This window comes from Periplaneta americana, chromosome 2, assembly GCF_040183065.1.
Source record: "Periplaneta americana isolate PAMFEO1 chromosome 2, P.americana_PAMFEO1_priV1, whole genome shotgun sequence".
NCBI classification, from domain to species: Eukaryota; Metazoa; Arthropoda; class Insecta; order Blattodea; family Blattidae; genus Periplaneta; species Periplaneta americana.
The window spans coordinates 93,028,286-93,083,483 of record NC_091118.1 but is presented as its reverse complement, the minus strand read 5'-3'; the positions used below and the strand labels follow the sequence as shown (position 1 = coordinate 93,083,483).

General features: G+C 34.9%; 1 protein-coding gene across 1 annotated transcript; it reads left to right on the top strand.

The window, feature by feature from the left end:
• The first annotated feature begins 33,580 nt into the window (after positions 1 to 33,580).
• LOC138694432 (cuticle protein CP14.6-like) lies at positions 33,581 to 53,919 on the top strand. The gene is made up of 3 exons (XM_069818130.1): positions 33,581 to 33,731; positions 47,533 to 47,657; positions 53,480 to 53,919. The coding sequence occupies exons 1-3, from the start codon at positions 33,714 to 33,716 to the stop codon at positions 53,778 to 53,780; spliced, it is 444 nt and encodes a 147-aa protein (XP_069674231.1). The 5' UTR covers positions 33,581 to 33,713; the 3' UTR covers positions 53,781 to 53,919.
• Positions 53,920 to 55,198: the final 1,279 nt, after the last annotated feature.

The following is a 55,198-nucleotide window of genomic DNA, read 5'->3' as shown; positions in this document are numbered from 1 at the left end:
GACAATTCGGGAAAGCATCGCAAGTATCCCCACCAGTTAATAGGTTCAAGCGGCATTGGAACTGATGCGACGTTTGATAGCAGTCTCGGAGCTCGAGTCCCACTACTAACTCCGTTGATCTCTTGTTCTTATCTGTTATTAAAGTCAAAACATTTCTGTGTCCGTCCATGAAAGTGAAATCAGACACTGAACGCATTAATTTTATCTCTAAAGATTCAATTTCTTTATGTATGATATAAAACTTTAACAATTTTCAATATGGTGAGAAATTTTTGGGGTTGTTCACCGTGTCGTAAATGTAGAAATATCCAAAGTTTCAGAGCTCGTAACAACTTGATCATTTTTATTTTTATTTATTTATTTATTTATTTATTCATTTATTTATTTATTTATTTATTTATTTATTTATACTGGCAGAGTTAAGACCATACGGCCTTCTCTTCACTCTACCGTCACAAAATGCACAAGCAGTGAAATTTAACTAGAATTGAAAGAACAAAATACTAACATATTACAGAAAATAATAACATAAAAAGAGTTGACACTGTACAAAATGAAAATGATACCATAGGCTAATAGAAAAAAAAAGTAAAATACAGGTCTAAAGACTGGAATATACCATAAGCAATTCAATTAGTACAAATAGTTAACAGGGAAAACGTAGGGAAGAATGCAACAAATGGAATGTAATAAAATTATAAAAAAGCAAAATTTAAATAAAAGTCACAATAAAAAAGCTATGATAATATCTTTATCTGGTGATCAAGAGTTCAGCCAGTCTAAATATCCTTGTAATGTCTTGGTTTTCTTAAGGAGAATTATATGCATATTGTCAATTTCTTAAACAATCTTTCCATTTTGTCCTTACTATTGTGGATTGATATTAATTATAGTAGAGTCTCCGTTGTTTCCGGCGTGGCTCCGCCTACCGCACTGTCGTTACAGGCTGGCACCATGTGCTTGCATTGTTGCCGAATTTGCGCGGAAGCCATCGCGTCTTTTGATTGGAACGCGAAAGCTGCTTGCTGACCTTATAACAGTAATGCCCGATTTTTGGAAAGATAGTTACCTGTACATACAGAGTTATCTACGATTTAACGCGCTCATATGTTTGAAACGAGTTTTCTAAACAACAGTTATCGTCATCTTTACAGTTATCTGTGCTTCAACTGGTAACCGTACTTCGGTCTGTAGCTTACCTGACTGTTAGTACTGATTTGAACAAATACCGACATGCGACGCTACTGCATTACTGTTTTGTAAATTATAATAACTGGTATTAAATAATAATATAAACCATAGTTAATTAAATTACTATATTATCGATATAATTTTAAAAAATTGGCATATTATTTACGTAACTTACGGTAAATGTTCTACTTTCTATGACATATTAGGATAAGAATGTATGCTTGTAAAAACAATTTCGAATATCTTAAGCTTAATTTTTTTCATAAACTTCAGATTCTACGTCGTCAGTCAAGGAATATTTTATTCTTGGGTGCTCTACAATGCCATGGTATTTCGGTCTCCGAAAATCCATTTGAACACATGAAAGCATTCATATGGACGAATGTAACGTATTTTTACATTACCAATATGGCTGCCATAACCACCACAGCTGATTGCGGTTGCAGTTTTGTAGCAGAAATTACATCTAGCCTTCTCTCCATTAGTATTATTTACCTCGATGGTCAAGCCAATTAATAACAAGTATTCCTTTTTTAATCACATTACGATTGAGGAGGAAGTGTACATGTACACTATCGTTTATCACACGGCTCCTTAATTAAAAAGCCTGCTCCTACTAGTACAGAGCTCACTGCCATATTACTACTGAAAACTTCTGCAAATAAAAATAACTATAAATAACTAAAAAATCACTAACAAAATACTAGTGGAGACATCTATGGACAACAAGAGATACTGAACTTGAAGTTACCTCAACTGTTAGTTACAAGATCTGATTAAACTACATTTAACTTTTCGGAAACTCATGAACGTTATTAGTGCAGTTAAATTTATAAGTGCAGTTAAGTAACTGACAGTTAACTGAGGTGTACCAGAAACCGGGCATAAATGTGACAATGCTGCAACTCCCTCCAACAACATAACGTCACAAGTAGCGAATTTCATGCAGGCATCAAGTCGGCTGACTCGCATCGCTTACTGATTGGGTGCCAGAAACTACGGCGACTCCACTATAGTTTCCTCGTATTATTGCTGAATGTATGAAAAATTCTTCTATACTCTACAACTCTTCTTAATGGCTGAAGCTTTCTCGTTTTAGTACACATTTCTTTTGACGTGAATACATCAATTCTTCCCGTCCGAGGAATGGATGGCAGTATGGACACGACACGCGACACTTTTCAATACTTATCTCTCATAAACTATACAACCTAGAGCTAAGTGACAATACCATCGTGTAGAGGACATAATTATTCACGAGCTAACATAACAATCACATCCGCTGATAACGTCATCACAGCGCAGCGAGGGAAAACAATAATGACGATTATTCATGCAGGTGTATGTACTAGCAGCGCTATTCTTTAATAGGCATCTTTTAATAAAATAGATACTCTTCGGAAGCTTCGAGATGTAAGGTACGGTCATGAAGAAGTAATTTAGTAATTTAACAGTAAAAATAAATGGGAAACAGAAGTACTTGAAGAAAATCTTTTTCAGAGTTTCTTTCTCCATTACAAATTGTCGCACTATTTTTAAAGTTCCGAATTCCTTCTATAGATATATGATTGAACTACGACCGTACAAAGATGAACATGGAATATTACTGGAATTATGTCGGAAGAATGGAGAGCATTTCGAAATGGAAGTGACCGAGCACCGTGTCAGCATATTTCTGTCTTGGATTTGAACCGGGGAAGCTGATTCACTAGTCAGTCAGTTAGTGAGTAATAAGGAAATTCCAGCACTAAACCGGCGCACCCGCAGAGAAAGTCTGTGTGCAGCAGTTCAATTGTTTCCATTTAGTATGCAACAACACTGTTGAAATATTTTTGTGGTTCTGTTATTCCATGTCTTATTTATAAACCTATCTGAAGTTTTCCTTATATTTTATATTCGAAAGTTTTTTTAAGAGTACTTCTTCTTTATTTAGGCCTATAGGGCAAACTTTCGGCCACTTCCGACCTCCGTTTGGCACCATATTTTCAGCTTTAAAAGTAAAGTTATTTCCGTCAGACACGAAGGCTCATGGAGGGCACGAAGGAAGAGCTCTATACTTTCATGACCTCGCCACTAGAATGAGGTGATGAGGTCAGCACCACGCTCCGGCCTCTTTTCTTCCCTAGAAAGACCCAGTACTCAACTTGACAAGAAGTTAAGTAGATCCAGAGACTGTTCTCGAAGTTTCAATCTTCCGATTTATAGCCAGTTGTACTGTCGAATGATTCTATTGGACTACTTATCTAGGTTTGTATTTCACTAGGCTATTTTAATATTTATTTGTTCATATAGGATTCACTTTGATTCTTACTTTCATTTTCCCATATTAGTTTTGAGCCTCTTATTCACGGGACGTATTTGAATTGTACTCTCATTGTCTTTTTATTTATCCATCTTTTCATAATTTTTAAATCATCTTAAAATTCATTTGAACTCAAAATGGACATTTTATTTTAAAATAGAGCGAATTATAGGACATGTAGCGATGATTTAACATGCAAAATTCTTATTTCGTCAGTTTCACAAAAACACACTTTTTATAACAAGAAAAGTGTTTTCAGCGTGCTTCAAAGGCGTCATTTAAAGGAGTAAGGGAAGCAATTCTTCCCAAGTTTAAAACTAAAAATAAATAATTTAGTAGTGCTAATAGAGACAAAATGTAAGAACTGTATATTTACTATTAAAATGTTATACTTTTATGAACGCTTAATAAATAAAAGACGAACTAATTAATGATTTTATTCGAATGAAACCAAGGCATTGCTCTTTACTAAATCAGTGGTTATCTACTGTAAATTAAAGTGCAATATTTTTTGTTAATTAAAATTAAAATTTGTTTAACTATCAAATAGTGCGTGTTCATTTGTTCTCACCTAGACTATATCATATTAACAGCAAGTTCATTTAAATTACTTGTCGTATAAATAGGATAAAAATTTAAAATTGGTCCTATGTGTGGAAACTGGAAATATACTGTAAATATGGTTAAAAAGTTTAATAAGGAAACTAAATCATAATATGAATTCTATTTGTGACATAAAATAATAATAAATACTTAAGAAATGGATGAAAATAATGAACGTTAAAAATATGTTCAGTGCCTGTGATATGAGGATTTAAATATTTTTATGGTCAAGTTTATCCCAGTGTACGACATGTAAAATAGTTCATTTCAGAGGGAATAGAGAGGGAATATGCCACGCGTTATATCCTATACGGTCTTCCTTAAAAATCTCACGGTAAAACTGAAAATACACACTTGGAATGCTTTGTTCGTTTGTGTTTATGTTAACAGAATAATTGTATCCTGAAGTATAGATTGATATATTTTTTTATTGGGTTATTTTACGACGCTGTATCAACATCTAGGTTATTTAGCGTCTGAATGATATGAAGATGATAATGACGGTGAAATGAGTCCGGGGTCCAGCACCGAAAGTTACCCAGCATTTGCTCGTATTGGGTTGAGGGAAAACCCCGGAAAAACCTCAACCAGGTAACTTGCTGACACGCTGACTGTTACTCCACAGGTGTGGACTAGATTGATATTGTTGATGTTAATTACGTACATGTAAAAATTCGAGAAAATTGCACATGAAACATGGTATACTTTATAAAAAGATGCGGATTACTTTTAAAAAAATTAGAACAACATACTGATGTATTGGAAATCGCAACAGAAATTTCATTTCTGGATTTTAATATAAGAATAATTCCAAATAGTGCATTTTAGAGTATATGCCTTCAGAGGCACTTGATTTAAAGAATTTAAAATTATCTACAGAATTACGCATGCAATTGAAAATTGCTTCAGACAAAATTTACGGCCTAAAGAGATCTACATAATTATTTTGACTGTTGTAGGATGGGTAGATAGGAGACAGACAGATAGACGGATCGACGGAAAGACGAACGGACATATGGACAGACAATAAATTAACACATTTAATTCGTAATTAATAAGTTATGAAGAAACAAATTGACGAGAAAATATGTTTATCAAAGACTGGTATCTAAACTCCTCTTCATTTCATCGCCCTGAGCAACCTAAGCAATGGCTTTATTCATAGCACTGAATTCAAAGTTTTTAATCCACTGCTGTGAATTAAAAACTTTTTCCACACATTAGCAACACATTAGCAACCATAAAATCCATACTTTCATTCACTTGTAACTTATTCACAAACAACACATTACAAAGAAAAGGCATACAATTTAAAATGAAATTTAGATACCGGTAATGGATAAAATATTGTATAGCACACAAGAGTAAACAGATTTTATGCGCTCCTGGAAATTATCACTCTCGGGCTCTAAACTATCTACTCGCGCATAACATCTAATTTTACTATCTTATACTATAAATTATTATTAAATATCTTAATAATATTTCGCAACCGTCTCAATATTCGGAACCACTCCACTAGAAGGTAAAGTGAAATTGTGAAATATGAGTAGCATATTGACATTTGTCGACAACGAAAGGTTAAACGTTCCAGGCATTCTAATGGATTAATTGCTTCTTTAAAATATCCGTTATTCTTAAATATAATTGCAACAGTCGTTTATGATGAAAGCGTGTCGAGTTGAAAGGTACAGCTTTACGGCACTGCTCTCAGCTATCAGACACGGAATGCTATTTACAGAATTTGACCTTGAAGAATAGACACAACCAAGATGCAACGACTTAATAGCAGAAGAGATCATGAGTGTTGCGTTTTATATGTGTTGTCACACACATTATGCAGTTAAAATATCTGGCTTTCAAATATGTCTGTCTGCCATATAGAACACCTTGATTCCTGCTGCGTGGATTTATAAGTGATTTGCTTCGAGGCAGTTGATATTGTAAGTCGCGGTCGTCAGCGCAGAGTACCCTGGGGCTAGCGTCTCTTACCCGCGGAAAACACAGTGCACCATGGTGCACTCGTAGCTGCTAGCGGGTATGCTCTCTATCTCTTCCTGCTGCACGACGGAGCATACGGGACGGCACCGCTTACTCTTTGCACATTTCAGCGAGTGCTGACGACCACTGCTGTAAATTATGTTTCATTTAACGACGCTCGCAACTACCGAGATTATATCAGCGTCGCCGATGTGCCGGAATTTTGTCCCGCAGGAGTTCTTTTACATACCAGTAAATCTACTGACATGAGTTCCAGACTGCGATTTCATTTACTCCGAAAGTGCATCCATATTTTGACTGTACATAAATAAAATAACTTGGACAATATTTTGGTCTACTGAATTCGTAAAACAAATAAAAAAATTAGTGACTTAATGAGCTAATGTATATAGTCACGTTTCACAGTGTACAAATGCTTCCTGATTTATGTGGATTAATTGAATTAATGTATTATATGTGAACTGTAATTATTTAATACAAGGTAGCAAGCCAAATTTGGCTTAAAAATTGCCCAGTATAATAAAAAAAATTCCTTCTTCTTGGTACTTCATATTTACGCTAACATTTTACATAAGATTGGTTATATGTTTCGTTACAGTAACAGTACTTAAATATTTTCTGTTTTATTTTGACGTGAATGTGTCCTTGTTCAAAGTAAAATTTATTAGAAAATGTAACATTTTTAGCGTAACACGTGAGCCGTGCCCGACATCGTAGCTGTTCACCTAGTACGTCACTTCGTCCGACAGAGTGCTCTCAGGCGTCATATTATAGATAGCGCTATGAATCCTTTCATTTTCTTATCCAAATTATCCTATGGGCCGGTTGATTACGTCAGACGAGGAGAGAGGGAAAGCGAGTTTACTTGGTTACGTGCAGTCTTATGTTACTTCACTCAGGAGCAGGAGACTGTAGGCATAACATCACTCAGGAGCCGGAGGCCGTAGCGATAACAACACTCAGTAGCCGGAGGCCGTAGGGATAACATCACTCAGGAGTCGGAGCCCGTATCGGCAGTTTCATTTAGGCAATCGACGTGCACTCGGGAAATGGAGCTCGAACTGTATTCTACTTTGGTAACTTAAGTTCATCCTGGTAGATTGTTCGAGAATAGTGTGTCATTATTTCACTTGAGTATTTACGGACTATATGGAACCTTGTTTGATATGAATATATTTTGGGATTTAGCGCGGCATTAGTTGTAAAAGATGTATAATCATTGGAGTAGGCAAATTTGGGTTGTGATATTTTCATTTTTGGTTAGATGTGTTTGAGATATTGTGCGGGATCGTGTATTGGAAATCACTCGCTGATGATACGTCTTGGGTTAAGTAATTGCGATTACGTGAAGTGATGTATTGTGATATTGGAGGTTATATTGTATTAGGGGATTACGTGAGGAAATATAATTTGATATGTGAGGTTTTGATGTTCCAAGACGGTTTGGGTGATAGCGTAGTGATTACGATCTCTTGGGTTACGTCGTGTTTGACGCTGTAATGAACTAGAATAGTATGGGCCTCATTTACCTATTCTAGTATTTCCTACTCCATTTTGGTTATTATTGGTTTCCACGCCGGTATTCAGGAATCGAGTGCATTGTCTAACCGTTGCTATTCATATGATTATTGGTATTTGAAATTATTGTCGGTTACTTATCACATATCGCATCTCTCTCTCTGTCTCTCTCTTGGGCATTGTTTAATTATAAAGTACAGAGATTATTGTTAGTGCTATCTGCACGGTTTATGTGAGACGTATGTGCAATTGGTAATTTATATAGTGATCAGTCATGCGACGGTTCGTACTGGGTAAATTCTTTGTGTTATACTGAGTTTATGTGTACGTTGAGTTTGGTTAATCAGATGTTATGTTATCTATAATTGAATGGGCCATGTGTTATGAGTTAGTGTACTGACTGGGCGTTCATGTTGAGCTTTATATCTAGTTGGATATACATATATCTATGGAGAGAATGTTTCAATGACTAAATGATTAATGGGTCAGTAATTGATTATTGAGAGATGGGCGTATTAGATTCTATTACGACCTATAAATATGTTTGCCCAGTGTAGTCAAACTCTCCACGATTCAGTCATTGCTTTGGTACTTATTCCGATTAATTTGTTATATTCACATTAATTTAATTTCATACTTATATGCTATTTCATTTATCATTAATTTATATTGTTATCCATTATTGTTAATTATATCTGTTATACAAATTCACACTATTTATTTCTAAAAGTCTTCCACTGCGCACATCTAATCCTCCAATGTACCATCCACCTGGCGAATAACACCCACTATAAGTAGTAGAGGAGGAGAGGATGATCGTACACCTCCACCTCCTCACGTGAAGTTCAAGAAGTCTCCCTTGAGACATCAAATCGTACGAGTGCTACCACCTATAGAGTGAATGGTGCATATCCTACTTGGAAGTGAATAATCGATGAGTACTATCTAATAAGCAACTAGCATTATATGCATATAACCGGTTGCTGTAAAGAATGTAATAACGGAAAATCAAATACAATAACAATATTGGAAATTGAGAAACCTTATCTCTAATAATAAAAAAAATTCAAAATGGAAAACAATAAAACAAAGACGTATTCGCGCAATCATCGGGATTTTATGAATTCCCTCACATATTTTATTACTATTGCATTTTCACCGCCTTCTTAACGAAATTTAACCAGGGATATGTAGATCTGCATTGTCCCCTCTTCCCTATCTTCGGTTCCTGCATTATTGTCTACGCTCATTTACGATATTTTCACCGACTGATTCGCAAAGGAAACATTCGTTACCAGTTCAGGCTTCGAGACATCGGACCCAATAGAGCAGTTCAGTAGGAAATCCGCATAACGGCGTACTGAGTATAGTGGTAAAGCGTACAGTGGGTGGGGATACTATAGAATGAATGCCAACAAGTACGCAAAGACGGTTGTGAAATTAAAAAAAACTAGCACACACTCTCCCTCTACCTCCAGAGCCCATTGTTACTAGATGGGGTACATGGCTTAATGCAGCTATTTATTATGCCAAATACTCCCGTACAATCGTGCAAATAATCAACACATTGAGTGACGACTGTTCTGCAATCAGAATAATTGAAGCTCTGGATTTGAAGGTTCTTAATAATAATTAATTTTCAAACAAACCTATTTTCAAACTGTGTTTGAAACTATTGCATGGTTAGAAAAGTCAGAGCAAGAGATGCTGGAAACCCTCAAATTAGTTGAGGAAATGACACAGAGAATTAATGAGACACCAAGTACACCGGTTACTGAACGTGTAAAACAGAAGTGGAAATCAATTTTATGTAAAAATAACGGATATGGAACATTGTGTAACATAAACAGCAAATTAGTGGACATAGAGTCACTCGAGAATAAAGAACTGTCTCTTAGAGACTGCAATGATGTTAGATTTTTTCGTTTTGCTCCTATCACGTCATGCGACGTAGAGCGCAGCTTTTTACAGTAGAAACTTTGTTTAGCAGATAACCGAAAAAGATTTACGTTTGAGACACTGAGAATGTATCTTGTAGTACATTGCAATTCGGTACTGTAACTGCACTTCCTAAAGACGACCAATAGGATAAATGAAGAAATTAAAATTGCTACATGTTTATTTCCACAAATTAAACACAAATGCTTATAAAAGACAGGAGAATAAATGCTTTTTACATTCTTTTGACATTGTCATTGTGTAACGTATTCTATTTACTTTCAGAATGTACATAATTATGTGTCTGTTTCCCCATACTACCGTACTCTACTCTAAATAGCAACGTTGTTACCTCAACACATCTCTACCTTTCGCTACCTGCAGCGAGTCAACAGCCTATAGTACATGCATAGTAAACTTATTGTATCGGGTCCCAAGTCTCGAAGCCTAGTTACCACTATTCCATATCGGACCTGCATCTTTCCAGTCGCGAAGTTGATTGAATTGACTTGGATTTCTTTGTTTTGCTAGCACTAAGTAGAAGAATCTCGCAATTCAAGGCCGGAAATCGCCTCTAGTGTCGGGAATAAATTCTAATGTTCTCTTAAGTTAAGAACAGCAGACAGAGTTATCCTGTTCGCGCAAGATATTCTTACGCAGTTCAGAATTTCCGGTATTAAAGTCGAGGGAAATTGCACTGTGTTCTGTAATCGCAGAAATTGCACTTAATTTTACGTAAACTCGCCCCTATTTCCTCTGTATCACTTTTAAAATTAGCAAGGGAAGGAGTTTCCTTTCACAATCGTTGGGAAATGATTCTCATTCCTCCATAAAATATTCCAGGAGTTAAATGTTGCTTCAGTGATGGATGATGGATTTAAAAAGTAATTTACTTAGAGAGTTCTGCCTTCGATTCTGTAAGCAACTACTTACGTCATCATCTGCTCCCTTTCTACTTCTTTTAAATCTCCTCCTCCCTCACTTCTTCATTACCATTATCTTCAGGGATTAGAGTTCGGAAACAAACTTTTCTTGTAATCTAATATTGATCTTACCTATGTATTTCTATGTCATTTGCTTATGTATGTAGCTAGGTGCCTTTCCGCAATCCGCAATGTGTCTTTTCTTCATTCTTTCTACATAACCAAATCAACATAGGTGACACAATTTGTTTCTTACACTTTCATTTCTTCTTTTATCCTAACTTCATATTGTGCGGTTTCCCTTCCCTACGTAGGGTTAGAAACTAAGGGCCATATTCATAGACATTCTTAGCGCGGGCTTCCGGTGGATGATCAGCGAACTAACGTTTTTCGTATTCATAAACCAGTGTTAGCGATAAGATATGATATGAATCCTGTATAAGTAATAACTCGATAGCCGGGGCTAGTTCAGCACACCCGTAGCGCGACTAACGAAATGTCTATGCATAGCACGCTAAGCTCACTACATCTCGCCAAAATGTAAAAAAAATTGTACAACATTGTAAAAATTGTAGAAAATTACTAAATTGTAAAACTATAAAAATTAGTAAAAATTGTAATTGTAATATTGTAAAATGTTGACATGTTCAACATCTTAAAGGTTCATTGCTCATGTAAGATCTATGGAATAAAATAAATGAATGAATGAATGAATGAATGAATGAATGAATGAATGAATGAATGAATGAATGAATGAATGAATGAATGAATAAGGCTTTAGAGACTTTAACTATGCTTTCAGGTAGATACTTTGAGAAACGACAGCGACTCCAAATTACAGTATTATGTTCTTTTTCTGAGAGTAATTATTTTGATTTGTACACGCGATTGTTGATTGGTATGGTTGATTGATTGCTAACAGTGTCAGTTATGCTCCATTAATATATTTCTGACTCTACTAACTTAAAAGGACGAATAATTTTGTTTCTGAGTTGGCGGCACCTGTAGAGCGAATTTTTTCTCTCGTTGTAATAAGTAGATATAGTTTACAGCGTTATTCAGAAGAAATAGTAAATACTTTATGGGGTGATATTATGGACTATTCTGAATAAGAAAATTCATTCAAATATGTGCCCAATTTCCAATGGATGTGGAGATACAGCTGTTTGAATGTTAATCATAACAAAACTTAAAAATAATATGAAGGAACGACAAATTACTACGTATTATTGTCCACGTCGTTCTTCCGAGATCGTTTGAGGACAGCAGTGTTCATAATGTGTAGAGAAACATTTGTAGTTCCCTTGGCTACAAGGATGGGCATGTTCTTCCACCATGACGGAGCCCCTCTACATTTTAGACATCAGGTGAACATTTCAGATGTCAGATGATGCATCACTTAAGTCTCACTTTCCTCGAACGATAGATCGGCCACGGTGGGTCACCAGGATTGGTCATCAAGATCCCCAGACGTTACTGTGGATTTTTGCCTCTAGTAGCAGTAGCAGTAGCAGCAGCAACAGCAGCAGCAGTAGTGGTAGTATACTCTATTTTTTCATGGAATGCAGTTTCATAAAAAGGACTTTGCCGACAGACCTTCTACTGCCCCCTGCTAATTGCTTGTCATAAATAAATGTCTTTCTTACTGTGACGGAAATCTTGTCTTCTCCTGTCTGTAACCAATCACAACCCTTGTTCAGAAGAATTGACAGGCTCCCGTCAAATCCACGTGGAGGCAGGTTGCTGCATCTTTTCCGAATTCCAAGAATCCCGTCAGTCTCATTTCGAGGGTCACCAGGATTATGGCAACTGTGCAATGTTGGGACGAGGGAACAGGATGGAATTGTCAGAGATGTTTGTATAGGAAGTCATAAATCTGTAAGTGGGTGTTTAAAGGCGCCACCGAACTGCACTCTTTGAAATAAAATAGAGTGTAGTAGTAGTAGTAGTAGTAGTAGTAGTATTAGTAGTAGTAGTATTAGTAGTAGTAGTATTAGTAGTAGTAGTAATAGTAGTAGTAGTGGTAGTGGTAGTAGTAGTTTGCCTGGCAGAGTTAAGGCCATAAGGCCTTCTCTTCCGCTCAATCTGTCAGTATGGTGGGTGAAAGGCGAAGCGTACAAAAGAAAAGTGAAGAAAAACTTACAAACACAAGAGACGAAGTGACTGACGAAGTGGTCGCTCGCATTACGAATAATGCTGCCGTCATAAAAGAACAACTCGACATTAGAAGAGCAACATTTATACTGTTGTCAACAAAGCGGAAAAGTGCGCTAACTTTGAAATGTATTGACACCATGTAAATAAGTAATAAATGTAGGTAATCATTAAGTAATTTGTCTTTCCTTCTTGCCACTTGTAATGCTTGTAATGCGTAACATTCAAATAACTGAAAATTGGACATATGTTCATATGAACTTTGTACTGAGAATAGTTCATACAACCGCCATCTAAAATATTTACTATTTCTGCTGAATCACGCTATATATGTTGCTCAAAAGAGATGACTAGACAGCGGAAAAAAAGTCATTAGGATGTGAGGATAACTACAACGCGACTATACTGTTTTCGCTGTAAGAAAAATCCTAATGTAAACACAAGCACGTGGCTGTCATATCCTTGATTGGCTTACAGTCGAAACACTCACACGACGCAGGAAAATATAGTCCGTATTTGGAAACTATCATCTGGTATTATTTGAAAATAAAAAATTGAATTCTAGTTGTTAAATACAATGAAACATATAACTTCACTCATATGTAAAACGACAAGTAAAAGAAAAGCTACTTTTATATTTTGTTATGTACTATGAACGCGGATGAATACCAACAGTAATACCGAGGTAGTCTGTTTTTCTAACAAGCTGGCGTCACTTGAGCTCGTAGTTGTTCCCGTAAGCACGTGGTACTGAAGTATGGCTTCTGCATCCTCGGTGTGTGAGGTTATTAAACATAAGAGTGGAAACCCTCTCAAAAGCGGAGAAAAACAAATAGTCTTAAATGTATATAATAAGTTAAATGAGTTTCAATCAAAGTAATTATAAAGTAAATGTTTCCTAAGCAAATGAATGCATAGTAGTGAGGTTAGGCCTACTTGACGAGTAACGGGAAATGTTTAACATGAAACAGAATGTACAACAGTAGGCGGGAACATGTATTGAGATTCTATGGCGTCAAACAGTGGCCAATGAAGCCTCACTTCAGTCACGTGCTATTGTTTATATTATGATTTTTCTTACAGCGAAAAGATTATAGTTTGTCTCGTCAAATGGTTGTTGTTTACGTTAGCATAGTAGATAGTAGGCATACTAGAGGCGCGTGCAGGTAAGAACTGTTTTCGAATCGATGATTCAGAAGGTGCCTGATATTTTGTGTACTTTTGTGTAAACCCTCTAAAGTGAGGATTGTCCAATGTTTTGAATGGAATATTGCAACTTATCATCATTCGACACAAATCCTGGCAAAAGTCATATCTCATATTTGAGGCGGAATTTGAACTTGAATCCTTATTTTCTTCTAATATAGAGCAACATTTTTCATGTATTTCTGTGTATTACAATGATATTCTATCGATTGTTTTGTTATCGTTTTTAATGCACACATACATAACCGATACTTAATTGTTTCACCAGTATCACTACTAAAAATGTGGACACTATATTCTTGTATTAAAGAATGCACCCTATGTTTTTTAACATCTATCTTCGGCATTATGATCACTTCACTGAACACAAATGAATAATATGTTTACGTATCTCAATGTTCTCTGTTCACGTACGGTCGAGGACTGACTGAGAACGCAGAGTGGCAGTTGTTTTCGGTGTTTGCGTGGTGCTCTCTGCGAACGGTACCGTGTTGTAACTACCTACTTGGGAAGCGTGGACACCTCATGTCATAGTCTGTCTATGCGTACAGTACTTTTAAACTGTAAACATGACTTTTATTTGACTTTTTTCCGCTGTCTAGAGATGACTAATAATCAAAGACCGGAATATTTGAAGTTAAGTGAGTACGGAGTTTGTGCAATGGGTCAAATAACTTGACTAAGAATATTGGCACGTGATGCTGTACATGAAAACAGATTACTCCCGCATCAAGGACAACAAACACAAGAATGATTTCAAGAGCAGACTGTGTTGTGTATTACATAAGAATAAAATCGGAAAATGTATTATTTGTCTTTATTGTGTTAAGTGTTATATTATACGTTTTCCGAAGTGATATAGTGTTAAAAGCTGTGTAATCAAGATATATATATATATATATATATATATATATATATATATATATATGTAGAATAAACATAGCCTTTAATGTAAAACTTTAACTTAAAATGTTACTGTATCAATATGTTTAAGCGTATATTACAATAAATAATCTTTGATTTAAAATTTTAATTTAAAATATTACTGTTTCATAGGTACTACTCTTAATCCAATTTTAAGCCCATATTACGTCAATCTTTGTTATAAAATTGTGACTTAAAATGTTTCTGTTTCATAGGCATTACTCTTAATGTAATATTTAAGCCTACACGAACTTTCGTTATAAAGAACTATTACTTCATGTTTAAGTTACTTAACTGAGATATAATTAAATCATACGATTCTCTTCTTTTCAGTCATAATATGCGTACATAAATAGATGATCTCAAATCAGTAGCTCCATCACATACAAAAAGACCTGTCTAATTTTTATTACAACAATCTGTGCTGTAAAATTTAACTGAAAGCGTTACTGTATCAGAGACACTACTCTTAACATGTTTAAGCCTATATTACATTAATCTCTTATGTAAAATTTTAACTTAAAATGATACTGTTTCAAATGTACTGCTCTTAATGCAATGTTTAAGCCCATATTACGATAATCTTTGTTGTAAAATCTGAACTTAAAACGCCGATACAACTACAACACAGGTACTGCCCTCAATGAAGTGTTTAAGCCTATGTTACAATAATCTTTTAACTTAAAATACCGATACTACAATAACATAAGTACTTCCCTTGTTTTCAAATGTACTTTCCAACAAAACTATCCTCAACTTTGTTGAAAGGAATGTTGGCATACACTATTGTTTCATACAGATCTGTGCTAAATTCGTCCGCTGGCACTGAATTATTAATTGGAAGTAAATAGACTCACTTCTTTGTATCAATTTTAAATGATCTATACGTTTTTTTTTCAATTACAGTCCTACTGTGAATACCATCTTTTAGAACAGATATGTCAGTCTTACACAAATTACACACAATTATGTCGCCATTTACAGAGACATACTGTCTTCCGAATTCTTATAACCACTTCTGTACTTTCGTACACTTGTTTTAGGAACCTTTATTTCAACCAGCAGTACATAACTTCATAAACATTGATAAATTGAAGTACGTATACTGTACTTGTTTAGGAGTAAGGAACCTGTCTTAGAGTGACCCTGCAGTGTGCGTTATTTGTGTTTATACTGAAGAAGTGCTATAATGCATATCCCGTGCACACTTATACTCATTCCACTATTGTGGGACTAAAAAAACGGTCTTTACTAATAATTTGGCGGGTTGGCTGCCAAGTGGTGTAAGTCACAAAAATTGAAAAATGGACTAACACCACTTATAGTTACTAGACATCCAGTTCTTTGTATCCTACAAGTAGTGTGCGTCAAGTTCAATAGTTCGCTCACAAATAGCGCAGAAAGTTATTACACTGAACGAAACTGCTGAGCGCCTTGGCAGTCAAGTGGTGTTACGTTCAGGTGCTTCTGCCAGTGTTATCAGCACACAGATTCTGTACTGTCGCCGCCTGTGAACATTGTTTACTCTGTTGTGCTCCAAACATTCTTATTATTAGGTAAGTGTTGTTCAAGAATAAAATAACGTAGCTTGTGTGTAACCATTCCTATTAAGTGCAAGTTGTAGTCTGTATGTGAAGAGCTTGACTTGAGAAAAGGTCGTGGCAGTACTGGGCTCCCGTCAATGTGCCTGACTCAGCATCAACTTCAAACGGCTTACCCTGATGGAAGATTCGTCACAGAAGCAAAGAAAAAAGATATAGGGGACCTATTGCAATTTATACCCTTATCACTATTCTTTTTTTTCTTGGCTTAAATTCTAATCCTTGAACTGTTTCCAATGACGATGAATAAGTTGATGAAATCATATCAGATGACATCATATGAATTTCCATTTTGTTTTTTCAATGTTCATTTTTGTTTGTATTTCTTAACAATAAACAACAGTTCTGTTTTGAGTAGGGTTTCAACTTTTATTCAATCTCATTTTCTTTTCCAGTTTATTTTTGTTTCAATTAGGGGAACTCAATTTTTTCCAAGATCATGACTTTGAAAAGTTCACTTTTGAGGTAGTTAAAACAGTTGTAAGCTAGATTTTATAACTTCTAATTTGAAAGTGTGTATGTTTCACTTATTGCCAAGCCATTATTTACTCAAGACATATACAATTCTGAATTTACAGTGAATTGCAAACTTTAAATTTGCTCTCCTGAAAACATAGAAGTTTGGACGTACACCACTTAGCAGCCAACCCGCCCAATTATAAGAGTGACAAGTAACTTAGCGAATATAGGCCGTGTTAGCTATTGAGAATGCAAAGATTCTAGTGCGCAGATTTAACATTGCAAGAACAACTCGGTCGTGAGTTCGAATCCTGATTTTGCATAAATAGGCCTATTTGTATGTTGTAAATGTAAAATCTTAAGACCCGGCATAATAAGTTACCATTCACGTCACAGAAACCCCACAACGGGGTAATAGTGTAGATATTTTCTTTTGCAGAAGAAGTCTGTGAGGATAATGACTAATTCCAATCCCATGGAACATTGTAGACCTTTGTTTATAAATGAACGATTAATGACTGTCACATGTTTATACATTTTGACTTTGTTATTTTACATCTATTATAATAAACAAATTTATTCTGTTAGAGGAGATGTGCACAGCTATGACATTAGACCAGTTCATTCATTTATTTTATTCCATAGATCTTACATAAGCAATGAAGTTTTAAGATATGGAACAAGTCAAAATTTTACAATATTACAATTACAATTTTTACAAATTTTTATAGTTTTACAATTTAGTAATTTTCCACAATTTTTATAATTTTGTGCAATTTTTTACAATATTTTGGCGAGATGTAGTGAGATGAGGTGAGGTCCGAGGATTTGCCAAAATATTACCCGGCATTTGCCTTTTGGTTGGGGAAAACCTCGGAAAAACCCAACCAGGTAATCAAATCAAAGAGGGGTAATCAAATGAAAGGGGTTGATGCCAAGGACTCGCCATAGACTCGCCACAGTGTTCCGCAATATTTTCATACTCACGGCACACCCTAGATGGGCCTGGCCTCAACACGGCACACCAAAATATTAATCCCCTCAGAAACATATGTGACTCTCTTAATATAATTACGTAATGCAATTAAATTTATTATTATTGTTATTATTATTATTATTATTATTATTATTATTATTATTGTTGTTGTTGTTGTTATTGTTGTCGTCGTTGTTGTAAACAAAAATCGACTCTTGAATTTATTAAGAATTTATTAACTTTAATTCACTATAGAAAATATGTATTTTATTACTAATATTAAAGTAAATAACTTCAATAGGCCTGCTTAGCTGCACACAAGTGGCTGATCTGTGGCGGAATCGTTAACAGTACAAGCCTCATTTCTTCATCGTTGGATTTGACTCTCTCCCTCTTTTTGAGGTTTTAATTTTAGTTAGCGTCGAGAAGCCCAGTTCACTCACACATATAATTGAAAATGGCAATAACATATTAACTGCCATCTCGGAGATAGCTGGGTATTCCTGGGTATTCACTCCTTATTGACAATCAAAATGTTTCCAATGTCACTTCGAGAAATTTTAATTTCAATATTCTGTCTGCTTTAAGTCTGCTAGTTCCTCTTGTACGAGTATATTATCCGGAAGATGTTTTGACTTCACAATGAATGAATCGCGTACCCAGTAAAAATCTTGAACACTCTCTCCTAAATAATTCTTGAACTTCTGCTGCAAGATACTAAATGTTCTTTAATTGAGTCCATCAACACTTTATTATCGTCAGCAAGGGGCCATACAGTTGGGAACATCTCAAACAACCGATTTTTAGGCATTAACAACGTTTCAGTTATTATGTGTGTGTGTGTTTTTTTTTTACGATAAGTTCGGCTACCTTATAGCTAGCTTCCTGTACTTTTTGTGAAACTGTACCGTCATCGTCATGAGCGTCACTTGTTTTTTTATTTTGTTTCAATGACCGACGATAATAATATAGGCTACATCTTTGTTTGACAGAAAATAATGTTTTGTTACCAAATGTCGTTTCAATTTACTTGGAACCATAGCTTTACTGAGATTTTCACCACAAACAACACACTTGGGGATTGGGCATGTTTTGTCAACACACCAATTTAATTTCAATTAATTTTCGCGTCACACCTTTCATCTTGTGAAGGCACACCGGCTGCGAAACACTTCATTAGACAACTCAATTGCTTTAATAAAGAATTTGTTCGACTGTCTAAATCTATGGATAATTATGATCTTATGGCCTTTAAAGGTGGCAAATAAATTTCCATTCAAATTGTTTTATTAATGTAAGCCGCTTTTTACACGTCGAGTATCAGATTGGCTTCTAACTAAGGGCATTTTATGATTTCAGTGAGTTTCTCAATGTTGAAAATCGTATGCTATACTTATAAAATTGTTTGTGTTACTGATTTTTATAATTACAACAGGCATCCGTTTTCTAATACTTACCATTGACTGTATCTATAAATATTCTGCAATGTTCGAACATGAGAGAGGCAACCAAGACATCACAAACTTCGTCTTATTTCACATGAAAAGCTAATCGCAAGATCTCTACTAAAATCCTTCAGCTATTAAAACATGAAGGAATGGGAGTGGAGGACAGCGAATATTTTTATAACAAACATGTCAGGTCTCCTCCTTCAGAGCGAACATCGGCGAATATCGAACTGCGCCATACTCGACAAACTTGAACCGAACATAGCGTCTGTAATGCACAACGCTAATATCTATAACACTGTGTTGACGGATTGTAATGAAATAAGAAATAAAAATCAAAGGCTTAATTGGACGGAGTTACGCAATAATAGACCAACCGGCAATTTGAAAAAAAAAAAATGAGATATTTACACAGATATGTTGGTGGCAGGCTAATTTACAGCTCGGAAAAAATCAAGAATGCCATGTCTGGACTTTGCTGTTATTTATAAGAAAAATTCGTTTATTGCATAAAATTCATGTATTTATTTATTTTGCTTTGAAATATTAATTGAACTCCTGGTCACTTATTAAAAATCGGTTAGCCTTTTTTGGCATTATTTGTGCTATTTTTTTTATAGTATGAATGTTATAATACTTACTTACAAATAGCTTTTAAGGAACCCGGAGGTTCATTGCCGCCCTCACATAAGCCCTCCATCGGTCTCATCCTGTGCAATATTAATCCAGTCTCTATGATCATATCCCACCTCTTTCAAATTCATTTTAATATTATCCTCCCATCTACGTCTCGGCCTCCCCAAAGGTCTTTTTCCCTCCGGTCTCCCAACTGACACCCTATAGGCATTTCTGGATTGGCCCATATGTGCTACATGCTCTGCCCATCTCAAACGTCTGGACTTAATGTTCCTAATTATGTCAGGTGAAGAATACAATGCGTGCAGTTCTGCGTTGTGTAACTTTCTCCATTCTCCTGTAACTTCATCCCTCTTTAGCCCCAAATATTTTCTTAAGAATCTTATTCTCAAATACCATTGAATATTATAATACTTCTTGCATAAAATGTTTTATAAAAAAAAAACAGATTTATTTCAACGATCAATATCTCGAAACAGATTTTTGGCACTTGGTCTTTTATTGCGTAACTCCGACCAATTCACATGTAAATGCGGAAACCTGTATTATATCTTAATTATGAGAGAACCGTTTTGTCATAACTATTTTTAATTTATTGTTTAACGACATTGTGTGAACTGCATTGTTATCTATCATCAGTGAAAACGGTGAAAGTGAGGTGGTATTTTGGCATTATGAGTCCAATATCCGCTATGGATCACCTGACAATTGCTCCACAGTTGGGATATCCCAATCAGATAATCATTCAAGACAGAATTTTAACCCGCCTCACAACACGAGTCACGTTCATTAACCCTCAAATCACACTTGTTGCCTGTCATCCTTATTATAGGTAATGAGGAATAAGAGACGAAACTAGTGACGTGGTCTACTGCACATCCAGTCTATGGTCAACAACTTTACCTTTTCAGTCCATAAAATCAACCCGCGATTAGGGCAGACAACAAATAAGCAATGCCGTTAATAGAAGCGCCATGACTTAAAATTGGCGTAACGGCTATAGTCGGAATATCTGTAATTTTTAAAGTAAAATAATAATCATGACCGTATGAATTAATAAGAGGGTCTGGATGATGAAACGGCAATGCAGAATTACCGCTCAATTTGAATTGGTGGAGTTGTAAGTTTCTTAATTTAGCCTACATGGTAATTATTATCCGTTTGGAAGAGTTCATGGCTGTGGATACACGCACTTTGCAAACAAGAATGTCAATGAAACAGTTACACGAAACAGTTACGTCTGTTACAGTGGGAATCGCCGAATGTGCGAGGCAAATGCCAAAACGTGGGGCTTCAGCGGCAAGGCCAGAGACCGGAGACCAGTGCGACCGAGTTCCGTATCATGGAGCAATCGTGAAATTCATAAGGAGTGCAGGGGAAAATCATGTGGATAATAATCAGTGAGAATTCATCCCAAATATAAACAATATTTCCAAATTCAGGAGCGTGTAATTGGCTCTTTGTTTAGTGTATGCTTTAATCTGAAACGAATTGCACAGAGAATGATGGGCGGTAGTGCAACTCCAATATATCAAATCGACTTCTCGTATTAATGAATTAGTTCATCCATCCATCCATCCATCCATCCATCCATCCATTATTTACTTAGATCTATTCATTAATTTACTTAGTTACCTATTTATTTATTTAATGATGTATTTGTTTTATAGAATATTTAACGACGCTGTATGAACTGTGTGGCTATTTAGAGCCAATAGAATTAGTGTTAGCGAAGTGTTAACCCTTAAATTATGCTATCATTTTAATAAAATTACAGAAAATAAATTGGTGGAAAACATAAATTGAAGCAATTATAAAATAATATACAACAGCTATAGTATGGACATTGCATTAGTTGTTTTCTTTACAGTCCGACGCGGTTTAAGAAAAAGAGCGTGGGAGACAGACTTCTTCCAGTTTAAGGTTTAAAAGTATTAATAAGACACCTAACTTTCGAGTTATATAACATTTCCAGGGTCATATGTCAAAAGATCCAATATTACATTTTTTAAACTTTAAAGGAGATGATAAAGCTGTTACCAAAATAGATACTAATTAAATATACATGTATCATAATTGATTTAAAATAAATTGAGTGAAAAATATTTATTGCTATGTAATTTTCATTTTCTATTTCAAATTAATTTTAAATGTAAGACGTTGGCGTTGCGAGTATAAAAAACTGCTATCTCGGTTTTAACATTCCATACTAAATGCACTTTTAGGTATATTTCATAATCTGAGAAAAGTTCATCTTTACCCTATATCGGCTTGAGAAGTTAATTGCATAAAAGGATGTTTTTTTTTCTTTACCTCCAACAATAGAAAACTTCACATTTATTTTACAAACTGTCAAGTTTAACTTACCCTTTGCTAATAATGGTTAGCCAAATGGCTGCTAAATTTTCATTTCATATTTTAACTGAAAATGTATATAGAGTGTTAGTTGGGAGGCGGGAGGAAAAAATACCTTTGGGGAGGCCGAGAGGATAATATTAATATGGATTTAAGGGAGGTGTGATATGGTTGTAGAGAGTGGATTAATCTTAGACAGGATAGGGACGGATGGCGGGCTTATGTGAGGGAGACAATGAACCTCCGGGTTCCTTAAAAGCAGTAAGTAAGTAAGTAACTAAGTAAGTAAGTAAGTAAGTAAGTAATTTCAACTTAAAAAGTGACAACATTATAATACATAATATAATAAAGTTATACTGTTAAAATCATACGATGAATGTAAACAGAAAATATTCTATTATAACAATCCCAAACAACTGATGTACAGCAGTTTAGGTAGCGGAAAAAAGACAAAATTCCGAACTTTCAGCTTAATACAATAGTTTTTGCCATAGTAAAGATAGGACTTAGTTACTTTGGTTGAAATTCCTTAAAACATTGCCCTAAAAGTGCGAAGTTATTTTACAATTTTCGACTTAATTTCTTACAGCAGACGTTTTCTCTCTAGAAAATGTATCACAAACTAGAGAATTATCCGGTTATCGTAACTTGATTTTGTAAAGAAATGTGATATTGGATATTTTGGCATAATATGACTATCGATATTATAACGAAATTCGTACAATGAGGAAATAAGATGAAAAATGATTGGTTGCAAAGGAAATTAAATTTTTAAGGAAAAATGTGGGATACATTTTATGGTTCACAAGCGAAATGAAGATCATTTTAAACGAACCCAAAAAATATCAATATTAAGAAAGGTTGAAAATTACAGAAAGAATTGGAAACAGCAAGTTCAACTTATGCAGGAATACACATACCCGAAAATATTTTTTCGGTACCATACTAAATGAAAAAGAAGATTATGTAGATCACTGAAGAGATTAGTAAACGACTTTTCATTGAACAGCAAAACAAACCACTAAAGGCATAATTCGTGAAGGACGATGATGATGATGCTGATTAAATACTGTTTTGACGAAATGAGTCTAAGGATGGGATTAGCTGAATTTGTCCCAGGAATTAGGGGAAAAGCCAGGGAAAAATTCAAGCGGATTCGAAGCCACAATCGAAAGTAGTCTCGAAGAAAGAGTTTCGCTGACATTTTCCGGATCATACCTATATGCTGCAAGCTTTAGGTTATGTCTGGATCTGCATAGTAAATGAAAATCATGAGCAATTTGGATAATATACAATTATTTTCTTTCGTTATTTTTATATATAGCTTATACAGGTACAGATGGAATGAATTCTTGAACAGCGAGTAATGGGGCGATGATAAGAGGAGTATGAGATGTGGCAAGTGCACCTAAGGCCTTCCAATATCTATTCCCCTACACCCTAAAGCGAATTTTCACTATCTCTCACGGCCTTCAACCGAGCTCTGTACTCTCATTTTCGTTCGACTTCCGACTTATGTGATCTTTTATAAATCCTTGTACCCTCGGTCATTCTTCTTAGTCCATTTAGCCGGCCGCTATGGTATTTTTCTCTGAATTTATTGGGCAAGTTTGAAATTTTCAGTACTACTCTCAAAAACTGGGTCCCGTAACTTTCGTAATTTAACTCGCAGATAAATTATATTTTTATCCACTGATAGCGCTGTCTTTAGGCTACAGAACGAGGTATTATTCTCTTCCGTACCTTCGACACATTGAAGTAAGGAGACCTGACTCATACCAAGGCGCAGGCGCCGCTTCGAGGTTACTAAATACGGCCAATTTCGCTGTGTCCCCCGCCCCTCACTCGTCTGGTCCAACCAGTTCACACATTGTTAAGAAGCGGCATCTATCCTCTATCTAACTGTAAATAAATCAATAACGTTCTTTGCCTTCAACCGTTGCGATCCGAGTTCGATCCCCATCTGAGTCACGAAGGAATTTTCTGTGGACAAAGCGAGCGTGAGTGGTTTTTCTCGGAGTTCTCCCGTTCCCTCTTATGATAATAATCATTCCACCATAATCACAATCACCCTCACCCTCACACCTCCAGAACAAATAAAAAATATAGAAAAAGTTTTAGACTTATGTTTAATAAATAGGCCTACTTTTAAATAAATCATCAACATAGCTCTTATAAATTCAGTGCAGTAAGCATTTAAAATTTTTTACTTTTTGGGACATTCGAAACTTCGTACGTTCCCCCCTCAACCTCACTTGTGGAAGGACGTAGTTGTACATCAAAATGTTAAGTTCTTCTGTTACCAGTTAACCAATTACTCAGTGCTAGGCACTTATGCATCTTCATCAATCAGCTGCTGCCTTTTCGTGGTTGTTTTAAACTTTGTACCTCTATATATAACATAAGCACATGTGAAAACCTGAGGATGGGGTAATCTTTACGATATCGTTCACGTACGACAATGCAGTCATTGCAAGAAGGAAATGTAACAAGACGCACATAGTATTGAAATCGTGGTTTTGATATATGTTTTATTTCCCTTTAAACAGAACAAACTGGATATAATTTTTTTACGTAGTGTCTGATTTTTTCACATTTAAAGCAGGTAAATGATGGGATGCCTGTGATACGAAGCCGACACGAAATCAGGCTTCCATCTGAGACAACACAGCATATGAAACTCAATACATCACAATGTTTTAGGTTGGATTAGAGTGCACCACAGTAATTTCAATGTAATGTCAAAATAGTGATTTCGTGGAGAAATTAAAAGATAAGCCACTATGTTTTTCAATAGGTTTTTGAGTTACACAAAGTTAACATATATGTTAACGTATACGTCCACTATATTTTAATCTTAATTTACACACGGAAGCATTAGACTCGCGTGTTTATTCTCACTGGGCCTTGGATACAAGGAAATGACATTTGTGACAAGAACTGTCCAAATGTTTTTCTGTATTTCAAAAGAGTCGTCGAACTTTTCTGTACGACACGATTTATACATTCAAGCTTCTGGCCACTTCGTCCTACGCCCTCTGAACTTCATTCCACAGTGATGTCGCTTGTAAACTGCTTACATTAGAATGTCGGATGAGAAATGAAAGACATACAATGAACTGTAAGCTTGAGACAGAGTCAGAGAAGGTTGCGACATTCAGTAAAACATTCTGATGCCTCGAGCCGCTCGAGAAATGCATCAGATTGCCTTTCTGTGGGGTTACGGTCCACCCGACAGTATCAACTACAATTTAAGTGCCACGCTTAATTTCATGTTAATGAAATATAATGAACTGTTTTAAATCAGCGTTGCTTCACTTGCCAGCAATTAAATGAAGCAACTGAAGCTATGCAATACGTCACTCTCCGCTGTGGCTCAAGAGAACCACGCTTGTGGCTCTAGTCTTACGATACAACTAATTGTGCGAGGTGGTCATGCGTTTCGCATGGGACTTGCATTCGGGAGGTGCGTGGTTCGATTCCCGGACCGACCAACCTAACTGTAGTCTTTCCGTGGTTTTCCACAATTACTCAGGCAAATTCCGGGTTGGAATTTTCATTGACACGGTTCATTTCCCTTCCCCTCCCGTGTAGAAAAAGAATTTAGATTTCATATCATTCATCTTCTTCATCTCATTCAATAGACATATTCAGAGAAAATTTTCGTTTCTCGAGCTAAAAACTCGGTTTGTATAAACGTTAATAAAATCTATAAATTCCAACCGACTGTGCTAATTCTTTCAGAAAGTGTTTAATACGCGTCTTTACACCGTTATCTATCATTATATTCGATTTTCGACCCAAAGAAAAAGTTTGTAAAATTTTAGTTTTTGCGGGATTTTAAGGCATGTAAACATGAATAAAAATTATAAATACCAACGGATTCTTCTAATTAAAAAAAAAAAAGTTAAATTCGTGTTTCTCCACATATATCTGTCAAAAGTTACATGGTCGCGTGCAGAAAAACATCTGCACGTCTTCGTCCGCTTACGGGACGCGGCGTCCTTTCCGCAACCGGCCCTGGGTTCCCAGTCTTCCGCAATATCTCTTCGAAGCTGGGTACCTGGTTCTAATGAAGTGCATAGGTAGCAATATAAACATGGGGGCATGAGATAGTTACTCTGCCTGACATAATAAATACATTTAAATTAAATTCCCCAATGTAAAAAAAAAAAAAACAGGATTCATTTCTTAAGAGCACTTCTAAGGGCGGTTCGACACCTTGGAAAGGCATTGGAATGGATCCTGTGCTGCTTGGGCACCTTGGCGGTATGAACTTAGGGTGGGGAGGGTAGGGAGCCCTCATTGGGTTAGCGTCACATGCGGCCGGTGGGCTGGTACACCTCATCCTCATTCATCTCATAAATTCGGGGTGCACAATAGGCCTCAGTGTGGCCGACGTGCAAAGGGTCGTTCCTAACCCGCCTCTAGCCATCGTTACCTAATCTAACATACAGTACAGCTATGAGGCGCGGGGTCGATCGTCGGAATGGTCGTGATAGAATTTGTGGTGGACAAAGCAGAAGTTTCATAGTGTTTTCTCGGGATATTACTATGTCTCTGATTCCATAACCCCCACCATAACCGCCTCGTTTTATCTGTAGTAGGCCTAATAGTTATAAAAGGGCATGGTTGAAGTATGACAGCAGTAGGAGTTTCCGATGCTGATAAAAGGAGGGTTTCGACAGGTACACATCTGGGAATGGGACCTGTCAGGACTAAGGCAGAATAGCCCATCTGTGAGCATGACTCACGAATACAAACCAGACCTGTCAGACAGGAACTATCATTGTATATAGGCCTATAAGGAGTACAAGGACAATATCGGTCTAAATATATAGATTCATCCAATACACTACTGTGGAGTAACAGTTAGCATGTCTGACCGTGAAACGAATGGGATCAGGTTCAAATCCCGGTCGAGACAAGTTATGCGGTTCAGGTTTTTTCTGAGGTTTTCCCTCAATCAAGTGACGCAGAATTACTAGGTAATTTTGGGCGTTACACCTCGAACTCATTTCGTCATTATAATTATACTTTCCCTCTTTCATCGTCATCTACTTTGTTTCCCATATATGTGGCTGTCGGTAATGCTTAAGTACCATGGCTCTCTCCTGAGACTCTGTTGAGACCGGGGTTGAGGGACCTCGGTGATGCCTATGTGGAAAGATAAAAAGGATTCTACAGGCTGTAGAGGAGTTTGGGGACGGCCCGCAGGAAAATATGTAGCGCGGGGGCCTTACAGCATGCACGTCATTCCTTTTCGGGTAGTGTAATAATAATAATAATAATAATAATAATAATAATAATAATAATAATAATAATAATAATAATAATATATTTGGTATCGATTCACTTTATAATACTTAAAATACAGTAGCAGTAAAAAAAAAAACTTCACCGTATTAAAATTTCTTAGATTTCCTTTTTTAACGAATTTTAATGCAGTGACTTTTTTAATTTCTAAAATTTTTAGACTTTTACTCTATTTATTTAATAATAAACTATAAATTTTCAGTTACTTTCCTGTTTCCATGTAAGTCTATATTTATGTAGCATTATAATTATACCAGTGCTATATGGCCACAAATTAGTGAGAACTTGTAAGATTAGACCTATATTATAAATATGTCAAAAACACAACTATACAGGCAATAAAGCATCATATAACACAGCACATGTCCTCAGTCTTACGAAGGTGTTCTTACTAACATGCAAATCTTGCATTACACATTGGAAACCAGGAGAATTTATAATTCTTGTGAAGGATGATCAGAAAAACACTCGGTCTAATGTAAATACCCTATTTGTTCTTAATTCGATTTCCGGGGTCGTATATTTAAGTGTTTCATATCATAAACATGTTTATTAAATGCTGGATCTCCAAGAAGAACAGCCATCGTGAAAACATGATGGTTAACATATCCGCTTTCTACTTTAGATGTAAAGGGATCGCTTCTAGCATTACTTGATTGTTCGTTACTGCAGGGTATGAAGTTCCATTATGGGAAGATATTACCGGACTGGTGGTAAACAGAAAAGGGATATTATTTAACCTAATTTAAATTTCGGACTTATTGTTTTGATATTTTGTTTAATTGAATGTATGCAATTTTTATGGAATTTGCTTTAAAATTCTCCTGTAGTGATGGTTATATACTTACTTACTTACTTACTTACTTACTTACTTACTTACTTACTTACTGGCTTTTAAGGAACCCGGAGGTTCATTGGTGATGAACAGAAAGTTTATTCTAAGAGTACAACACTCATTCTATCACTGATCCATTTTGCCAAAACTCCTTGCATAGGAAAGGCGCTATATTAAAGTTACAGCAATTATAATCACGTAAGTTATACTCAAGTCGTCGCTTTCTATTGCCATTACATTATTGCTCCATTATCACGATATTATCTCATTTCTGAATATACTCTTTAGTCGAAAAGGAATGTTAAATTGTGAAATTCAATCACAAACAGAGTTCAGAATAAATACGAATTTCTCTACCATTTCTATTCCACCATCCATTCTTCTTTACTGGCAAAATACAATCTGATACTATCTTAATAGCCTCTGTTGTAGAAAATACACGTTAAACAAAAACTATCACTGACAAGTTCGCCATTGGATGAATATTAATTACGGTGTTTGTGTATCGTTGCGAAGTTCCCGGATTCAAAGTAGGTCCAGAGCCAGGAGTTTTATAAGGTAATAGAAGAGAAATGGAACTAGTAATTCCGAGCCTTACAATTGTATAGGAGAACTCTAAACTCGGGAAAAGTAGGAATAGAATAGTAGAGAAATAATAAGTGTTGTAAGTGTTATAAAACAGGTAAAATGGAAATGTAGACAAATAATTTAGGAGAAAATAACTGGAAAAGAAGGATTAAGAATAGATAGATTTGAGAATAAATAAATAAATAAATAAATAATAAATAAATAAATAAGTAAACAACAAACAAATAAGTAAATAAATAGTTAAATAAATAAATACAGGAAAGTAATATGCAATATTTAATAGGAAAGCGAGAAGTGCATGGGAGATAGAATGGCAGAGAATGGAAGAGGACAGATAGCAATTCAGTTAAAGCAGAAGAATAGAATCTAATCAGGAAATACTTGGCAAATGACTATATTGACATAAAATAGTGATATATATATATATATATATATATATATATATATATAGACTATATAAAAAGGATGGTTGATCGAAAAGCAGAAATGTAAAGGTCCACCATAACTATGAATTGTAAAGTTGGCTGACAAATAAATATCAAATATCAAAACTCTGATTCGGAAAAAATTATCATCCAATTGCTCCTCGCCCAACGGCTGACACAATGTACACTTTTCCGATTGAGACTGCAGATGTCTCTCCATGACCATGTCTCATAAAACAGCAGACCGTGGCGGACAAATCACGAAATAATTTGGAAATATCAGATGTAATCGACCATTAAAAGCCTTCGCATTTGAATGAACTAAGAGACTACATATTATTATAATTTAGTTAGACATATCATTCTTATTATTTTGGTAAGTCATATTAAGATTCTGTACATCTTCCGATGATAAAAGTATTTACTTTTCAATGTAGGACTTGAGGCTTCACTCCCTGAAGAAGATGGCAGAACTAGTCATCGAAAGCTTTGAAGCAACAATCCAATTCACCTGACTGAGAACCTGAGAAGAGTTATTCTATATTTATGTAGAGATATAGTACGCAATAATAATGAGTTATTCAAAGAAACACCTCCAAGTGAGTTTGATGACAGTTTCTCACCAAAGAGATTCTGGATTGGGTACCAGGAGATTTATGGTCGATAAAGTTGCCTTGGGGCAGGTTTTCCTCTGTCATTATCATTTCATCTTTATTTATTACCGCCATATCGTTTCATCACTTCTTAATGGCTTCTATAGCAGAAAGGGCGTAGTAAATTAATATTTAAGAATTACTAATCAGTTCAAGAAGTAGCTATGATAACTCGAATTTCCATTAGATTCCCAGACAAAAAAGGATAAGATTCAATATGATTAAATTAAGAGTACGTATGCTCTTCTTGCATGACATTTTCTAAATGTAAATTGATTCACTAATACTAGTTATATGATATATGAAATAGATTTGCATCTAGTTATGCTAAGTAAATCACGTAACATTATATGAAGCCATTGTGTCTTACAGAAGTTACAGAGAATTAAGCCTGGTTCTAAGAGAAACCCATAGCCAACTTTGCTTCTAAATACTAAACACAGACGACGCCAAAATAAGTAGGCTTACCCAATCATACATAAAATTATTTCGGTTATGAATGACATTCAGAGAAGATACTATCTTGCTACATTTTCTTGTAAATGTAGATTTCCTATGTAATGTAGCCTATACAGATGTTAGGAGTTTGAGTGCAAAAATTTTAATAGGCGGTTCTTTGTATAAAATAGAACAAATATTTCTAATGAAATATTCTTCTACAACGCATAGTTGAACCAATAAAAAATAAATTGTGTGGAAAATTTCGTTGCCGATGTTTTCATAGGTCTTTAAAATTTTAAGGTTTACTGTGAATGTCACGATAGATATTAAAAAGATAAACAATTTATGTATTTGTCCTTTTTTCAAAAGTGAACCGTTTATTCATAAATTAATGCTCAAATTTTATTATCTGTACGTTCCGTATAACTTAGTATTGTAAGTGGCATAAATTTGTGAATAAACGGTTCACTTATGAAAAGAAGACAAAGAACGCGACATTCACACTAAACCTTAAAATTTTAAAGAAATTTGAAACACCGGCAACGAAACTTTACAAAAAAAATTATTTTTTATTAGTTTAACTATGCGTTGTAGAAAAATATTTCATTAGAAGTATTGGTTCTATTTCATACAAAGAACCTCTTGTTAAAATTTGTGCGCTCAAACCGCTAGCAACCTTTATTTGTTCAGCGTCCTTTTTCCTTCTTGTTATAGGCCTACTTATATTTATCGCAAAGAATTCGAGATAAAATTTAAGTAACTCCGAGAAAAGTCATCTTTTGTTTTAAATTTAGTATAATAGTTTCTTAGTATCCGAATTAAAGATTTTTCGGGATTACCACAATATTTTTAATAATTTTAATACAATTTCCTTCGAGATTTTGTTTATATTGCATTCCATTTTTTGTGTCGAACATTCCTTTTTTCTATTAATCTCTATTATATTCTAGTTTTCTTACCTGGAGACTCACAAGAGTCCCACACGTGTGTCCCATTATTGTCAGATGGAAAAAGTTCATTCAGACAGTTTTATGACGAAAAAGTTACTATATGTGGACTGGAAGTTGATATGCAGAAAGCCATAAAGTGTTTAAATTATTATTTAAAGTTGATTCGAGAATATCGGAGGAAAAAAGTCTAATTCGTGATCTTATATGGAACAGTCGTAATAGCCAGAATTGTAAATACTAGAGAGGAATATTAAACAGGTTTCTAGTTTTAGACAGGCATAATTAGGCTATGAAATTTAAATATTATAAGACAACGAAAACATGGGAGAAATTAAGATAAATAATAGCATTAATATATTTTCTAAAAAAAGAAAAGAAATGATTACTGGATACTTTCAATTCATTCTTCATAACAGGCCTATCGGAACCTAAATTAATATAATTAAAACAGTGATATAAATTTAATTTTATAAAGAACTGTAAATGTGTAAAGTAAATTTCAACGTAAATTATTATATGAAAGTTAGCCCCTTTACTGACGCCGTCACTCATTTGTAAAATTCTAAGGTGCTATTTTTGTGTGTAATGGCGAATGTTCGTAATATAATATTTCCTCACAACTTCTGCTTGAACAGTTTGTTTTCACAGTAATTCTTGTTACTTGATATGTACAGACGTGGACAAATTATAGACCAAAACGTTTTTCAACTATCAGTATAATTCACAGAGTCTCTATTGTTGTAAATATGATTGTTTACATCTTCTGGTATATTTTTCCAATGGTTAAATGAATTTCTTTCTGGCTATGTTGATACTACTGGTGTTTTAATTATATACTGCAGAAGATGTTCTCCCATGGCCTGCAAGAAGACCGGACATGAACGAAATTGAAAATCTGTGATCTATACTGAAGAAGAAAGTGAAAAAAAGAGACTGACAACAAAACATGGACTCATTTAAGGACTGTCTGATATCTGGCTAAATGATGCTGATATTCAAAGAAAGTGTCAAACTTTGGTTGACAAAATCAACGTATTAATAAAGAACAAGAGAATGTTCACAAAATATTAGTAACTTCAAGACTCAATTTTCTGTTTATTATATCTGTGCAAAATACATCTTTGTTCATTATTTCTACCGATAAAATACAGCTTCGTTGCACATATAATTAATTTAGTTTAATAATTTGTCCATGTCTGTACTTGAAATGTCGTCAAAGTACTTTTATTTTTATTATCAATTTCAATACCGAGTTCAGTAAAGAACGCAATATTAATACACTCGATTACAATATAATACGAACACTACTTACCGGTATGTATCTTTTGATATACAGTTGAAGGAAATCAACTACAAATGAGAATATTATTGGCAAGAAGATAGAAAACCAAACTCTGAGATATGCGTGAATGTACACCGAGAAAGTATAATATGTATCTTACCTACTTTAATATGCTTTTAATTTATTCTTAATGATACTGAAAATGTGCATCGTGAAATCACAGCTTTGGATTTTCTTCTAACATCCTGTGCCTGTGCAGATATTTATGAATGATAACTGAAACAGGAATCAAAAATAAATAAGAGTAGACTATTTTATTCGTGCTAACAGCGCTATACGCAGTCGTTAAGGAGCAACTTGAACGGTGTTTGGAAGAGACAGTCATAGCTTCGAATACTGCTTCACATTTGAATGTTATTGTCTGTTCTCAATTTGATGTTCTATGTTGTCTGAGTTGAGGTGTCCATGTTATAAAGATCCTACACCACGATAGTTCTTCCACGTGTCTATCTATTATATAAAAGTTTAAGGTTACAATTTAGGGCGAAATCGACAGAATTATTAAAACGGTAAAATACTTAAAAGTAACAAGCTTATGCCGTTCTTGCACCCACTCCGATGCAATGAACTATATCCACAGCTATAATCAATCTGTTGTTACCTCTCTGACCAACCCTCATCCGTCAATGTAGTCCCGCCCCTTCTTAAGTTAAAACGTTCAGCAATTGTCTCATTAAAAACCAAATTTCCCTTCTCACCTCCTCCGACCCATCTTCCCCCTCCACCTGGACCCACACACGTGTGTGCATAGCGCATCCCTCCTTCCTCCACTCTCCTTGAAGAGCCTCTTTGCATACCCCTTTGTCTGCATTTTGAAGATGTCCCCCACCCTGAGCCCGGTCCGGAATAAAATGTGTGATGGTATATAAAGGCGCCACAGTCATCTGTTCCGAATCACTCATTACAGCTGTGTGTGACGCGTTACGCCATGATGATACAGCTCCAGGTAAGCTCAACCTTGACAATTGATCTCGAATCACGAACAAAACACTCTCTCCAAGTGTCACGGCCATACAGATTATTTACTCATAATTAAATTTATTCCGGCACTGCAAATTAAGTTACTATTACACTAAAATGGAGAAAGCTTTAGTATTACATGTATGATTATTCGATTTTGAAAGTACATTATAACTTCTTGAATACGTACTCTCAATTTAAAATTAAGCACAGGCTTCATTTTTATTTTAATACACTTTGATTCAAATTTTACATGAATACTAAACATCTACGAGTATTACGAATGAGAAAAGAAGCAATACTAATTATTCAGAAGAAGTATTAACTTGGACGTTTTCATTACTTGTGATTAATATCCATAATATCATTATTTTATTCTATCATCATCATCATCATCATCATCATCATCATCATCATCATCATCATCATCATCAGTAACAGCAGCAGCAGCAGCAGCAGCACCACCACCACCACCACCACCACCACCATCACCACCATCACCACTACCACTACCACTATCCATTAATAATGTTAAACCAGATAGTCCACTTCGACGAACAAGTAAATGTCTCTTAAACATTTTTAAAGGGTCTTCCTGATCTTCCTTGTCACCGAGGCCAGATATTAAAGAAATAATGTAATCCAAATAATTCATCCTTGTATAATATATCGGATATATAAGAAAGTGCATAAAGATTTTCAAAATTAGGAGTGTTCTATTTTAAGACAAATTTGGACGACAGTAGTATGATGGGCTATGTACTCGTGTAACTCAAAATACGAGACAAAAGTTGTTTGTTGTTTAGTTAACTGTCCGAAGACAGGTCTGAACCTCACAAGTGACCCCAACATGACACCACTTATGAGGCAACTAGGCCAAGAGATAATGGGGTTATGAACATTAAGAGTAAGTCTTCCTTTTATTTGCATAAAATTATTTCATTTCGTTTAGTAAAATCGGCATATTATATAACGTAATATTGTGTTTTATTTGATTTGTATTGAACGTATTTTATCCGTCCGACCATCCGTAGTTTTCTACTGAATTGAACGAAATCTGATTTTGGTTAAAACTGTCCAACGTTGGCCATCTTCTTGTAAAATATTATCTGTTATAAGTAACATTTTCCAATGTTATATGGATAACTTTTATGCGAAATATAATTTGTGGTGTAACATGTTATGCTTCATTTGTGAATGAATATGGCGAAAACGTTAAAATAACCAAGATGCAAACTTTAGATAAGGATATGATATACAGAAACAGAAATCACATATTTCCATGTATCATAACTCGTAGTACATACATAGACAAATGTGATTATATAGCTATGTTTATAAACGTAAAGAAAACAAATCGATTTTTAAACAAATGGTCGCTTGCGTTTATATTAAAGCCTAATATTTATTAAAATATATAGTATACAGATAGCGTAAACTGATTGATAAACCATTTATGGCAATCGATATAAACTTTAGAATGTCTGGTCTGTTGATAACAATTTTTTCATTATCATTCCATTGCAAATATAGAAGCTATTGAGAAGAAATAAGATGGTAATTTAGCGAAAATGGGGCAAGGGAGAGTTGAAAATAAAAACTGATCCATTTGCTCTGTCTTATAGAAAAGAAAATGAAAAAAAAAAGACCAATATTAAATACCACTCTTTGAAAGAGATATCAGCTGACTTACGGAGGTGACTGGACCTTGATAAATGTTGCGTAGAACAGAAAATAACATGTCAAAAGTGCCGGAATATTTTACTCTATTACACAGTTTCATGCATGCAAATACATTTTTTACAGCAAGTTAAATATTTGTATTCTATCACGCAATCTTGTTTATATTACTGCGTTTGGGACTTTACATTATTATAAATAAATCCAAGTTTGGAATCAAAAGGTTCATTTCCGATCAGAAATATGAAAGGTTGTATAATTGTTCCACCCAACAATTTGTGACGTAATTATGTAGTGCCCATTTCTCTCGGATGATAAATATAGCATGTATCGGTAGTTGACATGAGTGCATTCACTTCTGAACATTGAATAATTAACTTAACTCTTAATACAATGCGTATTTGAACATAAGAGAGTTATATAGATAACTTAATGAAGTGATATGTGTAGTAAATATGAAATTTACCTGCAAATATACTTATTTATTCATATTATAGGCCTATGTTGCGTGATGACAGTATCAAATACATTTCAACATAAAGCGGAACAATTTGCCTGTTCATCTAACAAAAGGGCACTTACCTTTTCTTTGAGCTCAATTTTATATGCAAGATTATGATGTCTACACTAACTTTCATAATTTATGGATGGAAAGTTCTCCCACTGAAATAAGTTGAATTTGAAACCAATTGTTTTACTTGTCTTCAATTCAATAGGTTATAAGTACAACACACAATGTTTAACATGCTCGTATGTAATATAATGCATGCGTGCAAATGTTACAGAATGTTAAATATGCGGGAATTACAGTATTTCATATGGCCTCTTTTTATCCTTTAAATACTGATTATAGAAGCTTATTCAGGGATAGTAAAATTTAATGACATATGCCTTTAGTGTGACATGCACGGAGTACATACGATATTTAAAAGATTGACAGTTCTTTAGTTTCTATTAATTTTGAGAAGATCTAATTGTGATTTGAAATTACTTTGTACAATAATCTTAATAAAATTATAGGAAATATTTGTAATGAATAATAGAACTACATAATAGCCTAATTAAATTGCATTTGTAAATACTGCACCATGTATATAATAAAGAACACTTTTGGCATGTAAAATGTTAAGTAAATTAAGATCTATTTTTAATTTAGGGTGTCAAGTAAGATTGATGGACATTCTATAGGACAAAATTAAGTTTAAACAACACGTTTAGAGTGAACATTATTTTGGGTACAACGAATTATTCTCCCTTCTTTCTGATTCATTTCATATAAAATAAGTAGCGAAACGACATACATACTTTCCATTTACATCTTACACAATACCTGAAAAGAGTTTTTAGAGTAAACTATATCAAATTAATTTTTGGCGACTATTTATTTAATCAAATCTGTACTAGTCTTAGTGCAATAATTAATTAAATGAGAGATATAAAATAAATGTTGCAGAAAAGGCATTTAATGTTGTTTATGATAAGTATGGTTTGTTTTATAAAAATAATGTAGGTCATAATGTTTGCAGAAAGACTGGAGAATACTGAGTTTGCAGTGAAAGACCTGCCCTTGGGCAGAACACTATGAATGAATGAATGAATGAATGAATGAATGAATGAATGAATGAATGAATGAATGAATGAATGAATAGTTGCAGACTACAATGAAAAAGCAGTGACATGAGTTTCACCATCACATGAAATAACGAAAATATTGATTTATAGTTGTAAGCACAAGGGTAGGTCTTTCACTGCAAATCCAGCATTCTCCAATCTTCTCTCTTTTCCGTCTTCCTCTTAGATTCGACATACGATCCATATATCTTAATATTGTTTATCATCTGATATTTTTATATCTATTATCTATTCTGAGTTACATTCAACAGGAAAATTGCTTTACTTTAATTCAGAAAAAGCGCTGTTAAATAATATTTGTAAAGATTCTTACTTTTTGGTCCTACAGAATTCTCTGTTATGGTTATTGTTTGTTAATGACGGAGAAAAATTAGCTCTGGCGTCGGGGATCGAACCCAGGACCCCATGTTCTACGCCACAAAGTGGGAAAAAAACCAAAGGAGAAAGATTCGATCCTGTGCTGTAAACTGAACCTCGGCATAGCTCAGTGGCAGAGCACTCCGTGCTTAGAACTGGGGGTCCTGTGTTTGATCCCAGGCGTCGGAGTGAATTTTTCTCAGTCATTGACAAAGCCGTTAAGTAATATAATACCCATACAATAATTTAGTAATGAAGCTTTTTAAGCGATATATGCCTAAAATGGCACAGTGTTCGTATCTATAAAGCACTTGGTTTTTGGTAAATTTACTCCAAATATACTGTATTAATAAGTTAATAAACTGATAGTGTGCCTGAAACGATAGTCATATTTATATGGACAATTTGTTTTTAAAACAAATATAGGGCAGTTTTACTATTATTTATTACAACTCAAATGACAATTTAAGTGTAATTTTTATCTTGTAGGGCTGTAGGCTACTGTACACATATGCTTCACACTTTAAAATCCTAAAGCTTGATATGAAAAGCTTATGTGTATATAAGATACACTAGTTAAAATGCTTTTGGATTTAAACCCGACAAAACGTATAATGTAAAGAACTCCATGTTTAGATTATAACAACTTTGATACCAGTTTTTAATAATATTTATTATTTCAGCAAAAGTATAAATATATGTTGACATAATATTATCGGTACGAGGTATCAGTTTTTTAGGTGTCATGTTGATGTTTACTTACTTATGACTTTTAGAGAATCCGGAGTTTCTTTGCCGTCCTCACATAAACCCGCCATTGGTCCTTATCCTCTGAGCAGGATTAATCAAGCCTCTATCATCATATCCCACCTCCTTCAAATCCATTTTAATATTATTCTTCCACCAACGTGTCGGCCTCACCAATATAAAACATCTTTTTTTCCTCCGGTCTCCCAACTAACATTTTTGGGTTCGCATATACCCTGCCCATCTCAAACATCTGGATTTAATGTTCCTAATTACGTTAGATAAAGAATACAATGCGTGCAGTTCTGCGTTGTGTAGCTTTCTCCATTCTCCTGTAACTTTATCCCTCATAGCCCCGAATATTTTCCTAAGTACCTTATTTTCAAACAGCCTTAGCCTCTGCTCCTCTCCCAAAGTAAGAATCCAGTTTCACAACCATACAGAACAACGTAATATAACTCTTTTATAAATTCTAACTTTCAGCTTTTTTGAGAGCAGACAAAATCTTCTGAACCGAATAATAACAGGCATTTCCTACATTTATTCTGCGTTTAATTTCCTTCCGAGTGCCATTTATATTTGTTACTGTTGCTCCAAAGTATTTGAATTTTTCCACCTCTTCAAAAGATAAATTTCCAGTTTTTATATTTGCATTTCGTACAATGTTCTGGTCACGAGACATAATCATATAGCCTACTTTGTCTTTTCGGGATTTACTTCCAAGCTTATCGCTTTATTTGTTTCAAGTAAAATTCTCGTGTTTTCCCTAATAGTTTGTGGAAGTTTACATTTCAAAATTATTCTGATACAAAAAATTTCTTGGGAGTATGAGATCGACTAGTATTAATATGAAGGGCCGAGAAAGAAAATGTTGAGTATTTTCAGTACATTTCCATATTTTGCTCTCAATGCCAAGAACTTCAAATAACGTTGCCATTATTTTTAGAATGTTATTGTTAATATTTCAAGTACGTAATCTTCAAATGAACTGACTGATTTACATTGGATATAGTTTACAGTCCGTTCTTGCAACATTTAGGGTGCCCAGACGTCCTCTTTTATCCGGACATGTCATCTTTTTTCTGCCTTTGTTCGGGGTCCGGGCGTATTTAAACAAATCAAGAAATATCCTTCTTTTCTTAACTTGTATGCCTGATATTTTGAAATTATCTGATTTAATGCCTTTTTCAAGTAATTTGCCTGTATTTGGCAGCAGCATCGACGGAATATACTCTTTGTCAACGATCATAATAATTCTCTTTGCTCCCTTTTGTTATAGTCGTTGCTCACAGGTAGATAGTAAATTGAGAGATCGAGGTGCGAATGTAAATCTAAATAGATATTTTCTGTCCTCTTTAATAATAATTAGTTCCCTTGACTTTCATATGTAGCTAACTGTAAAATCATTATTATTAAGTGTTTACATAATTATTCTTTAATGAAATGGATATTAACATCCTTTTGAAGTATGATATAAGTCTAAATCTGTACTGCATATATTTTATAATAAAATAGATATTGACGTAATTTGAAGTATAATATAGGCCTAAGCCTAAATCTAAGTATATATTTTCTGTCCTATTTTTTCGAACAATGTCCTCCTTTTTCAAGCTTTGTGTCCTCTTTTTATCGATGTCAATCTGGTGACCCTAGCAACATTGGCTATATTTCTATAATTTGTAACACTAGCGAAAAAAATCCAGCCTTCACAATTGAGAGACGACTGTCAGAATAACGAAGTAGTCTGAACGGTGTCGACAGAAACATAGGCCTATAGGAAAATAAGTGAAATACAATATTTCGCAACCTGTTTCTCGAACCCTGTAATAGAGCATCTTACAATGACCGTATATTCTGAACGACGTCTCAATGCTAGCTTCCATATTAACATAAAAATGAAACCTAACCGATGCATTCAGTGTCCGGTTCGACGAACATTTGTTAGTAGGCTATGTGCATTTTAAAGTTTGTTTATCCTGAGCCGCGAAGTGGAACGCTTGGCTGTCCGCGAGGATTTCTGTCCGTCCTTGACCCACAGAGACTGTAGAGTCCACAGCACTACAGCTGAACTAGTGGGAATGTTCTGAGAGTTGTAATAGTCACACTCATGACTGCACTTAATCCACTATTTCACTACAGCATATCTTCAGAGCTTTTTTTTTTAGTAGGTTATTTTACGACGCTTTATTGACATCTTAGGTTATTTAGTGTCTGAATGAGATGAAGGTGATAATGCCGCTGAAAGAGTCCGGGGTCCAGCACCGAAAGTTACTCAGTATTTGCTCATATTGGGTTGAGGGAAAACCCCGAAAAAAACCTCAACCAGATAACTTTCCCTGACCGGGAATCGAATCCGGGGCACCTGGTTTCGCGGCCAGACGCGCTGACCGTTACTCCACAGGTGTGGAGTTCAGAGCTTTTACAGTAGATAGCTTAGTTTAGTCCATATCTCTTCATCGCTGGTCCGATGGTTATCATACTTCCAATTAGCCTGGCTTGGCATTTTGAAGCGCGCTTTGGCCCATTTTGCACTCTATATATGCGATGATTGTCTAAATTTGACAGGTGGCCCGGTTGTCATTCGTGAATCCGACAGTGACATATGGACCTCTGTCTCACCCCTTGATAAAGCCAGGTAGCGGACGAGTAGCCTGATAAGTCTCAGGGACACGGAGTCCCAATCCCTTCCTATATTACCATCGGAAACCCGTACTACCCAAGGCTTCATCCCAAACTGTTGATAAATTAAATGAGGGGGAGATGGAGAGTGTTTGTGAAATAATAAAAGGAAATGGTTCTCCGAGAAAAACCCTCTGCTTTGTCCACTACAAATTGGCCGGAGAACGAATCCGGGTCGCCTGAATGGAAAACCAGAGCGCTGGCACTCCGAGCCACAGACACGCGATGCCTCTCATTAACTGTGAAGTTCGCTGACGGTAGACTGCAGGAGAGATAAAAAACTTTAATGTAGATTTCTTATAACAGAGGATTGTGTGCTGTATTTCTTTCGTTATTCTGACGATAATGGCGGACAAAGATCCTTCTGCTCTACGCGTTACCATGTGATACATTGTACTATACGTCTCTCTTCCAGTGAAGACTTTTTAAATTAGTGATGTCAATAGCTGAAATTGAAGCCCAGAATATAATATACAGTAGAACCCCGATTCTTCATCACCCTATTAACCGACCGATTGGTGCATTATCCGACTGTTTTTCTATCTCGCTCCTTTTTTATGTAGAAAAATATGAAGTACTGCACATTATATTAGTACGAATTTTATCTACAGAGTGTTACCCTTATACAGTATGGCCTACACTTAAAGAGCCCGTACTGTCTATCTTCTATGCAAAAGTCTTCTAAAGATGTCAAAAGAAAACGTGTTGTTAGTCTATACAAATAATTAAATGGTTTGGAAAAAGAGAAACTGTTGTTCATTTCGCATCAGAATACGAAATAGGACTTACAACTGTGCACGATTTAATGCAAAACAAATATAAAGTGTATAAAGTATGTAAATCTACAATATGAGACCTGTAGGCCTTCTATTCCTATCTTTTCACAGACAGCCGTTATAAGGAGTTTTATCGTTGAAAATCAGAGTTAAATTAGTGAACTTCTAGCGTGTTAAAACAGAAGACCACGGAGGAAATTATGAAACTGTATTAATCTATGGATTTAATTTATGAAAATCTTATATGGTATGGATTATCTAGTTTTTTCGATCAAACCTTCACTCCACTCTCTTCATTATCACGAATAATAGAGGTTCTACTGTACTGTACATAAACTGAGGTATTTTTCTCCAAGAATTGCCAGATCGAAATATATACCAGATACAGTAGATGGGTAGAGTCTTGTTTACCCGAACTAAAGAGAGCGGAGCCGTTTCAGATAATAGCCTAAGTTTCTTTCGGATAATCCATGAGTACCCTTATTACACGTATTACTTCGAAAGCAGAGTCCGCCGAACGAAAAGGAAATGCTTTAGCACTGAGTCATCAGATTGTTAAAAAATGCAAAGATAATCATTCCAGGTAGAGGGCTACAGCTGCTCCTCATCCTATCAACTTTCTTACTTTGAGAATTTATGATTTTGCGGTTCAACTTCTTGCTTGAGGCTCGCGAATGCATCTGCATGACGTGTCATGAGAGCGCAAAGACAAAGTAGGAAATAGTAGAATGTATTAATTTGAGTGGACTTAACAATAGAGGGGCATACGATACTGTTCCTTATATTGGGGTTTAAATCCCTTAGAGACTCACCTAACACGCTAAGGAGGACATTGTATTTACAATAGAGAGGCATCTATGACATACATGGGATTCGAAATACTTATCCATTGCAGTCAAGAGTTCTTTTCTGGGAATCTGTCACACCCATCGCGACTACTCCTAGTTCTTGAGAAAGAACAATGTGCCACATGCTGCCAAGTGGGCCATTCTTAGAACAGGCAAGATGTAGAACAGCGCGTATTAGCATAACAATTATGAAAATGTATTTAAATTTTAAGTTTCAGCCTTTCCTTTTGCCATTACTTACAAAAATTGTTGATTATTGTAGGTAGCCATTTTATTTCCAAAGAATTTCCTTAACAAATAAATACAGCTAGTTCCAACATCTTCCTGAACTCAAGCTTTAATGCTGGTACATTTGCCCTGATATATTTGTTGTTTTACTTTTAAAGTTCAATATTCTACACTTCACTGCCATGAGGGAAAATGCTAAGATGCTCACACTACTGTAGATTACGACATATACATACAAATAATATATTTTCAACTGGACGTCAGAACAATTAAAATCCTTAATAGACAAATAAAATAGTATCACACTATTCAGAAGCAGACTTTTGATTATTTCACGGTGTGCTGGAACTTAACATTCCTGTTACGGAACTACATATATATGAAGGGTTCAGAGTCACAGCGGGCCAAGCGCCATTTATTAAAAACGGAGAAAGCAAGGGTTAAAGTTAAGTGAATACCATAGTTTAATGAAGATTGACATATCATTTAGTTTTAATGTACACACTTTATATTACTTGCTATATGTTTCGTTAAATTATGGTAATCACTTAATTTTAATCCTTGTTTTTTCCGTTTTTAATAAATGGCGCTTAGACCACAATGGCTCTGAACCCTTCATATAATCTAGTACAGTACAAACTGAAGTGCCGTTTACTGTGTTGGGTTCGTTATAACTAACTCCAAAGAACTGGTTATTGAATCAATCACGATTCCCCTCTATGTATATTATGGGCTATTGAACCGTTGAGGTTAAATGAACTGCTCGAAAGAGTATGAAATGTATTATTATATAAACGTATATAATTAAAAGTACATCATTTTATGAGATAATTTTGACTGTTTTACTCATGTGTGTTAGAGTAGGGGAGAAAAGTTCGAAATAACTGATAACCACTTGTACGTATAGGCCTATGAATATAGGTTTTGTTCAGTCGCTTTTAGAGATAAATAAAAATGTCTTTTTTTTGCATCATGAACTAAATTTATTTAATTTTCCGGGCTGCTACGTGTTTTCCACGCAAAAATTGAAATATGGAAAATAAAGTCATATATATTAATCGCTCACGTGATATAATACGTAAAATCTTAAGAAAGAAATCATCAAAATAAACACAATTTCAATTTATGAAGCAAACTTTCTTTTAATCTTATTCTGTGACAAAGAAATCTGGGCTCAAGGAAAATAAGAAAACAGACGTCTTCAGATCGTAGAAATGACAATTTTAATAAAGTAACTGGATAAAAGACAGAAGGTAATGACTAACCCTATATTGTTATTGTTATTGTTGTTATTATTATCATTGTTATTATTATCATTATTATTATTATTACTATTATTATTATTATTATTATTATTATTATTATTATTATTATTATATTATTAAACACAAACAATATCTACAAGACCTAACATCAAACAAAATAATTTAATGCTATTTTGAATAATTTAATTGTTCTTCAGTAAAATAATTAGCATTCACATATTAATAACAGAACTTAAGATTAGATAAAAACTAGAGATGAACAACGATCAAGAAAAGAAGAGTAACAGCGCCCGCAAAGCCGAAAACCCGCACTGCAATGTTGTATAAGTCGCGTCGTTGACGTAAAGACTGCTTGTGAGTGTTTCGAGACGTCAAAATTGATCACTCTCGAAGTCCCAAACGTCAAGCAGCCTTGAATCGCCACAGTTGTTTACACCTGGCTGAACTTTTATCTACTTTGGCAACTGTTATATAAGTATAAATAATCAAGTAATCTATTGAAACATCATCTCTATCTTTTAGTGTATAATAATCCGTTCCCCAGTCTATATTTAATTACTAGGCTCTTATTACAAAGCTAGGAATTTTCTTTTCATATGTTTGAGATCAAGTGTGCAATCTGAAGTAAAAAGATATTAACGTTATGTTTTATGTTTCTTAGAAATGCAAATTTACTTGAGAATTGTTTTTTTTTTCCTATTTATATAACTATAAGTAATATCATATAATAGAACCAGAACATTTTGATAACTAAGATACTGCTCTATTTTGTCCTTTTGTCCATTTAAACATTTATAATGTTATTTATTTCAATGATGTACGTTATTCAAAGTTACGAAATCTTTCCACGCCTACCAAATGCTACTTCGAGAATGATGAGCGAGACTCGAAGCGCACGAGAATGAGAGACGAGACTCGAAAGACAAATGCAACGAATACAGCGAGCGAGAGCGGCAATTAGTTTTGATCATCTCTAATAAAAACATATTTTAGAACTGCAGAAATAGAAGAAATCTGGACTACTCAGAACAAGGAGAGACTATATTCTTGAAATTTTATAGGTTACGGTTATAGAAATCCTTATTCTTCTGTTATCACCACAAGTGATTGTTTATCATTGTTCAATGTTTGCACTGTGTCTGCTTAAAGCGCTATCCCTGCGCCATGATGACAACATGACTAGAGAGTTCCTCTACTTGTGATTGTATAAAATATTATCCTATCAAAATTTAGAACAAAATGGGTAAAATGTTACAGTTATTGACGATAGATGGTAGTTGATATGATTAACTTCTTTCCTTTCCCTCTGCCTTAATTATTAATTAATGTCCAATATTTCATTTAATTATATACAATTTTCATATGAATCCAAGAGCACATTTCCATACATTAGTAAGCTATGTTATCTATATAATTACACAGACAGACGCTGTAGGCATTTAAGTATGGAGCTGAAGACAGGTGAAGAGAAATATAAATATAATTAAGCCAATCTATCTCTAATGTTTGTCTGGAAACCAGTTTGTTTAGTCCAGATCTGTACCAATATTTTAAGAGCAATTAAGTCACTTGACTTCACAAATGCCTTGGTGCTCTGATTGATCCCGTCAGACAGGACTCTCCTGCACGGTAGCCATGTACATAGCCTAATCAGTTTTTGTTAGCTCCACGCGTGTATGACCGTGACTTGGATGTAGGAAGCTGTCCCAACTTTCACTACCAACAAGTGGTCGATAAGTTATCTTTTCTTACACGTGACACCTTGTACACATGCCCATCGTGATTATGAGATACACGTGTCGTAAGTTTGACTGAGCAACATCTCTCAAATAATTATAGGTGATTTTTTCACATTCCACTTGACTACACTTCGATCAAAGCACGGTTGTCAACGAAGGAATTTTGGTATCCGTAACCTTGAACTCCATCTGACATCTCGCTCTCCGATTTATGGCCTCCCTGAGTATATTTTCTTTTTTTTCTTCTTCTTCCTCCTCCTCTTTCTTGTCTTACTATATTTATGTTAATCTTTCTTTTTGTGCAGCATTTTATTAATCTTTTTTCACTTATTTCCGCCAAATTTTAGTCATACACATTGACTAACATGACTAATAATCGTCATACCTGTATGAGAAAATATTGAAGATCTTACAATAAGTATGTATGAGGTTTTGCATCGTACAATTATACCATTAGACTACTACAGTTATGTCAACTGATGTCCATAGGCGCAAGCGCGAGCTTTAGAGCTCAGGAAAGCCTGAGCGCTTTACTGCGAAAAGGGAAGAGACTGAGGAAAGAGGTAATATATGGCGCTTGGTCGAGCTACGTACATACAGGGATGGCCAGAACTGATTCAATGGATAAAGAGAAAAGAACTTATTAAAACTGTATTCATGTTAATTTTTAGATTTGTTTTGGAAAAGTGAATTATAAGAATGCAAGTTTTAATTATAATGCTAATTTTTCACAAGTTTCCTTTTTTATTCAAAAGTAATAATTTCTTAACCTTTTTATACAAAAGTGAAATTTTCAGATATGTTTATTTAATAGCCTTACAGGTAAAGAAACAATGTTTTCGTAAATATGATATATCGTAAATACGTATTATTGAAGATAGTATATTGAATATTTTGAAAATATTCGCATGTAAAATGTTTGTAAGGAAATAAATTACTGTTACTTCATAAACAAAAGATATGTGCCCATGTGTTGTAAAAAGTCAGCTCTACAGCTTCAGCAGATTTCGAGAAAATAATGTAATATTCTGATGATAGGAAGTTGAGCACCAATATCACCTTTAAAGCATAATGCGATAAGAGTTTTGTTATGTAATATTAGATACAGTTAAAACATATACCTAGGTAACTTTGCTTTGTATTATAATATTGTTTTGATTAATTTATTGATTACTTTTATAAGGCTAAAGATACCATCAATATCAATTCTAACTTATCATGTCATATACAATCTCTTTTTTTTTGGGGGGGGGGCTATCACTGTCTTTATGAATGATGTGTTTCATTAACTTAGTACAGTATAGTTGTACTGCTATAGAATTTATGTGAATATTCCTTCTTAACTCTTTATTATGTTACTAACATTTAAAACAAAACTGCAATATTAAGAAATTGGTATTAGTACTTTTGTTTTACAGACAATATAGATAATATCGAACAGGAAGAAGCAATATAAAAATAAAGACATAAAATTTCACGCTTCGTTTGAAGTTTGTGTACCACTGTTTTATTAATCCAACAGGCTGCTTATTCATATACATAATCTTTCCTCCTTCCATACCTAGCGCTTAATGCCTGCGCACGACGTCAAGGTCAGAAAAATGCGCTTGTTTTGACATCACTGGCCTACTACCACCAACATTACCACTACTACCATCACCATTATCACTACTACCATCACTACTACCACCACCACCACCACCACCACCACCATTACTATATTCATCAATAAGTTTTCTAATGCGTAAAGTGTTCTCTTAACGATTTTTTTCTTCTTGCATCGGCTAAATAAACGTAATATTTTTACATGTCTACATAAGTCTTCTGTGTTTTTAGGTTGCAGTTCTCTTTGCGGCGGTGGCGTCCCTTGTGTATGCAGCTCCGCAGCAGCAGTCCACGCCACCCATCCCCATTCTCAGATCTGCTCAAGACGCCGACTTACAAGGAGGATACAGTTTCAGGTACACATGGATCGTCCCCATGGTGGATGTGGGAAGGAATGAACAACAATGAAACATTGCCAATATTTAAAAAAATTGCTGAATACAAATTGAAGGGTTTCCTTGCTTCCGAGCCACCGGGGTAACTCATCGCCTAAGACGCTTGCCTTTCGATTGGGCACAGGTTCGATTCCCGCTTGGACTGATTACCTGGTTTTGTTTTTTCCGAGGTTTTTCCAACCGTAAGGCAAGTGTAAGGTAATCTATGGCGAATCTTCGGCCTCATCTCGCCAAATATTATCTCGCTATCACCAATTTCATCGATGCTAAATAACCTCGTAGTTGATACAGCGTCGTTAAATAACCAAGTTAAAAAAACTTGCTTCTGCATCCGTTCAATATAGAATTGTTAATTTTTTACGCTTTAAAAAGCCTTTTGTATATTAAGAGAAGCAACGAAAGTGAATGGTACTTCAACATATTCGAACAGATCTATCTTAATGCATATATTACAGAAATCTGTTCTTAAAATATCGAACACAAAGTTGCAAAGCAATATTCTCAAGGCATATGGCTCATGGCGCCATTGAGTCTCTATAAGCGTCAAAACACTAGCGGATCACATAGTAGAAAAAGCGATCAGATTGCATGTATATTTCTTTAAAAGGTTTTTATGCTCAGATCGGCATCGAAGTCCGTACATTGTCATCCTGCAACATTTATGTCATAACCTTTATTCTATTCTTTCTTCTCTCCATTACGTTTGTACTCTCATTATTCTTCGTATTCTTGTTTTTTTCTGGCATTCTTCGTCTTCTTGTTTTTTTCTGGCATTCTTCGTCGTCATCATCTTCTTCAGCATCTTACTTTCCTCCCTTTTACTTCTTGTCTGATTCATCATCCTTTTTTTTTTTTCTTTTTCCTCCTCGATTTCCTAAAATTTGTGTTTATATTTTTCATTCCTTCAATCCTTCTTCCTCTTCTTTCCCCTCATCATTCTTCTTTATATTACTCTATCTTCTTCTTCACATAATTTGTCTTCCTCTATTCTCCCTTTCAGTTATTTTTCCAAGTATTCTTTTTATTCACCCTCTCTTTCTTCTTGACTGCCTTTAGGTCGATGAAACCTGTCCCATTATCTCTGTTCCAAGGTTTCGTCCTTCCATAGTTTTCTAGAACATCCCTTTATGTCTGTAATTTAGTGTTAATTTAGATAACCTGTTTTACTGCATTCCTTCGATATGTCTTTCCTTTTTTCTTTTTTTCAAATTTCACTTCTTTTGTCATGTTTAATATATTTTTTATTAGTTTCTTTTCCCTTAAATTATCATTCCCTTGGTGGTCTGCTTTAATAACAAGGAGCTAAGACTTAATAAATTTCATTTGAGGTGCTCTTGAACGTTTCTTAACGTTCTTCATTGTTCTATATACACTTTTAACACTTATATAATCACTGATTAACTTTGTAACTTCTTTGTGTTAATATGAGGAATTTTACCTGGTTAACTAATTACGAAGTGATATTCTTCATTGACCGACGCCTAGTGAAGATCTCACGCTATCTTCTGGTTTCCTGTTGTGAGGTGTGTTCATGATTGTGTCGGAAGGAGTGTGTGTTTTGAAATCGAATTGAGTGTTCAGGATGTGGTGAGATTCTTATTACCAAAATCTCAATATGTTATATATGAACCGTAATTTTTGTTGTTGTGTATTATTTACTGAATATACGATTTTATTGAACCTTACTTTACCATTAGGTATACTGTATTAGGGTTATAAATAAATACATAGCCCTACATATCCGACAGAAATACATAATGCTTACTTACAAATACAAAGGTCTACATATTACACAAAATACAAAGCCTATTACATATACTGTAAGTACATAAATAGGCCATTACATTCAGGAACGGTCACATTACACAAATGCAAGGTATTTTATACAAATACATATTGCATAGAAATACCTGATTTAGATACATAACGTAAATGAATGTGATTTAAACATTGACAAAATCAGTAGTAGTTGTGGCACTTTTAAAAATAAAATGAAGTAGTGATTGGCTATTGTAAAGAATGTTCTCGTGGTTAAGATAGAGGGAAAGGATGCGTATTCTTCTTCCAAAGAGGGGGCAGTTGAAAAACAGATGAAAAATCGTCTGGTCTTCATCACATACGCATTTTACACTATTTGGGTGATTAGTAATATTACAACGAACAAATTATGGCTTGAATTTTCCATGACTAGAAATAAATTGGGTAAAGATATAGTTGGGTCGGAAGAATTTCCTTTTAACTCTGCTGGTTATGGTTATGTAGTAGCCTATTTACAATCAAACTATTGACCCATCTGTTTTTCTAATTATCCAACATGTACAGATGAGTCTTTGATATGAAATACAACAGGAAGAACAGGATGATTGTATTCTTGTGGTTGTTTGGACAGGGATTCTATCTTTGCTAGCTCAATATCTCGCTCGTTTTCGAGCACTCTAGAGTCACACAAATGTTTTTGTATAAATATTTCAAGGCTAGCGGATGTAATTTTTTTTTTAAATTTTATATGACGTTTACATATTTATTTATTTATCTATTTATTTACTCTGGTAGAGTAAAGATCATCAGGCTTTCTTTTCCACACCACCAGAAATGCAATACAACTACAAGAAAAAATTATACATCAATGCAATTAATCTACAGTAATAACGAGTGACAGAATGAATGACATAAAAAACAAATGAACATATAAATAGAAATTGAATATAATAAAAATTAGTCTAACATATTAAATGGTGCAAAAAAAAAAAACGAACAAACAAAAAGTAAGAACATATACAACAAATAAAGACATAAAATAACAGTGACACTCAGCATCATTGTTATTAATTAAGGGACAATAAGCTGTTCTAATATCCTGGCACAAAGACTAGAGAAAGGATTAATCAAACAAAAGGAAATTATTGCCAAAATACTAAAGATAAAAACTTCGGCATAAATCTAGCAACTTCTCTGAAACTGAGTTCGTGAGAAAAAACATACTTTTCTAGTTTACTTTTAAAAGTGTGACAGTGTCTAGCAATCCCTGACGTTATTAGGTAACGAATTCCAGAGGCGAGGCAATGGTACAGTATAGGAGGATGAGTATAGGTAAGTTCTGTGACGAGGAATAGAAAGGAGAGATTGATGCTGATTTCGCGAAGTAGTTAGGAACTAAAAGCGTGAAGGCAAGTTATTTGGAGAAGATTTATGTAAACATTTTGTATAGAAGTGGAAGATCGTACTTATCTTCGATGGATTTCAGATCAGATTGGGAGTCACTAAATATAAAGGCGCTCCAGTTATCAGGTATTGCAATAAAATTGAATGTTGTGACTTCGTAAGATTGATTTTGAAATTATATGCACCTACAATATATCAGTGGTTCCCAAATTGTTTAGTGTCACGGAACCCTTGAAACTCATATTTGATTTTGGCGGACCTCCAAAATATTTTGTATAATTTAGGGTGTTAATCATGCTCTACTCATTAAACATTTGCCTGGTGTAGTGAATTAGACATCCGTAATAAATTGACAGCGATATTACTATACGTTTTTAATGTAATCTTAAAAATAGAGAAATACAAAGTTATTTTATATTATAGGTCTATCATGTTTTGCCGTGAAAAATTAAAGCAATTTTATTGATGCTGCGAAGTCTGGCCCATTTGTAGAAATTCTAAGTCGCTAGTATACCTCTATATTAAGTTTACTTCTGTAGGTGTTCTTAAAGAAGACCAGAGCAGAAAAGGTACTCTCACACAAGCTTGCTGGTGCAAATTATATTGAGTGTTGTATTGCAATTCGGGAAACGTTGAGATAAATGGGTAGTGCATGCAACCGAGAACTACAACAGGGACGTAGGAAACGCTATTTTTAAGTTGAATCAGAATATAATTCTACTAATTTAAACTTACAGCCACTCTTCTTTTTTACGACAAACTATTTATTATTTGTCACCAAGAAGATATTTTTGATACAACTGTTTTTTTATTGCAAAGAGAATAGTATTAGCTTTATTTTGATATCAATCTATGAAGATGTTTACATTTGAAAAGATATCGGACGATGTGTTGCTAGAAAGTCATAGAGTGGGAAATGAATCGAATTTTCGAATAAGAAATCAGCGGGACCACAATTTCTGTATCATTGCTTCAGTCTTATTTTGAATCCTGAGTATTAGAATTTTAAAAACTATAAAAATAGGAAAGGTATGCAAAACTTACAAGCCAAGAGAAGTCCCTCAGGCGAACTCACTCTTGTTAAACTTCGTGTCTTAAACTCTGAGATAAACAGAAATATTCGAGCCAGCTGATAAAAATCAGAGAGCGTGATAAAGTTAAGCTTAGTTAAAATACCGTTTGAAAACACACTTTGGTTCCGCGGAACACTTTAAAATCACTCGCGGACCTAGGGGACCACGGACCATAGGTTGGGAACCGCTGCAGTATACAATAAATTATTCCCAACTTTCCAGTTGCATAACTATTTATCTATTTGCTTTAGTATTTTCTGAAATCTATATTAAAGCTCTGCTAAATTCAGTTTCCTCGACAGTTTCTGTATTGTACTCACTTCAAATGTGATTTTTTTTTTTATAATATGCGGTATAGTTATACGGCAACATATTTTTGTATTAACATTGAAACAGATTTTCTTATTTGGTGTATGTACCTGTTCCTTTCTTTTCTTCTAATTTGTAGTCTTCTACTACCTAGCGAACCTTTACAAAAATGCATTCCTTGTTAGGTATTAAAACTGTCAAATCCATGAGTTTTAAATTTATCAAGATCATTCGAAGCTTTAATCCCTTCAGTTCTGAATTTATATTAAACAAAGTTGGGGGGGGGGGGGAAAAAAAAAAAAAAAACTGGTCACATAATCATTCTGGTGATTCAAAATTCCCAAATCAAGTCTCCACAGAAAATCAAAATTTGGGGACAATTTTGACCCCTGGGGCCCCAAAATTTTAAATTTTATTCTTAATTCAGGTATAGAAATGTTTCAAAAATAATATTCTCCATTTCTATCACATTGAATTTTTCAAATATTTAAAAGTATCGAAGACATTCCAAAAAAGAAAAAAAGAAACAATGTACACTATAATGTACATCAGGCCTGAAGGGGTTAAGGTTACTTATCTAGCATGTTTTGAATTTTAACGTTGTTTGAATCCTGACACGTAAAGAATTCACTTGTACAAGTCTTCAGCTAGAGTCGGATGACAGAGAAATGGCGCTACCAACATGACAAGGGAACAGTCAGACTCTGCGGCCTCATGTTCACATGCCTCAGCAGAGGTGAACGATCATCCAACCAGTAAGAAGGTATTATGTGTTTAGCATGATGATCCTCCCAGCCGTTGTAGCTGGTTTTGGAGACCGGATTTCGCTACCTATTTAGCTTATGTTCCCAAATTCATCACTGTGCTGAGTGGGCACCGGTTCGATACACTGGCCGAAATTTCATGAGAAAATTTCTTTCCCGTGAGGACTCGACCCAGCGCGCATTTCTTAATGTGAGTCGAGGCATAACGTTGCAGACCGTTCTAGTAAATTACGTCATCTTAATTTTTTCATTTTCAACTTTGTCGAAGTTTTTCTATGAGGTGGTACATCTCAGTAGGCTAATACAGAAGTGCCAAGTGACTTGAGACTCACATAGATGAAACGCGAGCTCTTACAGGAAGAAATTTGGTAAACATTTCATATTTTCTCCTTCCCAACTCATCTTTGCATTTCAGCATTTACTTAATAACCACTGGAATATCTAACAGCTCTGACCTGAATCTTATGTCCCACAGCTTCGAGACCGGGAACGACATTGCGCGAGAGGAGGTCGGAGAGCTGAGGAACCTGGGTACCGCCGGCGAAGTGCAGGTGGTGCGCGGCTCCTACAGGTACAAGGACCCCGAGGGTAACGACATCGTCGTCACCTACACTGCTGACGAAAACGGATTCGTCCCTCAGGGAGCCCATTTCCCAGTGGCGCCCCCCATTCCGCAGGAGATCCTGGCGGCGCTGGCACGGAACGCAGAGGAGGAGGCCAAGCTCAGCGAGGCAGAGAGGGCGGAAGTTGAGACCGGCAGATACGTCATCCACTAATACGCGCTAACTGGCTACAGTACACTTATTTGCAATACTCCTGAACAAACTGGACTCACATTATGTGAAGTTGAACTCATTTTCTACGTCATTGTATATATTAAGAACATTTGATAATATATAATATAATAATACCATATTATTGAGTTATTAACTTACCTTCAAAGTGTCAAATTCATTTTAATTTCCTGTAATCCTCTGAGTTCCAACCAATAGTTTATCTCTCTCCGTTGTTTTATAGTTAGAGAGAGCGGTTTGCACAAAAATGAAAATAGGATGTTTATTACAGTTTTCAAAATGTACAGTCTTAGAAACAAGTGATGACGCGACTCTTGGTGGTGAAAAAGTTTTTATCGCACTACTTAATTATGCTAAATTATTCTCTCGGATACTAGGGCTCTGTTTCTTCAACTTCTGTTGAAATACACCTAACATAGCATTAGTTAACTGTAAGTTAAAAGTATAATTTGATGTTACAAATATTATGTTTCTTCAATTCCACATTTCACATTTTAACATTCTGTTTGTTAACTCTCTGTTAGGATCAGAGATTCTAGAGTTTAACCATAACCTATAACCGAGTATAGGCTCAAGTCTGTTTTCTGAACTCTGGTAGTTGCGATTCTCGCTTGTTTCCGTTGTTTGATTCAGAGAGGATAGAAGTCTTTCTATTCTCTCAGGTTTGATTTCTGCTTCTTTCCGTCGCCTGTATCACAGTAGCGTCGAGCGGCGTGTTGGTATTGCTGTTGTGAAATAGAAAACACTGGAACGAAAAAAAATCGTGGGACTAATTGCTTTCGTTCGAAATAAGCCTTTTGCTGGAAATAATTTCGTAATATAAACCAATTATTGAGACTAAGCAAACAAACAGATCTGCTTTGAAAGCGAAAAGTGAGGCTTGGCAGAAAATAGCTTATACCTTTGCATGAACTTCTGTTCTGTCAAATCAATGAAATCATCCGCTCTGTTTATGTATATTTATGGATATCATTTTCTAAGTAGTCAAGATATAAAAGTTCAGCATCTAACACACCAGCCATATTGAATATTTCTATGCTAACAGAGAGTTAAATGATTTAACGGCATGAAATTGAGCAGTTAAATTAACATGAGTTTTAACAGCCTGTTAGTACTAACAGTAGGCCTAGTTCAAGAAATGTTTCAACTGTGAAGTTTACAGCTAAAATGGAATAACACACTGTTACAATTTAACAAAGATTGAAGAAACCGGGCCTAGGTCTGACTACATAGACTGGGTCTTGACGAGAAAGTAAAATGTCCGACACTAAATCTCAGATATCTAGTTTCCGTGTAGAGCAGTGTAGCTACACAGCTAAGGGACGACATAATAATGATACAGAAAGAATCTTATTACCTCAACTAGTGGTTCGCTTCAGGACCTGATCGCTCGTCCTTTG

Coding starts and splice junctions, on each gene's coding strand:
- LOC138694432 (XM_069818130.1), top strand. Junction 47,658..53,479: donor CAAGGAGGATACAGTTTCAG/GTACACATGGAT, acceptor TATGTCCCACAG/CTTCGAGACCGGGAACGACA.